The following is a 72,089-nucleotide window of genomic DNA, read 5'->3' on the forward strand; positions in this document are numbered from 1 at the left end:
CTAAGCAGGTTGCTAAGGGTGTTACATGTGTATATTACATGTGCATTTAGGGTGGGTGGGTGGCCATGCCGCACAGCACGTGAAATCTTAGTTCCCAGACTAGGGATCAAACCCACATCCCCTGCATTGGAAGGCAGATTCTCAAACACCAGACAACCAGGGAAATTACATGCACACTTTTATTTGTAAAATAGGCATTATAAGAGAGCTACTTTTATTATTATCCTCATTTTACAGAGGAAGAAATTAAGACAGAAGAGCTTACAAAGCTTGCCCAGGGTCATGCAGTTAGCAAGAAGCGATATGCCCCATGACTATTGCACTGTATTCCTAATAGTGTGGCTGAGACACCGACGCAACAAGACCTCCCAGGGCGGATGGAGTTCCTAAGTTCATGTGCCTCTGGCCAAGAGCAGCTGCATCTGTTAAACCCTCTTCTGTCCACCTCTGCCCACAGCCCTGAGCTGTATAGATTACTATCATTTTCCAAATGCTCCTGACCTGGAAAATGATGGGAAGCATTCACTTAGTCACTTAGGGAGTCACTTTCTGATTAAAAGGTCAAAGTTCGGACTTCTCTGGTGGTCCAGTGGCTAAGACTCTGAAATCCCAATGCAGTGGGCCAGGATTCGATCCCTGCTCAGGGATCTAGATTCCACAAGCTGCACCTAAAAGTCCTGCATGCTGCAACAAAGGTCAGAGATCCCTCATGCCACAGCTAAGACCCAATGCAATCAAATAAATAAATAAATATTAAAAAGATTCTGCGACAATGAACAGCTGTAAAGACATGTTTCTAAAAGGGGCCATCAGGTATCTTAATCATAAGAATGAAAGAAACCAATTATTTAATGTCTATAACATACCACGAACTTTCACATCTACTAAATGAAAAATCTATGCCCTCTTCCATTTTACAGAAAACACACTGGATCTCAAAAGGGCTAAGTGACTTGTCCAAGGTCAAACAACTGGTAAGTGGCAAACCTGGGCTGCAAATCTCAATTTTCTGATTCCAAATCCAGTGCTCCTTTTTCTACACTTGGCTCCTGATAGTGAATTTGAACTTGGTCCAGACAGAGAATCCCAAATCCAGAATCCAGAGTCCTGGTGGGGCCCTGCTTATTTATCTGATTAATGAGCATATGAAACTAGAGGATTGCAAGGTCCCTCCCGGCATCATCCTTCTGTGATTGTTTCTGAGAATATGCAAATGAAGTGGAAAGGGAAACTCAGGTAGACAACTTTATGCTCCTGGCTTGTCCAAGTTCCTTGGGGTATGAGGTCAGAGGGAGTTGCCCAGATTAATTTAAGCGAGAAGTGCATGACAAAATACAAGCAAGAAGGGCTTTCAGTGCTGACAGTACAGCAGCCTGACTTAACAAAGATTCTCTCCCACTGCAAATGCATATAAATACGTATTTTACAACTTTAAAACTCATAGCCTGAAAGAAAGCCAACACACTTCCCAGGTTCCAGAAACAAAAAGGAAATTCAAAACCAGAGATGCAAGCTTCAGCTGACACACGAGGGACCAGGAAAGAACCAGACCTGGATACAGGCCCCACAATAAATTTGGCCTAAAGGCAGTTCAGGCTGGAACTGAGATTTCTGCTTGAAACTAAGCTCTCGAAAATCCTTCCTGAATGTGAAAGGAGAACTAAAAGAAATCAGTCTACTGCCCAGAGAAGCAACAAGAAAGTAATAGCTATCTTTTCTGGGCTCTGGGTAGGGGAAAAAACGCATTCTATGAATAGTCCCAAACCAGTCTAGGTATGGGGCATGGGAATTTAAGCTAGCTATGTGTTAAAAGAATCTTAAGTAAGAAATAAATGTAATTGTTAGTCTACAACCCAGGGAAACCACAGGAACCTGGAAAGAAGTAAATCCAAGATAGTTTTACAGGGAATTATCCACAAGGGGACATGGGACCCTCACAAGAAGAAAAGTAAAAGCTGACAGTAAAATGATTACCAACCGTGTTATGAAAAAGTACCTGGGAAGAACATTAGCTGATATAACACATGGAAAAATAATCAGTGCAGGAACTAGAAATAATGGAATAATAATCTCAAAGACACAACAAAATAAATATGTTTAAATTGAGGGGATTAAGGGAGCTATAGTAAAAGTTAAGCAGGTAGGACTTCTAAAAATTTAAGTGAACAACTTTAATAGTCAAAAAGAACTTCTAGAATTGAAAAGTATAATCATTAAAAATTTTAAATCAAATAGCAGATTCAGTTCAGTTCAGTCGCTCAGTCGTGTCCGACTCTTTGCGACCCCATGAATCACAGCACGCCAGGCCTCCCTGTCCATCACCAACTCCCAGAGTTCACTCAAACTCATGTCCATTGAGTCAGTGATGCCATCCAGCCATCTCATTCTCTGTCGTCCCCTTCTCCTCCTGCCCCCAATCCCTCCCAGCACCAGAGTCTTCTCCAGTGAGTCAAATAGCAGATTAGATACACTTAAAAAGAACTAGTCAACTAGTAGATTGACTTGAGAAAATCATCTAGAATGACACACAAAAAGATAATATAGAAAATATAAACGATAGTTTAAGAGACACGGTGGGAAATGGAGTTGACTGATATATTTAGAATTTTAAATCTAAATCAAATATAAAGTCAAGAAGAGAATGGAGGGAAGAGAGTTAGAAGAAACTCAAAGAAATAATGGCTGAGGATTTTCCAGAATTTAAGAAGTTCATTGCATCCCAAGTAGCATAGGAAAAAAAAAAAAAAGCCACGCTACACATACACTGGAGTCAAACTTTTCCATTTGTTTGTTTAGAGTCAAACTTTTAAACAAAAAAGAAACTCTTAAAAGCTCCTGAAAAGAAATATAACCTAAAAAGAAATGACAATTGGCTGACTTCAGAATTTTCATTAGCAGCAATAGATGAGTTTCTCATATGCAACTATTCTTCCAGAATGTGAGTGAAATAAAGTCATTTTCAAAAAGAAGCCTAAAAATTTTTCACTGACGTCCACTGCTGAAAAAATTACTAATTTGGTGTGTTTCAGAAAGAAGCCATAATTGAACTCCAGGAGGGCATGGCAACCCACTCCAGTCTTCTTGCCTGGAGAATTCCATGGACTGAGGAGCCTGGCGGGCGGGCTACAGTCCACGGGGTTGCACAGAGTCAGACACAGCTGAAGTGACTTAGCACACATGCATGCAAAGAAGAAATGACGAAGACAGAAATAAGTAGGCATTGACTTAAAGCAACAAGAAAAGAGCTAATATGGAAGAGCTGAAACAAGTTAAATTATAATACCGAAGAGCAATAACCTGAATAACAGGGGAGGTATTTTATGCTTTTGTACTTGGGGGAGGGAAAACAAAGAAATATTAAAAAGCTAATGAAATATGCATGATAAAAAAAATTAATCAATAAAATCATCTGAAACATAAGGAATACTTTCAAGTCAATAGAGGAAAGTGGAGGAATAGTGTAATAAAAACAATATAATAAAAGGAAGACAAAAAGAAAATAGAAAGAGGGAAGCAGGAAAGGAGAATAAGGAGGAGGAGAGGCACAAGGGCAAGAAGTTATGGGTCCCCTTACAGAATCCAATTCTAAATTCTCCGCAGTCCCTGTTGCGGTTTGGCGCCACCTGCTGGTAGTTGCCTACTGGGAGATTTCTGGGTCGAGAGTCTGAGAACCCACCTCCATTACCGTCAATTCATCTCTGCGCAGTCCCCTTCTCACCGACACAAAAGTTGAGAACTTTAATCCACCTCCTTCTTTAGAAAAAGGACTGGTTAGACAATGGAACTCCACACCAGCATTAGGCCAAAATTCATGTTTTTACCAGGATTTATTGCTTTCAAAAGGAATGAAAGTTGAAAATTAATATTGAACATTCAACTCAAAGAGTTAGAAAGTGAACAAACTATCCCAAATAAAGTAGAAGGAAGGAAATGACAAAGATAAGTGAGGATTTAGTGGATTAGAAAGTCAACAATAAAGAAGATCAACAAAATCCAAATTTTTTCTCAAGATAAGTAAAATCAACATCTGACACACACACAATATATATATAAAATATTGAATTTTTTTGAATGATGTATAAGTAAAGAGATAAGTTTTTAAAATGTAGCTAAAATTGTGCCAATAAAGTTTGAAATATTAAATGGATAATTTCATTACTTTTTATATAGTTAATCATTTTATTTGTTTTTACATATATGAAAACATATAGAGATCTATGCATGTAAATGATTTGATGGAAACAGTGACCAGCTTTATTTTCTTGGGCTCCAAAATGACCTTGGACGTTGACTACAGACACAAAATTAAAAGATGCTTGCTCCTTGAAAGTAAAGCAATGATGAAACTAGACAGTGTATTAAAAAGCAGAGACCTTACTTTGCCAACAAAGGTCCAGTCAAAACCATGGTTTTTCCATTAGTCATGTACAGATGTGAGAGTTGGACCGTAATGAAGGCTGAGCACCAAAGAATTGATGCTTTTAAACTGTGCTGCTGGAGAAGACTCTTGAGAGTCCACTGGACTGCAAGGAGACCAAACCAGTCAATCCTAAAAGAAATCAATCCTGAGGATTCATTGGAAGGACTGATGCCAAAACTGAAGCTCCAATAATTTGGCCACTTGATGCAAAGAGCTGACTCATTAGAAAAGACCCTGAAGTTGGGAAAGATTGAGGGCAGGAGGAGAAGGGGATGACAAAGGATAAGATGGTTGGATGGCACCATCGACTCAATGGGCATGATTTTGGGGAAACTCCAAGAGATAGTGAAGGACAGGGAAGCCTGGTGTGCTGCAGTCCATGGGGTCACAAAGAATCAGACACAACTGAGTGACCGAACAACAATAAATATGATAAAATGATAACATTTGGGAGATCAGCACAATTTATGAACCAGTATTTCCAAGATCACTAATGCATGATGTAACAGAATTATGCACAGGTAAGAGATACATTAAAAATGCGTGATAGGGGACTTTCCTGATGGTCCAGTGGCTAAGACTCTACTCTCCCAATACAGGGGGCCTGGGTTCCATCTCTGGTAAGGGAACTAGATCCCACATGCAGCAATGAAGATCCTGAGTGCTGCAGCTCAGACCTGGGACAGCCAAATGCATAAATAAATATAGATTCTTTAAAGTGAGTGCTAGAACAATAGATTTTAGTATAAAATATAGGAAAAGCTTGTTGATACAGTTTCAGATCCCACATTGCAACTAAACTTCAATAAACATGCTTTTAAAGTTTCATGTATCATCAAAGAAAATATTCACAATTACCTGAAAAGACTATGAAAATTCTCCTTTATTTTCAAATTAAATACCTGAGTGAGACCAGATTTTCATTATATACTTTAACCAAAACAACATATTGTGGCAGATGGAATTCAGAAGCTGGGGTGAAAATGTAGCTGTTGTCTGGTAAGCCAGACACAAAAGACATTCGCAAAAATGTTAAACGATGTCACACTTCCTACTAATTATGTTTTGTTTTGGAAAACATGCTAATTTTAAAAAAACTATGTTAAATTAATATGTAATGGTTTAATGGTTGTTATATTTATGTAAATTAATGTCTTAATGCCCTTATCTTTAATTTCTAATATAGCATACATTGATAGATTTACCCACACAAAAAAATTATTCATGGTGGCAGAGTCCTACATATTTTAGCCATTCTGTGCACGATGGGGAATCCTAGATCCCTGGACAGGATCTGCAGTGGAGGTACGGAGTTTTAGCCACTAGACCACCAGGGAAGTCCCCTGGACAGGATCTGCAGTGGAGGTATGGAGTTTTAGCCACTAGACCACCAGGGAAGTCCCCTCATTAATTGTAAGAATGCAAAAGAGGCAGAAGATCAAAGAGTTTGAGAACTGCTAACTTACAACCCCACAAAGCTTGAACTTTGTAATCATCCCCATTCTACAGATGAGGAAACTAAAATTTAGAGAGGATAAATTAGAGTTATACAGAACGGGGCAAGTTTTTCCAAGGCAAGATTCAACCCAAGATCCTGGCTTCACGATCCAGATTCTTTGCCTCTGTGCCCTGTTTCTGGGATTCTGCCAGACAATATAGCTCCAAGGTTTGGTTTCAGTATCACCCTCAATTTTGCCCATTTTCAGTGGTACAAAGACTCATATTTGCTCTCCCAGGATTACTGGAAAAGGCAGCATAACCCTCCCAGTTTGTTGTTCAGTCATTTAGTCGTGTCCAACTTTTTGTGACCCCATGGACTGCAGCATGCCAGACTTCCCTGTCCTTCACTATCCACTGGAGTTCGCTCAAACTCACATCCATTGAGTCGGTGATGCCATCCAACCATCTCATCCCCTGTCGTTCCCTTCTCCTTGCGCCTTCAATCTTCCCCAGCATCAGGGTCTTTTCTAATGAGTCGACTCTTCACATCAGATGGCCGAAGTACTGAAGCTTCAGTTTCAGCATCAGTCCTTTCAATGAGTATTCAGGACTGATTTCCTTTAGGATTGACTGTTTGGATCTCCTTGCCGTCAAAGGGACTCTCAAGAGTCTTCTCCAACACCACACTTCAAAAACATCAATTCTTCGGCACTCGGCCTTCTTTATGGTCCAGCTCTCACATCCATACATGACTACTAGCTTTAACTATACGGACCTTTGTTGGTAAAGTAATGTCTCTGCTTTTTAATATGCTATCTAGGTTGGTCATAACTTTCCTTCAAAAGAGTAAGCGTCTTTTAATTTCGTGGCTGCAATCAGCATCCACAGTGATTTTAGAGCCTGGGAAAATAAAGTCTGTCACTGTTTCCATTGTTTCCTCATCTATTTGCCATGAAGTGATGGGACCAGATGCCACGATCTTAGTTTTGTGAATGTTGAATTTTAAGCCAGCTTTTTCATTCTCCACTTCACTTTCAAGAAGCTCTTTAGTTCCTCTTCACTTTCTGCCATTCAGATGGTGACATCTGCATATTTGAGGTTATTGATATTTCTCCCTGAAATCTTGATTCCAGCTTGGGCTTCATCCAGCCCAAGGTTTCTCATGATGTACTCTGCATGTAAGTTAAATAAGCAGGGTGACAATATACAGCCTTGACATACTCCTTTCCCAATTGGAAACAGTCTGTTGTTCCATGTCTGGTTCTAGCCATTGCTTTCTTGACCTGCATACAGATTTCTCAGGAGGCAGGTAAGGTGGTCTGGTATTCCCATCTCTTTAAGAATTTTCCACAGTTTGTTGTGGTCCATACAGTCAAAGGCTTTAGTGTAGTTGATGAAGCATAATTAGATGTTTTTCTGGAATTCTCTTGGTTTTTCTTTTTTTTTTTTAATATAAATTTATTTATTTTAATTGGAGGCTAATTACTTTACAATATTGTATTGGTTTTGCCATACATTGACATGAATCCGCCATGGTTGTACATGTGTTCTCCATCCTGAAACCCCCTCCCACCTCCCTCCGTATCCCATCCCTCTGGTTCATCTCAGTGCACCAGCCTTGAGCATCCTGTATCATGATTGAACCAGGACTGGCGATTCGTTTCACATATGATAATATACATGTTTCAGTGCCATTCTCCCATATCATCCCACCCTCGCCCTCTCCCCCAGAGTCCAAAAGACTGTTCAATACATCTGTGTCTCTTTTGCTGTCTCGCATATTCTGGTGTCTTGTAGAGGCTGGGGCCTCTATAAGTGGAAAGAAAATTGCCATCATCTGTGTCTCTTTTGCTGTCTTACATGTGATCCAACGGATGTTGGCAATTTGCTTTCCACTTATAGAGTCCCCAGCCTCTACAAGACACTAGAATTCCCAAGGCCAGGATGGGGCCTCTGTAAGTGGAAGCATGTTGTGACTGTAGAGTCTGGTACCATGTGGGTACAGGCATGGGTGGGAGAGGTGCTCAATTCTTGAATTGTCCAGGTAAATTGTCCAAGTTGTTCTAGGCGTATGTCCAGATTCTCCCAGGTCTTGGACTTGGCAGTTTTCCAATAGGGTTGATGAAAAGTGATCTGATTTGAGATCAGGAGCTGATCAGGTTTTTTCCTGGCCTTGTTCTGCCTTACTCAGCACATAGACACTGGACTCATGTAGCTATTTAAATTGAAATTCAGGGACTTCCTTGGTAGTGCAGTGGCTAAGACTCTGTGTTCATAATGCAGGGGGCCCAGGTTCAGTCCCTAGTCAGGAAACTAGATCCCACATGCCACAACTAAAGAGCTCACATGTCACAACCAAGATCAAAGATCGTGAGTGTTGCAACCATGAACTGGCATAGCCAAATAAATAGATATATATATTTTTAAAAAAGAAATTCAAATTAGTTGCAATGCAACAAAAAGAAATTTTCAGTTATTTAGTCTCATTACCCTATTTCAGGTGTTCAAGAGTCACATACTATACATATATTTTGCCATCACTGGGGTCTTTGACTGATGTGATCTAGTGAGAAACATGCTGGCATCACAGTGAGTTGAACCTGGACCACTAGACATGAAATATTCCTCAGATGGCGGTGATGATGAAAGTCACCGAAGAGCAACAGTCAAAATGATTATACTACCCAAAATAATCTACAGATTCAATGCAATTCCTATCAAATTGCCAAGGGCATTTTTCACAGAATTAGGACAACAACAACAAAATAACTCAAAATGTGTATGGTGACACAGAAGACCCCAAATAGCCAAAGGAATCTTGAAAAAGAAAAATGGAGCTGTAGGAATCAGTTTCCCTGACTTCAGACTATACTCCAAAGCCACAGTCTTCAAAGCAGTATGGTACTGGCACAAAATTAGAAATATAGATCAATGGAACATGATTAAAAACCCAGAAATAATCCCATGCACCTATGGTCAATTAATCTATGACAAAGGAGGTAAGACTACACAATGTCGGAAAGACAGTCTTTTCAGCAAATGGTGCTGGGAAAACTGGACACCTACATGTAAAAAAATGAAATTATATCATGCTTTAATTCCATATACAAAAAGAAGCTTAAAATGGATTAAAGATGTAAATGTGAGACTGGACACTATAAAACTCCTAGAGGAAAACATAGGCAGAACAGTCTCTGACATAAATCACAACAATATCTTTTTTGCACCATCTCCCAGAATAATGGAAATAAAAACAAAAATAAACAAATGGGACCTACTTAAACTTAAGCTTTTGTACAGCAAAGTAAACAATAAACAAAACAAAAAGACAACCTACAGATTGGGAGAAAATATTTGCAAATGATAAGACTGATAAGGGATTAGTCTCCAAAACTTACAAACAGCTCATGATGTTTAACAGTATCAAAACAAAAACTTATTCAAAAAATGGGCAAAAGACTTAAATAGACATTTCTCCAAAGAAGACATACAGATGGCCAATAGGTGCAAGAAAAGATGCTTAACATCACTAATTATTAGAGAAATGCAAATCAAAACTACAATGAGATATCACCTTACACCAGTCAGAATGGCTATCACAAAAAAATGCACAAACAATAAATGCTGGAGAGGGTATGGAGAGAAGGGAACCCTCCTACACTCTTCGTGGGAATATAAATTGGTGCAGCCACTGTGGAGAAGCATATGGAGTTCCTTTAAAAATTAAAGCTAGAGCTACCATATGACCCTGCAATGCCACTCCTGGATATTTATCCAGAGAAAAACACGGTCTGAAGGAGACCTGGTTTTGATCCCTGGGTCGGGAAGATCCCCTGGAGAAGGAAATGGCAACCCACTTCAGAATTCTTGCCTGGGAAATCCCATGGACGGAGGAGCCTGGTGGCCTACAGTCCACACGGTCACAAAGAGTTGGACACGACTGAGCCACTTCACTTTCATGTTCATTTCACACTGTTTACAATAACCAAGACATGGAATCATCCTAATCGTGTACTGACAGAAGAATGGATAAAGAGGGTGTGGGACGTACATACAATGGAACATTACTCAGCCATTAAAGAGAATGAAATAATGCCATTTACAGCAACATGGATGAACCAGGAGAGTGTCATACTGAGCAAAATAAGACAGAGAAGGAGAAATGGATGACATCCCTTATGTGTGGAATCCAAAAAGAAATAACACAAATGAACCTACTTGCAAGACAGAATGAGACTCACAGACTTAAGAGAACTAACTTATGGTTGCTGGGGGAAGGGATAGTAAGGGAGTTTGGGATGGACATGTACACACTGCTATATTTAGAATGAATGGCCAACAAGGACCTACCGTGTAGCACCTAGAGCTCTGCTCAATGTTATATGGCAGCCTGGATAGGAAGGGTGTTTGGGGGAGAGCGGACATATGTATATGTATAGCTGAGTCCTTTCGCTATTCACCTGAAACTATCCCAACATTGTTAATCATCTATGAAACTGAGTTAGTTGCTCAGTCATATGTGACTCTACCCCAATTTTATTTTACTTTATTTCCACAAAATAAAAAGTTCAAAAAAAATTAGTTAAATGCAACAAAAAGCTATTTTCAGTTCCCTAGTCTCACTACCATATTTCAAGTGTTCAAGAGTCACACACTGTACATATATTTTGCCGTCGCTGGGTCCTTGGCTGATGTTATCTAGTGAGGAACATGCTGGCATCACAGTGAGTTGAACCTGGACCACTAGACACCGGGTATTCAGCAGATGGGGAAAGGGGGTGGTGAGGGTGGTGAGGCTGATGAAAGTCTCTGAGAAGCAGCGTCTGGCCTTAGAATCGATCAACTTTGGATTTTCCACAGTAGAGTTCGTAGACTGTCTGTGCCTGACCAGGTGGGCCTCAGCTGGAACCTCATGGATTCTGCCTTTTTGATGAGTTTCTCAGGTCATTCTTAAGTACTTCAAAGTTTAGAAGAACTGTGATAGATTAAGGCTGTGGTAATATACTAAGTTCAGTTCAGTTCAGTTGAGTCGCTCAGTCATGTCCGACTCTCCGCGACCCCATGAATCACAGCATGCCAGGCCTCCCTATCCATCACCAACTCCCAGAGTTCACTCAAACTCATGTCCACAGAGTCGGTGATACCATCCAGCCATCTCATTCTCAGCCGTCCCCTTCTCCTCCCACCCCCAACCTTTCCCAGCATCAGAGTCTTTTCCAGTGAGTCAACTCGTCGCATGAGGTGGCCAAAGTATTGCAGATTCAGCTTTAGCATCAGTCCTTCCAATGAACACCCAGGATCGATCTCCCTTAGAATGGACTGGTTGGATCTCCTTGCGGTACAAGGGACTCTCAAGAGTCTTCTCCAACACCACAGTTCAAAAGCATCAATTCTTCGGCGATCAGCTTTCTTCACAGTCCAACTCTCACATCCATACATGACCACGGGAAAAACCATTGCCTTGACTAGACGGACCTTTGTTGGCAAAGTAATGTCTCTGCTTTTTAATACACTATCAAGGTTGGTCATAACTTTCCTTCCAAGGAGTAAGCGTCTTTTAATTTCATGGTTGCAATTAGCATCTGCAGTGATTTTGGAGCCCAAAAAAATAAAGTCTGACACTGTTTCCACTGTTTTTCCATCTATTTCCCATGAAGTGATGGGACCAGTTAGCAAAAACAAGACCAGGAGCTGACTGTGGCTCAGATCATGAACTCCTTATTGCCAAATTCAGACTGAAATTGAAGAAAGTAGGGAAAACCACTAGACCATTCAGGTATGACCTAAATCAAATCCCTTATGATTATACAGTGGAAGTGAGGAATAGATATAAGGGACTAGATCTGATAGATAGAGTGCCTGATGAACTCTGGACGGAGGTTCGTGACATTGTACAGGAGACAGGGACCAAGACCATCCCCATGGAAAAGAAATGCAAAAAAGCAAAATGGCTGTCTGAGGAGGCCTTACAAATAGCTGTGAAAAGAAGAGAAGTGAAAAGCAAAGGAGAAAAGGAAAGATATAAGCATTTGAATGCAGAGTTCCAAAGAATAGCAAGGAGAGATAAGAAAGCCTTCCTCAGTGATCAATGCAAAGAAAGAGAGGAAAACAACAGAATAGGAAAAACAAGAGATCTCTTCAAGAAAATTAGAGATTCCAAGGGAACATTTCATGCAAAGATGGGCTCGATAAAGGACAGAAATGGTAGGGACATAACAGAAGCAGAAGATATTAAGAACCGGTGGCAAGAATACACAGAAGAACTGTACAAAAAAGATCTTCACGAGCAAGATAGTCACGATAACGTGATCACTGACCTAGAGCCAGACATCTTGGAATGTGAGGTCAAGTTGGCCTTAGAAAGCATCACTATGAACAAAGCTAGTGGTGGTGATGGAATTCCAGTTGAGCTATTTCAAATCTTGAAAGATGATGCTGTGAAAGTGCTGCACTCAATATGCCAGCAGATTTGGAAAACTCAGCAGTGGCCACAGGACTGGAAAAGGTCAGTTTTCATTCCAATCCCAAAGAAAGGCAATGCCCAAGAATGCTCAAACTACCGCACAATTGCACTCATCTCACACGCTAGTAGTCATGCTCAAAATTCTCCAAGCCAGGCTTCAGCAATATGTGAACCGTGAACTCCCAGATGTTCAAGCAGGTTTTAGAAAAGGCAGAGGCACCAGAGATCAAATTGCCAACATCCGCTGGATCATGGAGAAAGCAAGAGAGTTCCAGGAAAACATCTATTTCTGCTTCATTGACTATGTCAAAGCCTTTGACTATGTGGATCACAATAAACTGTGGAAAATTCTGAAAGAGATGGGAATACCAGACCACCTGACCTGCCTCTTGAGAAACCTGTATGCAGGTCAGGAAGCAACAGTCAGAACTGGACATGGAACAACAGACTGGTTCCAAATAGGAAAAGGAATGCGTCAAGGCTGTATATTGTCACCTTGCTTATTTAACTTCTATGCAGAGTACATCATGAGGAACGCTGGGCTGGAAGAAGCACAAGCTGGAATCAAGATTGCTGAGAGAAATATCAATAATCTCAGATATGCAGATGACACTACCCTTATGGCAGAAAGTGAAGAGAAACTCAAAAGCCTCTTGATGAAAGTGAAAGAGGAGAGTGAAAAGGTTGGCTTGAAGCTCAACATTCAGAAAACAAAGATCATGGCATCTGGTCGCATCACTTCATGGGAAATAGATGGTAATATACTAAACAACCACACAAAAGAAGTAAGATCCTCCAGTTCTCCAGGAGTTTTATAACCTTGAATGTCCCAGCAAATGTCCCCACTCTCATCTTCTACATTATCCTAAGTCCAGTCCTTGGGAGTTTGACTCCAGGGAGCACAACTTCCAGGTGGGAAGACCCCCCCCCCCTCCCCAGCCTCTACAAGACACCAGAATTCCCAAGGTCAGGCAGCAGCATCTTGTGAGAAGGCCCTTACAGGCCAACTGGGGGAAAAGACCAGGCTCCATTGGACTCCTATCACCTCTACACGAACATATCCCAAGTTCAGGACCAAGATCTACCTGGGAAGACTCAGCCTTCTCCCATTGCCATTGGGATTTACTATTTCCCAAAACCCCTTACAGGTTTGCATGTTCTCTAGAGGTACTGACACAGGCCCTCAGCCCTCTCCTGGGTTAGTGTTTGAGGGGCTAAGGCCAAGGTTGTAAAGCATTTCAGTGGTGAGTCTGTAAGAACCCGAGAGCCTGAGCCTCTCCTTTCATTTACCAGATTGTTAGGTTTCTTAGGAATTCTTTGGGGGGTGTAAACTCCAAGTAGGTGTGACCACAGCCAGGTATGTGTTCCCTCTCCCCTAGGAGATGGGGAGGTGACTGGAATGTGGTTCCAAGTGAGCCAGGGCATCTCATTAATCAGTGAGGGTGGGGCTGCTGGGGGGAAAGAAGTTTCCACAGATGGCAAGCTTGGAAACTCAGAGAACTTTCCGAAATTCTCTTCAAAGCATGCAGTTGAGTATTCTGCTTTCACAGGATCCTTGCTCTATCATGACTTTCCTTGGCTCAGAGCACAGGGCTTACAGAAGCTTTTGCTGGGCCCCAGCCAAGGAAGTCAGATTAGCAAAAATAGCAGAAGTAACACACGAGAACACAGTGTCACCTAGAACTTGGGCCTGGAAAAGAAACCCCAAGGACAATCCTATTGCAGAGTTCAGAGCTACAACTGGGCCACATGGGGAAGTTCAGGATGAGAGAAGACGCAGAGCTTCCTGCGACCAGATGACTGCTCTGCAGACTGAACATTTAGGAACCCAAGGCAAGGCTCACACAGTTAGAACTGCTGCTGGGCCCCTGGCCAAACCCAGCTGCTCGGTGACACAGCCCAGGAGAGATCCAGACTCTTCCTTCCTGCAAGGACATCGCCAATCAGGCGTTTACAAAGCACCTGGTATGTGCAAAGGAGCCTGTGTGCTTCTTCAGGGGTGGGGAGGAGGAAATAAATACAACAGAACTTTCTCAGCCGTGAAGACGTGTATGCTCACTTATTAGTCAAAAGGGTGGGGAAGAGAGGGAAAGTAAGTAAACATGAAATCATCTATTAAATGTAATACAAACATATTAACGTGGTTTAAGGAAAGGGACTCAAAGACGGAAAAAATCCTTTTCTTGGTGACTATAAGGAGAAGGGGGCGGCAGAGGATGAGATGGTTAGATAGCATTCACCAATATGAATCTGAGTAAACTCCAGGTGATGCTGAAGGTCAGGGGAGCCTGGCGTGCTACAGTCCAGGGGGTTGCAAAGAGTCAGACATGATTCAGAAACTGAACAACAATGAGAGGATGGTTAAGATGAATGACCTGAAAATTCTTGGCTAACTTGCAGACTAGAAGCTGGCAAAGAGGTGTGTGTGTGTGTGTGTGTGTGTACACATGGACGCACATCCCAGAAGCATGAAAGCTGAGCTGCATCCCTCTCTCTCTGTCCCCAGGGTCCCTTTCCTTACTATAGTTTGTTTCTATCCTCCCATCTTCTCTCACTCCCCTCCATGTTCATTCACTCCTCCTCCCAGGGCCCGCTCCCTCAGGAGGGGCAGGGGCGACTTCATGATGAAAGAGATTAGAAAGCATATGTTGTCTCCTCCTGACTGGGAATTCTTTCACTGCCTTGCTCCTTTCTGCTCCCTCCACCCGCATACCTAGCCAAACCTCAGCGCCATGGCTTGCTCTGACTGTTTGGGATTATTTCCCAGTGTGTGGTAAAGAGACTTCCAGTGCCAGCAGTTCCATGCCATTTCTGGATCCAAATAAGCTGGCAGCCAAAGAAATGCAGGCCAATACAATCAAGCCTTCCAGGGAGCCGGCCACACTTGGATCACCCCCCGGTTCCACTCACACGTTGCCCCTCACTCGTTTTATCCTTCATTACAACAGCAAGCAAATGGTATGTGGATGCCAAGCCCGGGCCTGGGAAAAGGTGCTGAGGATCCCATTACTCCTCTCTGCACCTTCTGCTTCTCCCAAGGACCTCCCTGGCTGGGATGGCTAGGGCTATTCTTCTGTGAATTGTGAGTCCAAGGTAGGGACCACGCCACCCAGCCCCCATCATGCAGATAAGAGGGTTTCCTGGTCCCTCGGTCCATGTCAGTTAGGCCTCAGGGTCCCTGTTGCCGTACAATAAGTCCTAGCCTAGCAGTCGTTAGGTGTGGGCTCCGGTGAAGGGCCACAGGGAAAAGAATTCCCCTCTCTGAGAGCCTCCCCACTTCCGGGAGCCTGAGAGAAGTTGTGAAATGTCAGTGGTTATTATGTCACTGTTGTTATGGTCTGGGTGGTTGGGTCTGCTTGGCCACGCTCGCTGGTACTAATGAAGTCAAAGATCAGTCTCCCAAAGGCCAGCAGGCTTCGTACAGAGGAGAATGTGTTGTGTGGCCCCAACTCACACTGTCTTCAGTCAAGGGCTGAAAAGTGTGGCCTCTGTCTGGCTGCAGTCGAGTGTAGTCTGGTTTAGGTCATGTTCATCCTGGAGACTTCAAAGGGAGCATCCAACTCTGGGCTCTCAGCAGCAGCAGGAACAAATAAATGAGCATCAGAACTGTTTCCTCCTCTTTCCTCTCCAAGCCCTAGCTTGAGACCCACAACAATGCTCCCCAATCCCTCCAGCAAAACCTCCTTTTTTAATTCATTTTCTTACATACATATGCTTGTTTAAATGGACCAGAGACAAAAAGCTACTCCCATACATACCCACGGACAGGCTGTGGGACCTCGGGCAGGTTTCTGAGCCTCTTGAGCCTCAAGCTCTTCACCCTTAAAGTGACAGTATGAACGTATCCACATCACAACCCCACATTGTGACAATCAAATCCAATCAAAAGTGCTATGGCAATTGTAAATTAACTCGAAGCTGTCATCATTGTTTCTCAAGCAGATTCCTGCTTCAAAAGAGAAAAGACGATATTTCCAAATACTTTCTGCACAGCAGTCAAAACTACCCTCTCCAATCCTTGGGAATCAGACCCATTTGATGTAAGGCATGGGTGGGACTTTTCGTTCAGATGTCTGCATAGTAATTATAATTATCTGGAAAAGAACCAACTAAACTGAAGTCATCACAAGTGGACTAGGGGTACGTACTTCTTTAAACTCCTCAGGTAATTCTGAGGGAAACCAAATGGAGAAGCCCTGGGCCAGCCCTTCAGTAATCGCATGTTCCGTAGCCTAGGGTTAAGGATCGTCTACTGTTGCTGCTGCTTTAGTTGCTCAGTCATGTCTGACTCTTTGTGACCCCATGGACTATAGCCCACCAGGCTCCTCTGTCCATGAGATTCTCCAGGCAAGAAAACCAGAGTGGGTAGCCTTTCCCTTCTCCCAGGATCTTTCCAACCCAGGGATGGAACCTGGGTCTCCTGCATTGGCAGGTGGATTCTTTACCACTGAGCCACCAGGGAAGCCCTCACATGGAGTACCTGCTGAAAATATTAATACAAATTCCCACACTCCATCTCAGATGTTCTGAATCAAATCTTAGGGGGAAAAGCCTAGAAAGTAAGTGAATCTTATCATCTGCAAGTTGGGAAACTAACCCCAAAAGTTTTCAAATACTTAATATGTATAAGAATTAACTGTGAGTCCTCATCGCAAGGACTGATGCTGAAGCTGAAACTGCAATACTTTGGCCACCTCATGCGACCAGTTGACTCACTGGAAAAGACTCTGATGCTGGGAGGGATTGGGGGCGGGAGGAGAAGGGGACGACAGAGAATGAGATGGCTGGATGGCATCACCGACTCTGTGGACATGAGTTTGAGTGAACTCCGGGAGTTGGTGACGGACAGGGAGGCCTGGCGTGCTGTGATTCATGGGGTCGCAGAGAGTCAGACACGACTGAGCGACTGAACTGAACTGAACTGAACTGTTGATTTACAACATGGTGTTAGCTTCAGGTGTACAGCTAGTGATTATATACAATGTGATGACATTATATAATATACAATGTGATGACAAACCTAGTTAGTGTGTTGAAAAGCAGAGACACTACTCTGTCAATGAAGGTCCGTATGGTCAAGGCTATGGTCTTCCCAGTGGTCATGTATGGTTGTGAGAGCTGGACGGTAAAGAAGGCAGAATGCCAAAGAATTGATGCCTTCAAACTGTGGTGCTGGAGAAGACCCCTGAGGGTCCCTTGGACAGCAAGGAAATCAAACCAGTCAATCTTAAGGGAGATCAACCCTGACTACTCACTGGAAGGACTGATGCTGAAGCTGAAGCACCAGTATTTTGGTCACCTGATGTGAACAGACTTTCCTTCCAAGAAGTAAGCGTATTTTAATTTCATGGCTGCAATCAGCATCCACAGTGATTTTGGAGCCCAAAAAAATAAAGTCTGACACTGTCTCCACTGTTTCCCCGTCTATTTCCCATGAAGTGATGGGACCAGATGCCATGATCTTCGTTTTCTGAATGTTGAGCTTCAAGCCAACTTTTTCACTCTCCTCTTTCACTTTCATCAAGAGGCTTTTGAGTTCCTCTTCACTTTCTGCCATAAGGGTGGTGTCATCTGCATATCTGAGGTTAATGATATTTCTCCCGGCAATCTTGATTCCAGCTTGTGCTTCTTCCAACCCAGCGTTCCTCATGATGTACTCTGCATATAAGTTAAATAAGCAGGGTGACAATATACAGCCTTGACATACTCCTTTTCCTATTTGGAACCAGTCTGTTGTTCCATGTCCAGTTCTAACTGTTGCTTCCTGACCTGCATACAGGTTTCTCAAGAGGCAGGTCGGGTGGTCTGGTATTCCCATCTCTTTCAGAATGTTCCACAGTCTATTGTGATCCACACAGTCAAAGGCTTTGGCATAGTCAATGAAGCAGAAATAGATGTTTTTCTGGAAATTTCTTGCTTTCTCCATGATCCAGCGGATGTTGGCAATTTGATCTCTGGTGCCTCTGCCTTTTCTAAATCCAGCTTGAACATCTGGAAGTTCACGGTTCACATATTGCTGAAGCCTGGCTTGGAGAATTTTGAGCATGACTTTACTAGCGTGTGAGATGAGTGCAATTGTGTGGTAGTTTGAGCATTCTTTGGCATTGCCTTTCTTTGGGATTGGAATGAAGACTGACCTTTTCCAATCCTGTGGCCCCTGCTGAGTTTTCCAAATTTGCTGGCATATTGAGTGCAGCACTTTCACAGCATCATCTTTCAGAATTTGAAAGAGCTCAGCTGGAATTCTATCACCTCCACTAGCTTTGTTCATAGTGATGCTCTCTAAGGCCCACTTGACTTCACATTCCAAGATGTCTGGCTCCAGGTGAGTGATCACACCATCGTGATTATCTTGGTCATGAAGATCTTTTTTGTACAATTCTTCTGTGTATTCTTGCCACCTCTTCTTAATATCTTCTGTTTCTGTTAGGTCCATACCATTTCTGTCCTTTATCAAGCCCATCTTTGCATGAAATGTTCCCTTGGTATCTCTGATTTTCTTGAAGAGATCTCTTGTTTTTCCTATTCTGTTGTTTTCCTCTCTTTCTTTGCATTGATCACTGAGGAAGGCTTTCTAATCTCTCCTTGATATTCCTTAGAACTCTGCATTCAGATGATTATATCTTTCCTTTTCTCCTTTGCTTTTCACTTCTCTTCTTTTCACAGCTATTTGTAAGGCCTCCTCAGACAGCCATTTTGCTTTTTTGCATTTCTTTTCCATGGGGATGGTCTTGGTCCCTGTCTCCTTCAATGTCACGAACCTCCGTCCAGAGTTCATCAGGCACTCTATCAGATCTAGTCCCTTAAATCTATTTCTCACTTCCACTGTATAATCATAAGGGATTTGATTTAGGTCATACCTGAATGGTCTAGTGGTTTTCCCTACTTTCTTCAATCTAAGTCTGAATTTGGCAATAAGGAGTTCATGATCTGAGCCACAGTCAGCTCCTGGTCTTGTTTTTGCTAACTGTATAGAGCTTCTCCACCTTTTGACCAACCTAGATAGTATATTAAAAAGCAGAGACATTACTTTGCCAACAAAGGTCCGTCTAGTCAAGGCTATGATTTTTCCAGTGGTCATGTGTGGATGTGAGAGTTGAACTGTGAAGAAAGCTGATCACCAAAGAATTGATGCTTTTGAACTGTGGTGCTATAGAAGACTCTTGAGAGTCCCTTGGACTGCAAGGAGATCCAACCAGTCCATTCTAAAGGAGATCAATCCTGGGTGTTCATTGGAAGGACTGATGCTAAAGCTGAAACTCCACTACTTTGGCCACCTCATGCGATGAGTTGACTCACGAGTTGACTCTAATGCTGGGAAGGATTGGGGGCGGGAGGAGAAGGGGACAACAGAGAATGAGATGGCTGGATGGCATCACCAACTCAATGGACATGAGTTTGAGTGAACTCCGGGAGTTGGTGATGGACAGGGAGGCCTGGCGTGCTGTGATTCATGGCGTCGCGGAGAGTCGGACACGACTGAGCGACTGAATTGAACAGAACTGATGTGAACAGACAACTCACTGGAAAAGTCCCTGATGCTGGGAAAGATTGCAGGCAGAAGGGAGAAGAAGATGTCAGAGGATGAGGTGGCTGGACAGCATCATCAGTACAATGAGGGGCAAACTCCAGGAGATGGTGAGGGACAGGGAGGCCTGGCATGCTGCAGTCCATGGAGTCGCAAAGAGTAGGACATGGCTGGATGACTGAACAACAATATAATATATAATATATATATTACACGTACAATATATATAATATACATATACATACATTATTTTTCAGATTCTTCCATTACAGTTTACTGTAAGATATTGAATATAGTTCTCTGTGCTATACAGTAAATCCTTGATGTTTACCTATTTCATAAATGTGCGTGTATGTGTGCGTGTGCATGTGCGTGTGTGTGTGTGTGTGTGTGTGTGTGCACTCAGTCATCTCTGGTCCTTTGAGATCCCATGGACCCTGCCAGACTCCTCTGTCCATCGAATTTTTTAGGCAAGAATACTGAAGCAGGTTGTCATTTCCTTCTTCAGGGGATCTTCCTGATTCAGGGATAGAACTCGTGTCTCCTACATTGGCAGATGGATTCTTTACCACTGCACCACCTGGTATGTATCCATTAATCTCAAATTCCTAATTTATCCCTCCCCCCAACTTCCATGTGGTAATCATAAGTTTGTTTTCTATGTCTGTGAGTCTGTTTCTGTTTTGTAAATAAGTTCATTTTGTATTAATGATTCTACATGTAAGTGATATCATATGATATTTGTCTTTCTGTGTTTGACTTACTTCACTTCATATGATAATCTCTGGGTCCATCCATTTTGCTTCAGATTAAAATGTTTCATTGTTTATTATGGGTGAGTAATGCTCCTTTGTATATATGTACCACATTCATCTGTCAATGGACATTTAGAAAACTTCCATGTCTTGGCTATTGTAAACAGAGCTGCTATAAAATTGAGGTGCATGTGTCTTGTCAAATTAGAGTTTTGATCTTTTCCAGATATATGCCCAGCAGTGTGATTGCTGGATCATATGGTAACTCTAGTTTTTTAAGGAACCTCCATACTGTTTTCCATAGTGACTGCATCAAATTACATTCCCACCAACAGTACAGGAGGGGAGAAACTTGCTTTTTGAAAGTGAAGTTGGTCAGGCATGCCTACTCTAAAACTCAAGAAATTATTAATTTGGGAAATCTGGGTGAGCTCTAGTTTTAACTAGTATCCTCATTTGATTGATAAGCCTGCTACTCCATAGGAAATGCTGCCCCAAACTTCTGGAATGACTCTGGGAAATGGAATAAGTCCTAGGTAATGCTATTTCCAGCTCCCAAAACTGGACTGAACACGCTTGCTTGAACTTCCTGGTTGCTGTTGAGGAGAACTGACTAATTTTGAGAAGGGACAATCTTGAGTCATTCCAAGTCTTGGCAGAGAAATTGTAAAGCAGAGCATGTGGCATGAGGTGCTGAGACAAACATCCAGAGAAGCTGCATCCTTAGAGATGCTTCGTCAGACTCCACTCCCTTTAACCTGTGAGTCAGCGCACATGTGCCATTGACCCTGGAAACAGCACTCTTGCCCTGGAACTGTGAAAGTGTTCAAGGGCCCACCACCTGTTGACACTGGGAAGCTAGATGGGTTTTCCTGTGGCAGCCATACGTTCAACAACCTTCCTGCTGCCATCTTGGATCCCATGTTCACAGAGTCTGCAGACTCATCACTCAGGTTCCACTATGAATGAGGATGTAGTCCTTGCTTGAATGTATTTGTATCCCCAAACAAAGAGTCACTGGGAGTAGAAAATGTGAAGGGGAAGAGTATTTTTCTTCTTTTCCTGAGTTCCTGTTAGCACACAAACTAGAATTTCTGTCTTTTCCTATGTATTGAAGAGAAAGCTGATAATTCTTGTCACCTTTCATTGGCTTTTCCCTAAGTGAGAGTCAGTTTATCAGTGTGGGGAAGCTGTTATTGGGCCTCTACCCTGAGATGGATGCATCTATCCAATGGAGAGCTTTATCCCTGTTACTCTGCATCCTGGAGATCCTGTGGCTTGAGCCTTTGATTATAAGAATTTTAAGCTATGGATTCAGAAAGCAGTAGGTAAAAGCTTCCTTAAAAATATAGGAGGGGCTGGGAAGTAATTATTTGCTCTTGAAAGATGATGAAATAATCTTATTTCTGCATTCCCACTTCTCTTCTGCTTTAATATCTCCTTAGAAACCAAGAACAACTAAAACTAACATATATTCTCTTGGTCTTTCATTTTTGTCAGTTGGATTAATATGTGTTTCTGCTTGGGTTTACCTTGTATGGGATTCTCTACACTTCCTGGACTTGGATGACTGTTTTCTTTCCCAGATTAGGGATGTTTTCAGTTATCATCTCTTCAGATATTTTCTCAGGCTCTTTCTTTTTTTTTCTTCTTCTTCTATGACCCCTATAATGTGAATGTTGGCATGTTTAATGTTGGTTGTGACTAACATAGACAAGAATTCCTAAGCATGGGGATCTGGCCCTTCCTAAGATACAGATGGACAGACTGACTGACCGACTAGAGAGACTCTCAACTGAACATACATATCCCACTTGTATTGGCTCCTACTATCGTCATTGTCACCAACTAAAAAGAAATTCTTTTAATGGAGAAAGATGACTTCTGGTAAAAATCCACAGACCAGACTTAACACAGCCATCTACTTTCTTTCCCTCCCAAAACACTACTAAAAATGCCAGTAAAGAGATTATTTTCTTAAGCCATAAATCTAAAAAGCAGGTAGTCCATGAGAGGAGGCACTCAGAGCAAAATTTCAGAAAATAGAAAATACATGAATATATTTCCCTAAGCCAGAAATCTGAGAACCAGTTTGATTTGCACCAAGAAAACCTTAAAAGATTTAGAAATGAAGAGCAAAAGGCACCTCCAGAAATCAGGGCCAAATCAACAGGATTGGGTGAAAGTCTACATTTTAGAGTCAGACCTCCCCAAATCCCCTACTGATTCAGTCGTGTTATACAATTTTCTGCTTTTATAACAAATTATATATGCCTCTTGACTCTTTAAATTATATATATTTGTTACTTTTTTAAAAGATGAAAGGAGAGAAGTAAGGTATTTAGAAAGGAGTCCCCCTTGATGAGCATGTTGAGGGCTAGTTTTGCTCTCCTTCTCTCCCCTCTGGATCTGGCCTTTTTAAGACCAGCACATACTATCTGCTCAAGATCCCAAATAAATGGCTGCAGTGTGGGGAATTTCACGGGGAGAACCGTTCAGTGCCATGCACATTACTCAGTGTCTTGGCTTCAGTTTAAAGAATGTTTTAAAACAGCTCAATCTGGGCACTCCCCATCTTCCTTCTTTCTGCCAGGCCACAGGCCCCTGCTGAAGATCCTGACCCTCACATCTACTGCCCCACTGGCTAGCACTGCTGACTTCCATGCCTACAACAAAGGCTGAGGTCATTCCTTTTGTCCCATCTTGGTCTTGAAAGAGTAGAACATTTTTCATCCTAGCCCAGGACTCCTTGCTGAACTTGAAGCCCGCAAATCACATTCATTACCTACCTGTTAGGCCATTTTTTCCCCTCATTATTTCTACTTCCTCTAAGGAAGACCTGTCTTGCCTGGAATCACCCAATATCTCCAGTATCAAAATGGTCATTCTGGTTTCAGTGCAGTTCAGTTCAGTCACTCAGTCATGTCCAACTCTTTGCGACCCCATGAACTGCAGCATGCCAGGCCTCCCTGTCCATCACCAAATCCCAGAGTTTACTCAAACTCATGTCCATTGAGTCCGTGATGCCATCCAACCATCTCATCCTCTGCCGTCCCCTTCTCCTCCTGCCCTCAATCTTTCCCAGAATCAGGGTCTTTTCAAATGAATCAGCTCTTCGCATCAGGTGGCCAAAGTATCGGAGTTTCAACTTCAACATCAGTCCTTCCAAGGAATATTCAGGACTGATTTCCTTTAGGATGGACTGGTCGGATCTCCTTGCAGCCCAAGGGACTCTCAAGAGTCTTCTCCAACACCACGGTTCAAAAGCATCAATTCTTCGGCCGCTCAGCTTTCTTTATAGTCCAACCCTCATATCCATACACGACTACTGGAAAAACCATAGCCTTGACTATATGGACCTTTGTTAGCAAAGCAATATCTCTGCTTTTTAATATGCTGTCTAGGTTGGTCATAGTTTTTCTTCTAAGGAGCAGATATCTTTTAATTTCATGGCTGCAGCCACCATCTGCAGTGATTTTGGAGCCCCCCAAAATAAAGTTCGTCACTGTTTCCCCATCTATTTGCCAAGAAGTGATGGGACCGGATGCCATGATCTTAGTTTTCTGAATGTTGAGTTTTAAGCCAACTTTTTCACTCTCCTATTTCATTTTCATCAAGAGGCTCTTCAGTTCTTCACTTTCTGCCTTAAGGGTGGTGTCATCTACATATCTGAGGTTATTGATATTTCTCTGGGCAATCTTGATCCCAGCTTGTGCTTCCTCCAGCCCAGCATTTCTCATGATGTACTCTGCATATAAGTTAAATAAGCAGGGTGACAATATACAACCTGACATACTCTTTTTCCTATTTGGAACCAGTCTGTTGTTCCATGTCCATTTCTGACTGTTGCTTCCTGACCTGCATACAGATTTCTCAAGAGGCAGGTCAGGTGGTCTGGGATTCCCATCTCTTTCAGAATTTTCCACAGTTTATTGTGATCCACACAGTCAAAGGCTTTGGCATAGTCAATAAAGCAGAAGTAGATGTAGATGTTTTTCTGGAACTCTCTTGTTTTTTTGATGATCCTTCGGTTGTTGGCAATTTGATCTCTGGTGCCTCTGCCTTTTCTAAAACCAGCTTGAACATCTGGTAGTTCATGCTTCAAGTATTGTTGAAGCCTGGCTTGGAGAATTTTGAGCATTCTGGTTTAAATACATGCTTATCCTTTCTCGGTATTTTTTCCTTCTCAAAAATGGCTTCTTCTCAGCTCTGTATCAGGCCAGCCCTCACACACCAGGTCTTGTTTAAGGCTCTTCTTCTCCCAAAATTTCTCCATTTTCAGGATGAAAATAATGACTGGCTCTCAGAAGCACAGTGGACTAAAACCATGGCTCTTTAAACTCAGGATCCTGTCTCATTTGTATTTTAGAGAATAAACCTCTGGTACCTGCCTGAACCCTAGTCATCATCTTTGGGAGAAGAGGGATTTTTAAACAAGTTCTAGAAGCAGTTACCTGAAATAGGAACTCTGTGGTTATTTTGTTTATCAGAATTCTAATATCTCTGGGTGTTTCTTCCTGAGAAAACCTAGATTCTTATCTCTCCTTGGAAACTCTGTCTACACTCTGCTGGAGTGCCTGTTACACATGTTAAAGATCTATCTGCTGTGCTGTGCTTAGTCTCTCAGTCGTGTCCAACTCTTTGCAACCCCATGGACTGTAGCCCACCAGGCTCCTCTGTCCATGGGAATTCTCCAGGCAAGAACACTGGAATGGGTTGCCATGGCCTCCTCCAGGGGATCTTCCCAACCCAGGGACTGAACCCAGGTCTCCCACATTGCAGGCAGATTCTTTACCATCTGAGTCACCAGGGAAGCCCAAGAATACTGGAGAGGGTAGCCTATCCCTTTTCCAGGGGAACTTCCCGACCCAGGAATTGAACCCAGGTCTCCCACATTGCAGGCAAATTCTTTACCAGCCGAGCTGCCAGGGAAGCCCATTAAAGATCACTAATTCACACCCATTTCTCATCGTCTCGGTCTGGGAGCAGCCTACCAGAGATGGTTCCCTGCAGGACTGTGTGGACATTAAGATGATGCTCTGAGGTATTGAATCCTGACTCTGTGGCCATAAGCAAGTTAATTTCACTGGAGTTAATCCATCTGGGGATAGTCATAGTACTTGTCTTATGCGTTTGTTTATTAGTTAATACAGACATGAGTTTGAGTGAACTCCGGGAGTTGGTGATGGACAGGGAGGCCTGGCGTGCTGTGATTCATGGGGTCACAAAGAGTCGGACACGACTGAGCGACTGAACTGAACTGAATACATGTATGCACTTAGATGGTGCCTGGCATGCTGAAAATGCTCAAGAAATACTAGGAAGGTCAGCCCATCCTGTCCTTCAAGTAGGACTCAGCAGCTCCCAGATCCCCTGTCTCTCCTCTGTTGACCTCCTCCGCTGGGCCCAGTGCTGGTGTCATTGCCCCTACCATCACTTCTGGACAGTGATCTTCTGAGGACAAGAACTGTATCTTCGTCATCTTTATAGCCCTCAGCATCTGGCCCTGAGCTTGGCATTTTGTAGGTATGCAACACCTGTTTGTGGACTTAGCGTCTTTTAGAGGAGAGAGAAGAGCAGACAGTTTTGAACCGCTCAGCAGAAGGCTCGATGACCTTGATTTTCAGAGAACCCAGGGGTTGGTGTCCCTCTGGCCACATCCCTGTAGCACCTGAGACATTTTCTCATATGATTTTGACTGCCTGTCTACATGGAGGAGCCGTGAAACATCTGGAGGGAAGGGGATGCTGGGAGCAGCAAGGGAGGGAGTGGGGTCAAGTGAATGGCTGATCTCAATCAGCAAGGCAGCCAGCTCCATTGCTTCGTGTTTCGTGACCTTTTCAAGATGTCATTTTCCAAGGCTTTCCCAGCAAAAGCACCCTGGCTCCCCGAAAATTCCCTTTGCATTGTTGTACCACCCCGGAGTGTGTTGACCGCAGAGCTTTGTTTACAAATACTATGGTAACCCCAGGAGCTCTGGCAAGTCTGAAATAGCTTGCCAGCAAATAAAGCACAAGGCTGGAACCATCAAAGCCCTCTGGGCTCCCGGCCTCACTGATAGGGTTTTAAAGACATCTGTTTTATGTTCCTGAACAAGCGTTACACCACGATTTCCAGGGCATTTCTCTCCTCCAGAGGACTCATATCTCGGTCCTAAGGAACGTTTTTAAAATTCATTCTTCTTGCCAATAACTGCATTACTGTATAATTCCAGAGCCTCACGGAGGGGATTCTCAACTTCCTTTTTGATGCTCCAATTTTAATGAGACAGTACATGCAATGTGATTTTTCATTCCATTTCTATCTCTTTTCCTTTACCTCATTAGTTTGTTTGCAGATTCTGATGGAAGGATTCAAGTACAAGGCATTTTAGGAGAAAGTGGCCCCAGGAAACACTGGAAGGAGAGAAGTGAAGTGAGACAGGAAAAGAAGGCAGTGAATGAACAGTGCATAATGGAACAGTGGATAATTTAAGTATAGACTCATTCAGGAACAAAGAGAACATGTGCCTACGTGTGTGTGTGTGCTCAGTCACGTCCAACTCTTTGCAACCCCATGTAGCTTACCAGGCCCCTCTGTCCATGAAATTCTCCAGGCAAGAATACTGGAGTGGGTTGCCATTTCCTACTCCAAGGGATCTTCGTGACCCAAGGACAGAACCCACGTCTCTTGTGTCTCATGCATTGGCAGGCAGATTCTTTACCCCTAGCGCCCCCTGGGAATTCCCTGAACGTGCCAAGGAGTGAGGGAGCTGAAGGATTTATACTTCAACTGAGTGGTGGAGATGGGACCTATCCCCAGGCACTGCTCACCTGCTGAAAGAAAGTCCTAGGGACTAACAAGTCTGATACTACAATGTTAAGGCCAGAGGGGCACTGAGACAATCCCAAGATACCCCCCGTTGGCCCTATGCCCAAGTTGAGGGATTATGCCCTTTGTACTTGTATATTTGGGGTTTTCTTCTCTAAGGCAGAATGGCCATTGATGATATGCACATGAGATTTGTCCTTGGCAGCAGTTCCTTACCCACTCCCTGTGGGTCACAGCACCCACATGGGACTAGAACGATGACTAGATCTTGCAAGTCCCTCACACCATATATTTCTATCTTTTGTTTCAAAGTTCTTTAAATAGTTGGGTATGGCTATCTTGCCTTGTAATATCTTTGCTTTTCTAGATTGACTATCCCCTAAATATAGGGGAGATATATATATATATATATTTATGCACATATATATATGCTTAAATATTTAAATATATATATTTAAATATCTTTTAAATATAGTACTGTAACACCACCTGGTGTTTGCTCATTACTTCACTTCCGCAGGAGTCACAGAACATGGGCCTACCAGAGCCACTCACTTTGAGTTCTCCCATGTCTCCCCCATCCTTCCATCTCTGCCATTTTCTAGAAGTTGGGATCTTGTTGGAATAAAGACACATAGGCCAAATTGCTGCAGCCTAGGTGGGCTGCCGTCTGTGGGGTCGCACAGAGTCAGACACGACTGGAGCGACTTAGCAGCAGCAGATAAACGTATACTAGTTTACTGTCAAAAACTATGAAGGAGCTGATATTTTACCCTTCTTGTAAACAAGAAAATAGCCTGTCACAGTTCATGGATTTTGGCAGAAGACACAAGTTTCCTGGGTCAGAGAGAAAGGATGGTACAACAAGCAGCAAAAGCATCAGACTATTTGTATCAGTTCCCCAAGCCCAAATTCCCAAATGGCAATGAGGAGAGGGCCAAGGGACACCTGCACATGGGATGGGTTGTTTCACAGGAAAATTTAGGGAACCTGAATCTTTTATAACAGCCAACAAGCAAACCTGCCAAAACTTGACTCCAGTGGAAGACATCTTATACACATCAACCCATAGGCAAAGCAGTCTTCTGTTCTAGAAGGAGCTTTTACATCTTTCTTCCAAGCTGTTTGGTATACAGACATTTAAGAAGATATCTAAAACCAAAGATCAGTTAGTATCTTTGCTCATAAGACATGCAGAAACATTTACATAATAGATCCATAAGTTTAGGTGGGAATATTAATTTTTGTAAACTGAACTCTATTTCCAGATAACTCCCATTCTCATTTTGGCGATACTTCATTTGCATTTTGGGAAACGACATCTTTTGTTTTTGCTCACAGCTTCTAGCCACCACCTTCTATCAAGTCCCTTAACAAGGAAATACACACATTTAAAATATAATAGAGGAGTTTCTACTTAAACAAATACTGATTTTAAAACAAAAATTAAGTGAAAGATTGTAAAACTTCCACTGTGAGCTAAGATGAAGCGACATGGACCAAAATTACCTTCCCACTTGAAACAGCTGAAAACCCCACACAAAATATATGAAACAGAATCCCCTAGTGGTCCAATGGTTAGGACTTGGTGCTTTCACTGCTGCGGTCTGGGTTCAGTTCCTGGTGAGGAAACTAAGATCCCATAAGACTAGCAGAACAGCTCAGGGCAGCAGAAGGAGAGGGGGAACCAAACATGAAACAATATTTTTTAGGACATTGAACAAAGACAATGAACACGAAACAATGATAAACAAATGAAGTGAGTGCTACAATTTTTGTGGCTTATTGCCTTGAGAAAGTTTCCAGAGTGCAGAGCAGAAATGAACATTTTAGGTGGAACTGGCATTGTCCTCAAGTTGAAGATATGGAGCTGAAAGTCTAAGGAGACCAAAGTGATCAGAGTTTACAGGGGAGAGTACTGGGAAGAACCAGTCTTCATAGAAAGCTCTACAGGTCTGCAGATGGTCCACCAAGTCTGTAGTGAGTTCTGAGCAATATCCCTGTGTGGGGAAATAACTCAAGACAGCTGGGAAATACGCAATGAGATCAGAGGAAAGAGTGACCAAAGAAGAGACAAACCCTGCCCTCCCCCACAAAAAAAAAAAAAAAACCAGTTCCTGATTCCATAAACCAGAGAAGAAAACCTCATAATTCATGGTTTTTAGTTAGCATATTGGAGAAGGAAATGGCAACCCACTCCAGTGTTCTTGCCTGGAGAATCCCAGGGACGGGGGAGCCTGGTGGACTGCCGTCTATGGGGTCGCACAGAGTTGGACACGACTGAAGTGACTTAGCAGCAGTTAGCATATACTCAAGAGTTTTACCTTGGCAATGGGGGGAAATCAGCCCTAGGCTAAAAGCTGTTCTAGCCCTGACTAACAAAACTTAAAGCAAGACCCAAAAGGATTCATACTGTTATGTTAGTACAGTTAATGACATCATATTAGAAACTCTTTGAAATGACAGTATAATAGAAAAAAGCCTGAAAAAAAGACAAACGGAGTATCAGTGAGATGTAGGAAAATCTCAAGTGGTCTGATATATGTGTAATTAGAGTTCCTGAGGTAGGAAGAAGAAATAATAGTGATTAATAATAATAAAAATAATGGTCAGAAATGTAATAAAAACTGTAAACTCACAGACCCAAGTAATTCAACAAAATCCAAGAATAAGAAACATGAAGAAAACTATCTAAAGCACATTGTAATGAGATTGCATAAAAACAATGATTAAGAGAAAATCTTAAAAGCATGTAAGAAGGTCATTTTCTGGCCTTCATGGTCTATTTTTAAGGCCGTGTATATGTGTGTGTGTGTGTGTGCTCAGTCACGTACAACTCTTTGCGATCCCGTAGACTGTACCTGCCAGGCTCCTCTGTCCATGGGATTCTCCAGGCAAGAATACTGGAGTGGGTTGCCATTTCCTTTTCCAAGGGATCTTCCCAACCCAGTAATTGAACCTACGTCTCCCGCATCTATTGCATTGGCAGACGGATTCTTTACAACTGAGCTCCACCTGGGAATTCTGTTTATAAGGTTACTCTGGGCAAAAGAACAAAGATAAGAAATATAGCAGACTTCTAGAGAAAAGAATGCAAGTCAAAAGAGTCTAAAACAACATATGCAAGGCACTGAAATAGAATTCAATACCCAGAAAAAAAGATCTTTTTAAAACAATGTAAAATAATATATTTTTCAGAAATGTAAAAGCTGAAAGAGTACATTACCAACAGACATTCACTAAAAAAAATAGCAAATGAAATGATTCGGGCAGACAAAAATTTATACCTGACAGAAATCTCAATGTACATGTGAAAATAAAGAATACCAGAAAGTGTAACTAACATAAATATTTTCTCTTATTATTTAAATCTCTTTGAATAACAACCGAGTTCAAAGAAAAAATATGTTGTAAAGTTTCTAATGTACACAAAAGTAAAAAAAATTAAAGAACAATGATAGCAAAGGTCAGAAGGAAGGAATGAAAGTATTCTAACACTGCATATGAAGTGGCATAATATCACATGAAGGTATATTGTGATAAATTAAAGATGCTTGCTATAAGCCATAAAGCAACGACTACAGAATACAACAGTTATAACTAATTGCCTAACACTAGGGATAAAATGTGGAGAAGGCAATGGCACTCTACTCCAGTACTCTTGCCTGGAAAATCCCATGGATGGAGGAGCCCAATGGGCTGCAGTCCATGGGGTCGCTACAAGTTGGACACGACTGAGCGACTTCACTTTCACTTTTTATTTTCATGCATTGGAGGAGGAAATGGCAACCCACTCCAGTATTCTTGCCTGGAGAATCCCAGGGACAGAGGAGCCTGGTGGGCTGCTGTCCATGGAGTCATACAGAGTCAGACACAACTGAAGCGACTTAGCAGCAGCAGCAGCAGGGATAAAATGAAATCATAAAAAAATACTTAATCCAAAAGGAGAGCATTTTATGGCTTGCTTTGGTCTGAATGTATTTCCTCAAAATTCCTACACTGAAATCCCAATGCCCAAGTGATGATATTGGGAGGTGGGCCTTTAGGAGGTGATTAGGTCATGAAGGCAGAGCCTTCATGAAGGGAATTAGTGTTATACAAAGGAAACTCCAGAGATGTCCCCATCCTCTTCTACTATGTGAGGACACAACAAGAAGTCTGCAACTAGGAAGAGGGCCATGACTTAACATTTAATTTCAGATTTCCAGCCTCTAGAACTGAGAGAAGCAAATTTCTGTTGTTTATAAGCTACTCAATTTACAGTATTTTTTGTATCAGCCCAGTGGACTAAGGGCAAAAGAAGAAAAGGACAACAAAGAACAGATGAGACAAATAACAAACACAAAGCAATGAGGAGATAGAAACTCAACTGTATCCATTTTCACATCGAGTGTTAGTCACTCAGTCATACCTGACACTTTATGACCCCATAGTCTGCAGCCCACCAGACTCCTCTGTCCATGGGATTTTCTAGGCAAGGAGACTGGAGTGGTTTGCCATTTCCTTCTCCAGATAGTCTCATTGAAGGTACAATAAATCTACTTAAAATATAAGAAAAAGTAGGCTAAAAGTAAAAGAATGGTATGGTATGGTATGGTAGTCTGAATAATGCCCCACCCCACAGATATCTATGGCCTTCCCAGGTGGCACTAGTGATAAAGAATCCACCTGCAGGAGACATAAGTGATGCCAGTTTGATCCCTGAGTCAGGAAGATCCCCTGGAGGAGGGCATGGCCACCCATTCCAGTATTCTTACCTGGAGAATCCCATGGACAGAGGAGCCTGCTAGGCTACAGTCCGTGGGCTCGCAAAGAGTCAGACATGACTGAATTGACTTAGCACCCACAGATATCTATATTCTAATCCCTGAAAACTGGGAATATGTTACTTTACATGGGAGAAGAGATGAGATTACATCTTACAGATGTGACTAAGCTAAGGATCTGGAGAAGGGGATTATCCAGGTTGGTCCAATATAATCACAATAAATTTAACAACTTACATAAAATGACCAATTTGTTTGAAAGACACAAACTAATAAAGTTTACTCAACAGATTAGAGAAAGGCAATAGGGTCAGAGTCAGAGAAAGCCATGTGTCAATGGAAGCAGTAATAAGTAAGGGGATATAATGACTCACGTATGCAGATGACACCACCCTTATGGCAGAAAGTGAAGAGGAACTAAAAAGCCTCTTGATGAAAGTGAAAGAGGAGAGTGAAAAAGTTGGCTTAAAGCTCAACATTCAGAAAACTAAGATCATGGTATCTGGTCCCATCACTTCACGGGAAATAGATGGGGAAACAGTGTCAGACTTTATTTTCGGGGGCTTCAAAATCACTGCAGATGGTGACTGCAGCCATGAAATTAAAAGATTCTTACTCCTTGGAAGGAAAGTTATGACCAACCTAGATAGCATATTAAAAAGCAGAGACATTACTTTGCCAACAAAGGTCCGTCTAGTCAAGGCAATGGTTTTTCCCGTGGTCATGTATGGATGTGAGAGTTGGACTGTGAAGAAAGCTGAGCACTGAAGAATTGATGCTTTTGAGCTATGGTGTTGGATAAGACTCTTGAGAGTCCCTTGGACTGCAAGGAGATCCAACCAGTCCATCCTAAAGGAGATCAATCCTGGGTGTTCATTGGAAGGATTGATGTTGAAGCTGAAACTCCAGTACTTTGGCCACCTCATGCAAAGATCTGACTCATTGGAAAAGACCCTGATGCTGGGAGGGATTGGGGGTGGGAGGAGAAGGGGATGACAGAGGATGACGGCATCACCGACTCGATGGACATGAGTTTGAGTAAACTCCAGGAGTTAGTGATGGACAGGGAGGTCTGGTGTGCTGTAATTCATGGGGTCGCAAAGAGTCGGACACGGGTGAGCGACTGAACTGAATGACATTATGCTCTTGGCTTTAAAGATGGAAGAAGGAGCCATGAACTAGAAGTTAGAAAAGGCAACAAAAAGGATTTTCCCCTAGAGCCTGGTTCCCAGAGGGAACCAACCCTGATAACACCTTGCCTTGAGCCTACTGAGACTGCTGACCTCCAGAACTTTAAGGTAAATTTGTATAGTTTTAAGCCACTAAGTTTGTGGTAACTTGTCCCAGCAGCAATAGGAAACTAATCAAAATAAAGCTAGTGTGGCAATTTTAATATCAGACAGTAGTTTCAGAGTAAAGACTATGGACAGGGATAGGGAAACTCATTGGTGGTGATTTAGTCACTAAGTCACGTCTCACTCTTTGCAACCCCACAGACTGTAGCCTGCCAGTCACCTCTGTCCATGGGAATTGTCCTGCCAAGAATATTGGATTGGTAGCCTTTTCCCTCTCCAGGGAATCTTCCTCACCCAGGGACTGAACCCAGGTCTCCTGCATTGCAGGCAGATTCTTTACCATTGCACCACCTGGGAAACCCAGGGAAGCTCATTACATAATGATAAATCAGTTGTTCCAGATGATATGATTCAAAAAATGTGTGTACCTAACCTAACAACAGAGCTTCAAAATGCATGAAATGAAAACTGATAGAACTTCAGCAAAAATTCACCAAATCTGTAATTGTATCTGCAGATTTCAATGTTTTCCTCTTAATAATTAGTAGAAAAAGTAGACAGAATGTCAGTTAAAAGATAGACATCCTGAACAACACTTATCTATCAACTTGATCTAATTGATATTTCTAGAACACTCTACACAAGGTGGGATGATTGGGGAGAACGGCATTGTAGCATGTATATTATCATAAGTGACCAGTCCAGGTTTGATGCATGATACAGGATGCTTGGGGCTGGTGCACAGGGATGACATGGAGGGAGGATATGGGGAAGAGGGAGGTGGGAGGGGGGTTCAAGAAAGAGAACACATGTACACCCAGGGCGGATTCATGTCAATGTATGGCAAAACCAACCAATATATTAATGTAAGGTAATTTGCCTCCAATAAAATAAATTTAAAAAAAAAAACATTATTTTCAGATACATGCAGAACATAGACCATATTTTGAGCAATAAAACAAATTTTAAGAGGGTTCATATATACATTACAGGCTTCCCTGATAGCTCAGTTGGTAAAGAATCTGCCTGCAATGCAGAAGACCCAGGTTCGATTCCTGGGTCAGGAAGATCTGCTGGGTTGGATCAACCTGGGTTCGATCCCTGGATTGGGAAGATCCCCTGGAGAAGGGAAAGTCTACCCACTCTAGTATTCTGGCCTGGAGAATTCCATGGGCTGTATAGTCCATGGGGTCACAAAGATTTGGACACGGCTGAGTGACTTTCACTTTCACTATCATACATAACATTTCTCTGACCTCAATAAAACAAATTAGAAATCAGTAACAGCAAAATAACTGTAAAATCCCCAAATATTTGGAAGCTATTAATAAGTAATACACACTTTTGACAGCTTTCAGTCAGGTCAGTTCAGTTCAGTCGCTCAGTCGTGTCCGACTCTCCGCGACCCCATGAATCACAGCACACCAGGCCTCCCTGTTCATCACCAACTCCCAGAGTTCACTCAAACTCATGTCCACAGAGTCGGTGATGCCATCCAGCCATCTCATTCTCCGTCATCCCCTTCTCCTCCCACCCCCAACCTTTCCCAGCATCAGAGTCTTTTCCAGTGAGTCAACTCGTCGCTTGAGGTGGCCAAAGTATTGCAGTTTCAGCTTTAGCATCAGTCCTTTCAATTGGTGTTTTAGTTAGGTGTAATTGACAATAATTGTATATATTTAAGATGTATATGTAATACACGTCTAAATAACTAGTGATTTAAAAAAGAAATCATAGAGGATTTCCCTGGTGGTCCAGTGGCTAAGACTCTGCACTCCCAATACAGGGGGCCCAGGTTCACTCCCTGGTAGGGTAACTAGATCCCATAACTAGATGCTGCAACTAAAGATCCCACATTCCACAAATAAGACCTGGAGCTGCCAAATAAATAAATATATTTTTTTTAAAAATCAAGGAAAAATTAGAAGATGTTTTTCAAATGAAAAAAGAAGGAAAACATAACCTCAAAACATGTGGGATACAGGTAAGGTACTTAGAGATAAATGTATAGCAGTAACTACCCATATTAGAAAGAAGAAAGTTCTCAAATCTGTGACTTCAGCTTCCACCTCAAGAAACTTAAAAAAGAAAAGCAAATTAAACCAGGAATTAAAGTAAGGCAGAAGGAAGGAAATTAAAAATATTAGAGCAAAAATTAATGAACAAAAAGAAAAACAATAGGGAAATCTATGAAACCAAAAGTTGCTTGCCTGGGATCAACAAAATTGAAGAATGTATACACAGAATAATCAAAAAGAAAAGAGACAGAGAAAACAAAAATTAGTAATATTAGGTGACTGTTAAGTTCTACAAACATTAAAAGAGTAGAAAGGAAATATTAGGGCTTCCTGATGACTCAGACAGTAAAGAATCTGGCACAACTTTATCCCAATAAATTTAATAATTTAGATAAAATGAACCAATTATTTAAAATATGCAAACTAATAAAGTTCACTTCATATAGACAAGTCTCCAAATAATTGTACTGAGTGAAAGAAGCCAGATTCCCCCAAAAAAGTATATTTGTATGATTCATATAAATTTCTAAAAGATGAAAGCCAATCTAATATGAAAGAAAGCAGGTCTGTGATTGTCAGGAGCGTAGGCTGAGGACTGAGCAGGAAGAGGGGGAAGGATAAATTACAAAGGAGCAAGAAGAAACTCTTAGAGGTGATGAGTATATTCTATCTTGATTGTGGGGATGATCCCATGGGCATACACGTAAGCCTAAGCTTTTAAGTTTGTGCAGTTTATGTCAATCGATAGGTAATCCAATTATCAATTAAACTATCTTTCCATTTGAAGGGCTGTTCTATAAAATCTCAACTCAATCTACCCGTTTTTAAAGTTTGAATCTGAAGAGCAGTCTAGCTATATTAAAACTCACTTATTCTGAAGAGAAAACGGGGAGGGAAACTGGGATGGAGAGAGAGGAAGGCCTGGGCAGAGACTTGCTGCAACTCCAGAGTGCTACCAACACACGAAACAACGGCTTCATTTGCCCACCCTCTCCCCGGGCAGGACACAGGGCACAAAGTAAGTGAAATTCATTTCCTTTACTCCTGGCCTGACAGCTATTCCCTGGCCTGAAGCAGGAGAGCGTGTTCCAGCTAGCTTGCTCGTTACTCCATCCCAGCCAGGCCACACGCTCGCTGAGCTCCATTCCAAGTCCCTGTGTCCTGGCTAAGCCTCCAAGGCCATTGCTTGGGACCTGGCTATAGGCAGGCCACAGATTTGCGTTTTTGTAGCTGGGGGACTTTATGGAGGGGATCAGTACGGGTTGTCTGGAACACACAGTGAAGTTTTTGTTTGATCTATTAAGGCGATTGAGATGTTGTAACTCATTTGCAACTGATTTGATTTTACTCCAAAAGTATTTCCCTCCAGCCTAGACTTGGCTTGGGTGTCCTAGAAATCAGGAGAACTGTATGTGGGTAAAAAGTAATGAGGTCCAATGGGTGACAAGAAAGGAACTCAAAGTCTCCCTGCATAGGAATATTTTAATTACTGTAGAAGTCACGCCGCCCTCCATCCGCTGGTCTGCCAGTGGCATTTCCTTCCACTGGGGTGGGGAACAGAGCTGCTGGGAATGCTGCTGGGCTCTCAGAAATGCCACCACGGTTGCCATTGGCAATCCTTTCTTGTGCAATGCCCTTTCTCAGGAAGATGAATACAAGCTGTACATACCAAGTGTCAGTCAAACTCTCAGCAACCACTGGTCTCATTAAGAAGAAACTGAAAGGACCCATGGAAAAAATAAATGTCACTGAATCTGGAGTTCAGGGGAGAAGGAAGCAAGGGAAAGAAACTTCCTGTAATGTGGGGGCCACTTCCAAGCAGAAAACCTGAAGCCCAGTGCAGAACAATTCTCCTCCCTCCCTAGGGCAAATGCCATTTTAAATTCCATCTCCCGGTCAACTTATTTTATCAGTAAGACTCCTCATTTGGGAGCTGCAAGCAAAAGTCTAGCCCAGGGTAAAGATCTCCAGTGCTGAACAGGGCAGCACTTGTTACACTTAGAAGATGCATCTGTGAAAAGGATGGTGTGCCCGGGTTTTTCTAATCTGGATCTGCCTTGTAGGAGAGAGAAAATTGTTTTCCTTTACCCTCTCAGTTCTTAGCTGAGACCACTGTAATAAAAGATTAAGAAGAGAAAACAAACAGCTTTATTGACATGTACACTGAAGTATTCACGGGCGATACCCAGAGAAAATGAGTAACTCAAAGAGGTGGCTTTTGAATTCAGGATTAAATGCCATCTTAATAGGAAAAGAGGAGAGGGAGATAGGCTTCTCAGAGATAAAAGATGAACGGCCCTTAGAAGAACAGATGGGAGGTACGATTGTGTGTCTTGATGTGGTGTCAACTTCCAATTTCGTCTCATGTGATAGAAGTCAATCTTCCACAGTCGATGAGACTCCTGGGGGAGGGGACTGATGATAACTGAATTCCTTCCAGAGGATCTATCTTGTGGCAGATAAGGGGAGATTAGGGAAATCCTCTTCCTGCATTAACTGTTTTTCAAAAGTCTACAGCTCAAAATAATCAGTATACCAAAGTGGCATATTTGGGGGTGGTGACCAACCTTGATAGTATATTAAAAAGCAGAGACATTACTTTGCCAACCAAGGTCCGTCTAGTCAAGGCAATGGTTTTTCCCGTGGTCATGTATGGATGTGAGAGTTGGACTGTGAAGAAAGCTGATCGCCGAAGAATCGATGCTTTTGAACTGTGGTGTTGGAGAAGACTCTTGAGAGTCCCTTATACTGCAAGGAGATCCAACCAGTCCATTCTAAAGGAGATCAATCCTGGATGTTCATTGGAGGGACTGATGCTAAAGCTGAAACTGCAATACTTTGGCCACTTCATGCGACGAGTTGACTCACTGGAAAAGACTCTGATGCTGGGAAAGGTTGGGGGTGGGAGGAGAAGGGGACGACGGAGAATGAGATGGCTGGATGGCATCACCGACTCTGTGGACATGAATTTGAGTGTACTCCGGGAGTTGGTGATAGACAGGGAGGCCTGGTGTGCTGTGATTCATGGGGTCGCGGAGAGTCGGACACGACTGAGCGACTGAACTGAACTGAACTGACTGATGTCCTGAATTCCCACATTCACATCTTGGGCTGTCATGTTCTGCTGCTCTTGGACCTTGAATGCATTGTGAAACCTCAGGCAAGTCTCTTTACCTCACTGAGACTCTGTTTCTCCATCTGCAAAACAAGAAGATTGCACTCTAATTTTCAAGATTTAACGTTCCATCATCAAAGATTTAATAAAATCCACTCTGGTTGCTCTCTGGAACTCTGAGCTCTTAGGAAAATAGCCAGAAATTAGCAGAAAATAAGTTTTTTGCTAAGGAGAGCCATTCAACTTCAATTTGTTTTTGCTGCATTTTACCTTTTGTGTAATAGACTTGGCACATACTGACAAATAAAAGAATTGATCTGAATGACAAGGAGCCAAAATTGTAAGGGGAGAAATGATTTAATAAGAAAAACTTCTCTTGGCCTTGTGCTCAGATAACTCGTTTCTGTCGAGTGATCAGGCCACCTCTGAGTTTTCAAATTCTTACTAAGAAGAAAGAAATTCCTGCTTTGAATGCTCCTTGCACCACTTGGGACTTGGTCCTACATAAGTTATCCTAACATTTATTGTTATTACTTTGATTTATCTGGTCTTAATTCCTTCTACTAACAAGCCAGATATATAGCAAACCATCACTTACCCAGCATCATGGAGGTTCTATCAGTCAGTTTCTTAGTTGCACACCATAGAAGCCACTCTAGCTTGTTTGAGCTGAAAAAGGGAAGTCTTTCTTTAAGGATATCACTGTGGGAGGGACTTTTCACCTGTGACCTTGTGATCAGGGACAGTTTCTAAATCATACCACTAGACTTCTGCTGCTGCTACCTGGGTAAACCAGGTCAGAGGAATATCAGCCTACCTTTTTAATTTATTGTCTCCATTTTTATTAAGATATCATTGACATTTAACATGAACTTCAAGTGCATATGTGCTCAGCTGTGTCTGACGGAGCCCACCAGGGCTCAGGGTCTGTGACCTCATGGACTGTAGGCCACCAGGCTTCTCTGTCCATGGAATTTTCTAGGCAAGAGTACCAAAGGATCTTTTCAACCTGGGGATCGAACCCACATTTCTTAGTCTCCTGAATTAGTAAGTAGGTTCTCTACCACTAGCATCACCTGGGCAGCCCAAGATCTACTCTTCAGTTCAGTTCAGTTCAGTTCAGTGGCTCAGTCATGTCCAGCTCTTTGCGACCCCATGAATCACAGCATGCCAGGCCTCCCTGTCCATCACCAACTCCCGGAGTTCACTCAAACTCATGTCCATCGAGTGGGTGATGCCATCCAGCCATCTCATTCTCCGTCGTCCCCTTCTCCTCCCGCCCCAACCTTTCCCAGCATCAGAGTCTTTTCCAGTGAGTCAACTCGTCGCATGAGGTGGCCAAAGTATTGCAGTTTCAGCTTCAGCATCAGTCCTTCCAATGAACACCCAGGATTGATCTCCTTTAGAATGGACTGGCTGGATCTCCTTGCAGTCCAAGGGACTCTCAACAGTCTTCTCCAGCACCACAGTTCAAAAGCATCAATTCTTTGGCAATCAGCTTTCTTCACAGTCCAACTCTCACATCCATACATAACCACGGGAAAAACCATTGCCTTGACTAGACGGACCTTTGTTGGCAAAGTAATGTCTCTGCTTTTTAATATACTATCTAGGTTGATCATAACTTTCCTACCAAGAAGTAAGCGTCTTTTAATTTCATGGCTGCATTCAGAATCTGCAGTGATTTTGGAGCCCAAAAACACAAAGTCTGACACTGTTTCCACTGTTGTTCCATCTATTTCCCATGAAGTGATGGGACCAGATGCCATGATCTTTGTTTTCTCAATGTTGAGCTTCAAGCCAACTTTTTCACTCTCCTCTTTCACTTTCATCAAGAGGCTTTTGAGTTACTCTTCATTTTCTGCCATAAGGGTAGTGTCATCTGCATATCTGAGGTTATTGATATTTCTCCCGGCAATCTTGAGTCCAGCTCGTGCTTCTTCCAGCCCAGCGTTCCTCATGATGTACTCTGCATATAAGTTAAATAAGCAGGGTGACAATATACAGCCTTGATGTACTCCTTTTCCTATTTGGAACCAGTCTGTTGTTCCATGTACAGTTCTGACTGTTGCTTCCTGACCTGCATACAGGTTTCTCGAGAGGCAGGTCAGGTGGTCTGGTATTCCCATCTCTTTCAGAATTTTCCACAGTTTCTTGTGATCCACACAGTCAAAGGCTTTGGCATAGTCAATGAAGCAGAAATAGATGTTTTTCTGGAACTCTCTTGCTTTCTCCATGATCCAGCGGATGTTGGCAATTTGATCTCTGGTGCCTCTGCCTTTTCTAAAACCTGCTTGAACATCTGGGAGTTCACGGTTCACATATTGTTGAAGCCTGGCTTGGAGAATTTTGAGCATGACTTTACTAGCGTGTGAGATGAGTGCAATTGTGCGGTAGTTTGAGCGTTCTTTGGCATTGCCTTTCTTTGGGATTGGAATGAAGACTGACCTTTTCCAATCCTGTGGCCCCTGCTGAGTTTTTCCAAATTTGCTGGAATATTGAGTGCAGCATTTTCACAGCATCATCTTTCAGGATTTTAAATAGCTCCACTGGAATTCCATCACCTCCACTAGCTTTGTTCGTAGTGATGCTTTCTAAGGCCCACTTGACTTCACATTCCAAGATGTCTGGCTCTAGGTCAGGGATCATGTTATCGTGACTATCTTGGTCGTGAAGATCTTTTTTGTACAGTTCTTCTGTGTATTCTTGCCACCAGTTCTTAATATCTTCTGCTTCTGTTAGGTCCATACCATTTCTGTCCTTTATCGAGCCCATCTTTGCATGAAGTGTTCCCTTGGAATCTCTAATCTTCTTGAAGAGATCTCTTGTTTTTCCTATTCTGTTGTTTTCCTCTCTTTCTTTGCATTGATCACTGAGGAAGGCTTTCTTATCTCTCCTTGCTATTCCTTAGAACTCTGCATTCAGATGCTTATATCTTTCCCTTTCTCCTTTGCTTTTCACTTCTCTTCTTTTCACAGCTATTTGTAAGGCCTCCTCAGACAGCCATTTTGCTTTTTTGCATTTCTTTTCCATGGGGATGGTCTTGGTCCCTGTCTCCTGTACAATGTCACGAACCTCCGTCCAGAGTTCATCAGGCACTCTATCTATCAGATCTAGTCCCTTAAATCTATTTCTCACTTCCACTGTATAATCATAAGGGATTTGATTTAGGTCATATCTGAATGGTCTAGTGGTTTTCCCTACTTTCTTCAATTTCAGTCTGAATTTGGCAATAAGGAGTTCATGATCTGAGCCACAGTCAGCTCCTGTTCTTGTTTTTGCTAACTGTATAGAGCTTCTCCATCTTTAGCTGCAAAGAATATAATCAATCTGATTTCGGTGTTGACCATCTGGTGATGTCCATGTGTAGAGTCTTCTCTTGTGTTGTTGGAAGAGGGTGTTTGCTATGACCAGTGTGTTCTCTTGGCAAAACTCTATTAGCCTTTGCCCTGCTTCATTCTGTGCTCCAAGACCAAATTTGCCTGTTACTCCAGGTATTTCTTGACTTCCTACTTTTGCATTCCAGTCCCCTGTAATGAAAAGGACATCTTTTTTGGGTGTTAGTTCTAAAAGGTCTTGTAGGTCTTCATAGAACCGTTCAACTTCAGCTTCTTCAGCGTTACTGGTTGGGGCATAGGCCTGGATTACTGTAATATTGAATGGTTTGCCTTGGAAACGAACAGAAATCATTCTGTCGTTTTTAAGATTGCATCCAAGTACTGCATTTCGGACTCTTTTGTTGACCATGATGGCTACTCCATTTCTTCTAAGGGATTCCTGCCCACAGTAGTAGATATAATGGTCATCTGAGTTAAATTCACCCATTCATATATTAACTGAAGTCATCATGCTATATTTTACTTCCTCAGAACTAATTAATTTTATAACTGAAAATTTGTATCTTTTGACCACCTTCATCCAAGTACTTATCGAAAACAGAGGATAGTGTCCTGCAGGCTAACATGACCTCAACTGTCAAGAACCTGTCTAGGGAGGCAGGAAGCTAGTCTAGGGTAAGCAGGGCAGATCATGAGGTAGAAGTATAAAACAATGTCCCAGGCTTGGAACACTTTGTGGTAGTTTAGTCGCTAAGTTTTGTCTGACTCTTGCGACCCCATGGACTGCAGCCCACCAGGCTCCTCTGTCAATGGGATTTTCCAGGCAACGATATTGGAGTGGTTTGCCATTTCCTTCTCCAGGCTTCTCTGGTAGCTCAGTTGGTAAAGAATCTGCCTGCTGTGCAGAAGACCCATGTTTGACCCCTGGGTCAGGAAGGAACACTTTGTGGAAAATATCAAATCATAGGGAGCCAACAGTGAGATAAAAGATCAGCAACTGAGCTACAACAATTCCAAGGAATCTATAGAAGACATATTTGAGACAAATACAAAGAGTCAAGAAAATATGCACCATGCTATGTAAATGGAGAAACAAGATGCCAACACAGATTATTTTTGCTACTTACTAGTGGCCAAGCATCCATTATTGTTTTCTTCTTTTCTGAAGGTTTTTATTTCTTAGAAAAATCTCAGACACAATCATCAAAAAGAAGAGGGAGAATGGAGCTATTTGGAAGCAAAGCTTTTGTTGGTATTGAGGCTAATTTGGTATCAGTTCAAAGTAGACTGTTATACATTTAGGATATTAAATATAATCATGCTAATCATAAAAAATCCAACCAGTCCATTCTAAAGGAGATCAGTCCTGAGTGTTCATTGGAAGGACTGATGCTGAAGCTGAAACTCCAATACTTTGGTCACCTCATGCAAAGGGTTGACTCACTGGAAAAGACTCTGATGCTTGGAGGGATTGGGGGCAGGAGGAGATGGGGAAGACAGAGAATGAGATAGCTGGATGGCATCACGGACTCGATGGACATGAGTTTGTGTGAACTCCGGGAGTTGGTGATGGACAGGGAGGCCTGGCATGCTGTGATTCATGGTGTCACAAAGAGTTGGACACAACTGAGCAACTGAACTGAACTGAATCATAAAAAAGATATACAAAAGGAAATTAGAAAGGAATCAAAGCAATTTGCTACAAAAAAGTCAACTAGACACAAAAGCAGGCAGCATTGGAGGAAATGAAGGACAAAAAATGTGTAAAACACGGAGAAAATAAATAGTAAAATAAATGAGGTAAATCCTTCCTTGTCAATAATTACATTAAATGTAAATGGATTAAACTTTCTAATCAAAAGGCAGAGATTGGAGGATTGGACAGAATAACATGAAAACTATGTTATCTACAAGAGAGTCATTTTCAATTCAAAGCACAAGTTTGAAAATGAAAGGATGTAAACAGATACTTCTAGCAAACAGTACCCAAAAGAGAGCTGGGGTGGCTACTCTAACATCAGACAAAACAACCGTTAAGTCAAAACTGTTACAAAAACAAAGACAGACATCATATACTAATAAAAGAGTCAATCCATCAAGAAGTTATAATAAAGGAATTTCCTGATCTATTGTGCAAACACAGTCCCATCACTTGATGTCAATAGATGGGGAAACAGTGGAAACAGTGACAGACTATTTTCTTGGGCTCCAAAATCATTGCAGATGGTGACTGCAAGCAAGAAATTAAAAGACACTTGCTCCTTGGAAGAAAACCTATGACCAACCTAAACAGCATATTAAAAAGCAAGCAGAGACATTACTTTACCAACAAAGGTCTGTCTAGTCAAAGCTATGGTTTTTCCAGTAGTCATGTATGGATGTAAGAGTTGGACCTTAAAGAAAGCTGAGCACCTAAGAATTGACACTTTTGAACTGCGGTGTTGAAGACTCTTGTGAGTCCCCTGTACTGCAGGAGATCAAACCCATCAATCCTAAAGGAAATCAGTCCTGAATATTCATTGGAATGTCTGATGCTAAAGCTGAAACTCCAATACTTTGGCCACCTTGTGTGAAGAACTGACTCATTGGAAAAGATTCTGATCCTGGGAAAGACTGAAGGCAGGAGGTAAAGGGGACAGCTGAGGATGAGATGGCTGGATGTTATCACTGACTCAATGGACATGAGTTTGAACAAGCTCCAGCAGCTGGTGATGGACACAGACGCCTGGCGTGCTGCAGTCCATGGGATCACAAAGAGTTGGACATGACTGAGCAACTGAATTGACTGACTGATTGTGCAAACTGAGGCTGAGGGCAGAGACAAGCTGATTTCTAATGGCTGAGTTATCATGTCCACTTATCCAGTATATTCTCTGTGGTTGATACTCTCTGATGAGTATTTAGTCACTGACTCTCAATCCCTATCAGTTAGCAATTTGCCCAGGAGTATAATTCCACTCATACTCCTGGGGTGTGTTTACACACAATCAAGCAAACTCCCATAATACCAAAGAAGGGTTTCAGGCTGTAAAGAGGAAAAATGCAGGGGCTTGAGGAGTTGTCAGCATGCCAGGAACTGTCTGCGGCTGCAGGTATACTCAAGTGAGTGAAGGTAATAGCGGATGGGGTATTAAAAGCATCTGATATAAATGAGAAATATGTCAAGGTCCATACTGTATTTTTTTAAATAAAATCTGGATAAAATCTTCCCAAGCATAAACAAGATTAAAAGAAATTAAATAGAAAATATATATAGTTTCTGAGGGAAAAATATAAAGAAATATAGCATGCAAAAAATAAGTGAAGAACTCAGGGTGGAATAGGACTCAAGAAACAGCATATTCTCTTAAAATGCATACTATAGAAGAACTTTAATATGAATATTACTTCAATACGATAAGTGTGGAAAGGGAAGGTGATATAACAACATTGCAATGGAAAAAGAGATAGAGAATGAATACAGAATAAAGAACATGTCAGAAAACTCTCACCATTTATACCAATAAGTAATCTAAGTCTAGACGGGATAAAATAGACATGGTGAACTTTAAATCAATTATATGGAGGGACATCTTGAAATAAAAAGTGAATACATGGAAAAACAGTGGAAACAGTGTCAGACTTTATTTTGGGGGGCTCCAAAGTCACTGCAGATGCTGATTGCAGCCATGAAATTAAAAGACGCTTACTCCTTGGAAGGAAAAGTTATGACCAACCTAGATAGTATATTAAAAAGCAGAGACATTACTTTGCCAACAAAGGTCCGTCTAGTCAAGGCTATGGTTTTTCCCGTGGTCATGTATGGTTGTGAGAGTTGGACTGTGAAGAAAGCTGATCGCTGAAGAATTGATGCTTTTGAACTGTGGTGCTGGAGAAGACTGTTGAGAGTCCCTTGTACTGCAAGGAGATCCAACCAGTCCATCGTAAAGGAGATCAATCCTGGGTATTCATTGGAAGGAGTGATGCTAAAGCTGAAACTGCAATACTTTGGCCACCTCATGCGACGAGTTGACTCACTGGAAAAGACTCTGATGCTGGGAAGGATTAGGGGCGGGAGGAGAAGGGGACGACTGAGAATGAGATGGCTGGATGGCATCACCGACTCTGTGGACATGAGTTTGAGTGAACTCCTGGAGTTGGTGATGGACAGGGAGGCCTGGCGTGCTGTGATTCATGGGGTGGCGGAGAGTCGGACACGACTGAGAGACTGAACTGAACTGAACTGAACATAAGAAAAAGAAATGAATGAAGCCAATATATTATAACAGACACGGGGGACAAAGACAGTTCAACCTAAATATATGTATTTTCTTGAAGGGAAAAAAAAACAATATTCAATGATTTTTTAATCATATAAAATTCCCCTGCAATTATGAAAGATCAGGGTCTGTAAATTTGGAAGAGCACAGTACATACAAGGTAAGATTGATACAATATAACATTGTGACTTAGTTTGGTTAAACTATGAAGCTTCAAGAATTAAGGTATTTATATGTGTACTATGTGTGTGTGTATTCAGTTGCTCAGTTATGTTTGACTCTTTAGGAACCCGTGGACTGTAGCCCACCATGCTCCTGTATTTATGGGATTTTTCAGGTAAGAATAACGGAGTGGGTTGTCATTTCCTCCTCCAAGGGATCTTCCTAACCCAGAGATCCAACCCCCATTTCCTGCATCTCCTGCATTGGCAGGCAGGTTCTTTACCACTGTGCCATTTCAGAAGCCCTAGTGTGTACTATATTTCATAACAAAATATGTAAGTTTAAAAAAAATGGGGAAAAAAAGTGATAAATAAGGGCAAAAATTCAAGATGATCTCAGACCTGACCACAGAAAATTTAATTTCAAAATACATTGGAATAATATGTACCAAGTTGTGAAGAAATGAAAAGGTCCAAAGGTAATACTCAAACAACTTGTTAACTACAAAAACCAAAGAAGGTAGAAAAAACTACAGGTAGAAAATTACTAATATGAAAAATCTCAAACTCCCTTAAGGCACATTTTCAAAGAAACTATTTGATGGTGAAATCTAAGCATACAAGCAAGGAATCAAAACAAAGATTTAGAGAATTTGAAATGGTATGATCAATATAAAAGAATTAATGATGAGCTCCAAATCTATTTTAAGTAGCTCTAAGCAACCAGATAAATACATTTTGTTTCAGAGTAAAATAGAAATACTGACTGAACAATTAAACAAAAATCAGCAAGTATATAATGAACTGAAAACAATACAAACCCACTTGACCTAATACCTATAGAACACTATACCCAACAATTGCTGAATATATATGCTCTTTTCAGTAGATGTGGAATGTTTATAAGGAAACACTATACACTAGACTGTAACATGAATCTCAGAAAAATGAACTGTACTAAAATCATACAGAATAATATCTGTGGCCATAATAGAAATAACTAGAAGCCAATAAAGGAAGATATCTGAAAAATATCCAAATGTTTGAAATTAACCATATATTTCTAAGCCCTTGGGCAAAACAATAAATCACAATAGAAATTAGAAAGTATTTTTAACTGAATGAAAATGAAAAAAGCAACACAAATTTGTCCGGTGAAGCTAGAACATCTTGGAAGAAAATGTAGACAATATTAGTTGTTTAACAATTAGAGGAAAAAAAGCTTTGAAGTCAATCAGCAAAGCTTTGACTTCAAGCCAAGAAAAAGAACAAAGACCCTGATGCTGGGAAATCTTGAAGGCAAAAGGAGAAGGTGGTGGGAGAGGATGAGATGGTTAGATAGCATCACCGACTCAGTGGACATGAATTTGAGCAAACTCCAGGAGATAGTGGCGGACAGGGAAGCCTGGCATGCTGTATTCCAAGGGGTGGCAAAGAATTGGACCATGCTTAGTGACTGAACAACAGCAACAAAGAAAATAAAATTAAAGCTAAAAGCATAAATTAGTGATACTGCAAAGAGAAAAATCAATAAAAACAAAGGATGCTTCTTTGAAAGAATAAAATTGATAACCCTCTAGCTAGAGACATTACAGTCATTAAAAAGCTAATAAAGAAATATTACAATTTGAGCACCATAATTTGACAAAACAAATGAAATTTAAAAATCCCTTGAGATATACAAATTATTGAAGAAAAGTGGTGTTTGAGTGGCAATTGGGGAAAAAAATCTTGATATGTAAAAATCTATCATGTATTTTATGTTTTCATTTCTTTGATTTATAATATTCACAATTTAAATATCATTTATAATTATCCTGAAATTGCTTGTTCCTGTTTTGTTTTCTTTTTCTGTCTCTTTTTTTTTTTTTCTTTTGGTGATGACTCACAAGTGGGAATCAAGATTGCTGGGAGAAATACCAACAACCTCAGATATGCAGATGATATACTGCTTTAATGGTAGAAAGTGAAGAGAAACTAAAGAGCCTCTTGATGAAGGTGAAGAGGAGAGTGAAAAAGTTGGCTTAAAATTCAATATTCAAAAAGCTAAGATCATGGCATCCAGTCCCATCACTTCATGGCAAATAGATGGGGGAAAAGTGGGAACAGTGACAGATTTTATTTTCTTGGGCTCCAAAATCACTGTTGATGGTGACTGCAGCCACGAAATTAAACGACAAACCTTGAAAGGAAAGCTATGACAAACCTAGACAGTGTATTAAAAAGCAGAGACATCATTTTGCCAAAAATAGTCCGTAGAGTCAAAGCTACGGTTTTTCCAATAGGCGTGTATGGATGTGAGAGTTGGATCATAAAGAAGGTTGAGCACCGAAGAACTGATGCTTTTGAACTGTGGTGATGGAGAAGACTCTTGAGAATCCCTTGGACAGGAAGGAGCTCAAACTAGTCAATCCTAAAGGAAGTCAACCCTGAATATTCATTAGAAGGACTGATGCTGAAGCTGAAGCTCCAATACTTTGGCCACCTGATGAGAAGAGCCAACTCATTAGAAAAGACCCTGATGCTGGGCAAGAGTGAAGGCAGGAGAAGGGACAACAGAGAACAAGATGTTTGGATGGTATCACTGACTCAATGGACATGAGTTTAAGCAAGCTGCAGGAAATGGTAAAGAATAGGGAAGCCAGGCATGCTGCAGTCCATGGGGCTGCAAAGAGTCAGACATGATTCAGCGACTAAACAACAACAGTCTCATTTGTTAGTTGAGCTTTAAAATCTCTTTATACATTAAGAAAGATAAGCCTATATTCTGTCGATTTATCACATATTTTGTTATTTATTTTTTAAATATATATATTTAAATACATGCATATTTGAAATTAAAATATATTTCCTCACAAAATAGATTGCTTTATTTACTCTTTTAACATGGGTTATGACTTTTTTATTGGTAGATAATTGCTTTACAATATTGTGTTGGTTTCTGCTATACATCAACATGAATCAGGCACAGGTATATATATATATTTATATATATCCTCTCCCTCTTGAACTTTCTTCCCATTCCCCATTCCACCCCTCCAGGTTGTTGCAGAGCACTGGGTTGAGTCCCCCGTGTCACATGGCAAATTCCCACTTTAATGGCAGAAAGCAAAGAGGAACTAAAGCCCTTCTTGAAGAAGGTAGTGTATTTTACATATGGTAATGTATATGTTTCCATGCTATTCTCTCACCTTTCCTCTATGATTTGTGCTTTGGCGCCTTACTTACCTCAAGATTATATATTTTTACTTCTATATCTTTCTATATTTAATTAGTGCTCTCTCTTAAAGTTAATACTTTAATCCTACAGGACTATATTTTATTGTAAGATATGTATTAGTAGTCTTTCTTTTTTTCAAATGCTTAGCTAGTCTTTTTTATCATATATTAAATTCAAATATATATACTTGGGTCCATATCTATTATGTTTCTGTTTATCTGTTTCTCTATTTCTGGAGCAGTCCCATACAATTTTACTTATTATAGTAGTATATCTTAATCTCTGATACAACAGAGACTTTTTATTCCCTTCCTTTTCATCATTTTCTTCAGTTTCCACCTATGTTAATTGTTTCATGCAAACTTTAGAAGCATTTTGTCAAATTCAAAGAGAAATCCATTTTGATTGAATAGCTATTGTTATGGCTATTTGGGGGAAATTGACAAATTTACTATATTAAGCCTATCAACTAACATGACCTGTTTTTGTATTTAAGTCTTCCTTTAGTTCCCTCAAAACAGTTTCTAGGTTTATTCATATGGGACTCAGACATTTTAAGTTTATTTCTAAGTTTTAGTACTTGGATTTTTTTTAATGGTATGATTTATTTTCTAAAAAAATATAATTGATTTGCAGGTGGGTTTGATATCTGGGTAGGGAAGATCCCCTGTAAAAGGGAACGGCAACCCATTCCAGTATTCTTTGCTGGAGAATTCTATGGACAGAGGAGCATCCAGGCTATAGTCCATGGGGCTGCAAAGAGTTGGACACAACTTAACAACTAAGCACACACACACATCAGATGCAGATCTGTTAATGGCAAATAGATGGGAAACAATGGAAACAGTGACAGACTTTATTTTCTTGGGCTCCAAAATCACTGCAGATGGTGACTGAACCCATGAAATTAAAAGACACTTTTGCTCCTTGGAAGAAAACCTATGACTAACCTAGATAGCATATTAAAAAGCAGAGACATTACTTTGTCAACAAAGGTCCATCTAGTCAGTTATGGATTTTCCAGTAGTCATGTATGAATGTGAGAACTGGAGTATAAAGAAGGCTGAGTGCCAAAGAATCAATGCTTTTGATTGTTAGAGAACACTCTTAAGAGTCCCTTGGACTGCAAGGAGATCAAACCAGTCCATCCTAAAGGAAATCAGTCCTGAATATTCATTGGAAGGACTGATGCTGAAGCTGAAGCTCCAATACTTTGGTCACCTGATGCGAAGAGCCGACTCATTAGAAAGGACCCTGATGCTGGGCGAGAGTGAAGGCAGGAGGAGAAGGGGATGACAGAGGACGAGATGGTTGGATGGTATCACTGACTCAATGGACATGAGTTTAAGCAAGCTGCGGGAGATGGTAAAGAACAGGGAAGCCTGGTGTGCTTCGGTCCATAGGGTCACAAAAAGTAAGACATGACTGAGTGACTGAACGACAAATCCCTAATTTATCCCTCTCCTCTTTCTCTCTCCCCTTTGGTAACCACAAGTTTGTTTTCTATAACTGTTATTCTGTTCCTCTTTTGCATATGTATTAATTTATATCATTTTTAGGTTCCACATACAAGTGATCAGTTCAGTTCAGGTGCTCAGTTGTGTCCGACCCTTTGCGACCCCATGGACTACAGCACACCAGGTCTCCCTGTCCATCACCAGCTCCCGGAGTTTACTCAAACTCATCTCCATTGAGTCAGTGATGCCATCCAACCATCTCATCCTCTGTCGTCCCCTTCTCCTCCTGTCTTCAATCTTTCCCAGCCTCAGGGTCTTTTCAAATGAGTCAGCTCTTTGCATCAGGTAGCCAAATTATTGGAGTTTTAGCTTCAACATCAGTCCTTCCAATGAACACTCAGGACTGATCTCCTTTAGGACTGACTGGTTGGATCTCCTTGCAGTCCAAGGGACTCTCAAGAGTCTTCTCCAACACCACAGTTCAAAAGCATCAATTCTTCGGTGCTCAGCTTTCTTATGGTCCAATTCTCACATCCATACATGACTACTGGAAAAACCATAGCCTTGACTAGACAGACCTTTGTTGGCAAAGTAATGTCTCTGCTTTTTAATATGTTGTCTAGTTTGGTTATAACTTTCCTTCCAAGGAGTAAGCGTCTTTTAATTTCATGCATACAAGTGATGTAATACAGTATTTGTCTTCCTCTGTCTGACTTATATCACGAAGCATAATATTCTATAGATCCAGCCATGTTGCTACAAGTGGCAGAATTTCACTCTTTTATATGGCTGAGTAATCCTCTACTATACACATACCACATCTTCTTTATCCATTTGTCTGTTGATGGGCATTAGTTTGCTTCCATGTCTTCGCTGTTGTAAATAATGCTGCATTGAACACTAGGGTACATGTACCTTTCAAGTTAGTGTTTTGTATCATTTACTTTTTATTCCATTTTATTTTCTAACAGAAGTTTCACTTTTACATTTTACCATCTAGTCAGTCTGCAAATTAAATTGTCTTATGAAGTGAGATAAAGAACTAATTCTTTTTTTCCCAAAACAATAAGCAGTTTTTCCAGCAGTAGCTTCCATGGACTATTTAGCCATGAAAAGTCAATACAAAATACATGTGTACTGTGATTGTAATTATGTAAGATATGCATTCCAGGTGACAATGATTAGAAAAGAATATGGAAAACTTGTATTTTTTTATAATTTTCTCACCAACAATTTAAACTGTGTGTAAAGAGTTCATCTTTCTTTTTTCATTCATTTCACCTTTTCTTTGGAGGAGATGTCATTTCCAATAACTATTTCTTGATATTTTACAGTACAAATTTAGTGCTTAGCATATGTTCCCTTCAAGTATTAATTAAGTAGCATCTCACACAGTAGACAACCTGGTGTCTGCCTAGAATTAACACAGACGAGGAGACACTCACATGTGCTCTCCAATATTAAATTCTGAAATAGGGACATTTTTTAATAAGTCATACAATATTTTTCTCCTTACTTAGAAATATTAACCAGATATTATTTAATGTGGTATGAACATGAAAGAGTGTTCAGAAGAGTCACATCTGGTTGGTCGATATCTGTCCCTCCATTGCCTGAATAAAATCCCTCAGCTTCTCCCTGATTGCATGCTTCACTCTTCTGTCCTATGAAATGTATTCTATTCCTTCACTGTGTGCATGCATGCTCAGTTGTATCTGACTCTTTGTAACCCTATGGAATGTAACCCACCAGGCTCTACCCATGGGATTTTCAGTCCATGAGATTTTGCACGCAAGAATACTGGGTTGGGTTGCCATTTCATCCTCCAGGGGATCTTCCCGACCCAGGGATCAAACCCATGTCTCCTGTGTCTCCTTCATTGCAAGCAGATTCTTTACCACTTGAGCCACCAGGGAAACCCCTATTCCTTCATTAGGTATGTCAAAATTAGACTTGTGCTTCTAAGCATCACTGCCCTAAGCATCACTTCTTGTCATAGTTTTCATTTCTCTCTCCTTTTCTTTTCTTTTTTAATTGGTGGACATTTATGCAGATGTGCATAAAACTCTTTATGGGTTAGAATTAAGAGAAGATACTCCTCTTGCTCAGAAGGATGGTCCGGGTATGGACATAAAGGAACATCTTGTCTTACATTTAATGGGATATGAATATTATTATGCATGTCAAAGAAAAGCAATGGATTTTCTAAAAGATTAAAACAAACAGAATTAGCATTCCAAGACATGGGAATACCTCAGTGGCCCAGCATCATTTGGAAATAAAATAGTGCTACCATATGTAAACTTTCCAGACCACTGAAAATTCTCACCGACAACCCAGTGGTTACATTTTGGTAAATACAGGGTCTAACACTGCTGGTGAGTTTGTAGGTGATTTGCCCCTGCTTTCAGTAGCCTCATGCTCCTACACTTTGCTAGAGGTAGATCTGCCTTTTGTTACACTTTATGTTGTTCCTTTTTTTCCCACCAGAGACACCCCTCTCTAGCAGCAGCCCACCTCTAAGTCTTCGATTTACTTGTACTGTACTGTAACATAGAAACCAGATGACCATGCTTATTGAATTGTGCCCCAAGTAAAAACCTAGGGAAACTCTGAGTCATATTACTTAGTTGTCCACCTGTTATGGCTTTGGGAGGTCAGTTGTGTGTGTGTTAGCCACTCAGTCGTGTCCAACTCCTTGTGATCCTATGGACTGTTCCGTTCCGTTCTGTCGCTCAGTCGTGTCCGACTCTATGCGACCCTGTGGACTGTAGCCTACCAGGTTCTCCGTCCATGGGATTCTCCAGGCAAGAATACTGGAGTGGGTTACCTACCGTTTCCTTCTCCAGGGGATCTTCCCGACCCAGGGATCGAACCCGGGTCTCCCGCATTGGAGGCAGACGCTTTAACCTCCGAGCCACCTGGACTGTAGCCTACCAATACTGGAGTGAGTTGCCATTCCCTTCTCAGGGCATCTTCCCAACCCAGGTATCAAACCTGGGTCTCCGTCATTGCAGACAGATTCTTTACCATATGAGCCACCAAGGAAGGTCTAAAGTCTCTTAAAAACCATTCCTTCTTGGTAGGGCTACAACAGAAAAACACATCATTCATTCATTCAGCAAACAATTATCATTTGCCTCCACATTCCATTTAGGATTCCAGACATTGGCTGTATCGTACATAGTGATTAGAGCAGACACCCAGTGCTTGGCATGTGTAGTTTAAAATCTAGATGGGCAAAGGGATATCGTGAAGAAAGCTTTGAAAGTACCATGAGAGCATGAAACCAAAGAATTAATCTATATAAATGACTCAGAATTCAAATACCAAAAAAAAAAAAAAACACCCGCATTTCAAAAGGACAATTTGGCAGCCAAGAAACCATAATAGTCCTGTTAAAGGCATGAGTCAGAGGCTCTTCAGGGAGTGAATTGTTTCTGGCAGCAGGGGCCATTTCTGGAAGCATGTCTGGTCCCGTGCGCAGCCTCACTTCCTGGGCTTGCAACAGAAAACGTGCTCCCGGTCCCTTCACATCATTCCCATCCATCCACGTATTCCCTCAGTTCCTCTTCAAACTGGATCTGCCCCAGCCTTGGTGCTCCAGGAGAAGATTGTGAATTCAGTAGTTGAGGGGATTGAAGCTACATCCACAGCCAGACTGGAGAAAGGTGCTGTGACATATGGCTTCTCCAAGGGGTTTTGGAAGTCAGCCAGGAGGCCTGACTTTCAAGAATGAATAAAATGAGGGAATATGGAGCCTGTACCAACAGTTTCAAATTTAAAAGACAGCTAAGAAAGAGTAGTATGAACATTTCCGTGAGACAAGTATTATGGTCGCTGGTAGAAACATCAAATTCTCAATTTAGTTTGGGAAACTTTGAAGCAGTATTTCTATTCTTCTTTCCTTACACTTCCAACTTTTGTGCCAGCGAAGCAGAAAGCCCTCCCCACCCCTACATCTCCCCAAACCTCCCATTTCAAGTTTGTTTGTGAAAAGCATATGAGCAGTTGGCTGTCTCTAACAACTCTTGACAATAAGCAGGACAATGGACTAAATTATTCTAAAATGAAAAAAAAATTTTTTTTGGAAAAACATTTAACAAGCTAATGGTGGTTTCTCTTGTGTTCCAAAATGAGAGGGATGAAAAAGAACAGCCTCTTTGCTTCCTATTCAAGCAAAAACTCAAGATCTCAAGCCCCAAACCAGGGCCCCCAGTGCAGTAAGATGAGGTCACAGCTGACCACATCAGTGGACCTTATCCAAGAAAACTCTTTGAAGGTATCCCTTCTGGTGACTGAATAGATTGTCCCCTGAGGTTGAAGCAAACACAGATAAACACTCGGGAAAAGCCACTGCACATGGCACAGGGATGATAAATGCCTGTTGATTTCAACTACTGACTGCAGCCTTCAGGCTGTTTTTCTTAACTCATTCCTATGCTTACCTTAAACTCTAGAATCTTCAGGTATGAAGAAGAGGCTGATATGTGTCTATGAGTTTGCTTAATATGAAAACAATACAGGGACTTCCCTGGTGGTCCAGGAGTTAAGAATCTGCCTTGCAATGCAGGGGACTCTGGTACGATCCCTGGTCAGGTAACTAAGATCCCACACGCTATGAGGCAACTAAGCCCTCATACTGCAACTACTGAGCCTGTGCGTGACAGCTAGAGAGCCCACGCACTGCAATGAAGATCCGTGTGCCAACTCAGTCAAATAAATAAATATTTTTTAAAAAAGAAAGAAAGCAATATAAAAGCTTCCTTCCACTCCGTAAGAACCCAGGAGTCGAAAATGTATATATAATCAGAGAGTCCAAGCTTCCCCTCCATCAGTATCAGTTCAGTTCAGTTCAGTTCAGTCGCTCAGTCGTGTCCAACTCTCTGCGACCCCATGAATCACAGCACGCCAGGCATTCCTGTCTATCACCAACTCCCGGAGTTCACTCAAACTCATGTCCACAGAGTCGGTGATGCCATCCAGCCATCTCATTCTCCGTCGTCCCCTTCTCCTCCCACCCTCAACCTTTCCCAGCATCAGAGTCTTTTCCAGTGAGTCAGCTTGTCGCATGAGGTGCAGTTTCAGCTTTAGCATCAGTCCTTCCAATGAACACCCAGGATTGATCTCCTTTAGAATGGACTGGTTGGATCTCCTTGTGGTACAAGGGACTCTCAAGAGTCTTCTCCAACACTACAGTTCAAAAGCATCAATTCTTTGGCGATCAGCTTTCTTCACAGTCCAACTCTCACATCCATACATAACCACAGGAAAAACCTTAGCCTTGACTAGACGGACCTTGGTTGGCAAAGTAATGTCTCTGCTTTTTAACATACTATCAAGGTTGGTCATAACTTTCCTTCCAAGGAGTAAGCGTCTTTTAATTTCATGGCTGCATTCAGAATCTGCAGTGATTTTGGAGCCCAAAAAAATAAAGTCTGACACTGTTTCCACTGTTTTTCCATCTATTTCCCATGAAGTGATGGGACCAGATGCCATGATCTTTGTTTTCTCAATGTTGAGCTTCAAGCCAACCTTTTCACTCTCCTCTTTCATTTTCATCAAGAGGCTTTTAAGTTCCTCTTCACTTTCTGCCATAAGGGTAGTGTCATCTGCATATCTGAGGTTATTGATATTTCTCCCGGCAATCTTGAGTCCAGCTCGTGCTTCTTCCAGCCCAGCGTTCCTCATGATGTACTCTGCATAGAAGTTAAATAAGCAAGGTGACCATATACAGCCTTGACATACTCCTTTTCCTATTTGGAACCAGTCTGTTATTCCATGTACAGTTCTGACTGTTGCTTCCTGACCTGCATACAGGTTTCTCAAGAGGCAGATCAGGTGGTCTGGTATTCCCATCTATTTCAGAATTTTCCATAGTTTATTGTGATCCACACAGTCAAAGGCCTTGGCATAGTCAATGAAGCAGAAATAGATGTTTTTTCTGGAACTCTCTTGCTTTCTCCATGATCCAGCGGATGTTGGCAATTTGATCTCTGGTGCCTCTGCCTTTTCTAAAACCTGCTTGAACATCTGGGAGTTCACGGTTCACATATTGTTGAAGCCTGGCTTGGAGAATTTTGAGCATGACTTTACTAGCGTGTGAGATGAGTGCAATTGTGTGGTAGTTTGAGCATTCTTTGGCATTGCCTTTCTTTGGGATTGGAATGAAGACTGACCTTTTCCAGTCCTGTGGCCATTGCTGAGTTTTCCAAATTTGCTGGAATATTGAGTGCAGCACTTTCACAGCATCATCTTTCAAGATTTGAAATAGCTCCACTGGAATTCCATCACCTCCACTAGCTTTGTTCGTAGTGATGCTTTCTAAGGCCCACTTGACTTCACATTCCAAGATGTCTGGCTCTAGGTCAGTGATCACATTATCATGACTATCTTGGTCGTGAAGATCTTTTTTGTACAGTTCTTCTGTGTATTCTTGCCACCTCTTCTTAATATCTTTTGCTTCTGTTAGGTCCATACCATTTCTGTCCTTTATCGAGCCCATCTTTGCATGAAGTGTTCCCTTGGAATCTCTAATTTTCTTGAAGAGATCTCTTGTTTTTCCTATTCTGTTGTTTTCCTCTATTTCTTTGCATTGATCACTGAGGAAGGCTTTCTTATCTCTCCTTGCTATTCTTTGGAACTCTGCATTCAGATGCTTATATCTTTCCTTTTCTCCTTTGCTTTTCACTTCTCTTCTTTTCACAGCTATTCGTAAGGCCTCCTCAGTATAATCTTCCCCAAAATTGACTTTCCCTATTCAATGCTCTGAAGCCTGCAGTGTCCCTCCCCATGGGATGTGTTGTTGTATTGTTGTTCAGTCACCAAGTCGTGTCTGACTCTTTGCAACCCCATGGACTACAGCACGCCAGGCCTCCCTGCCCCTTACCATCTCTCAAAGTTTGCCCAAGTTCATGTCCACTGAATCAGTGATGCCATCCAACCATGGGATATCAATCATCACACTTGGGATATAAATGCTTTATAAATAGCCTTGCTGACATGAGTCTGGTCCTGGACATAAGTGATCTGTTCACTGGAAACCAGTTGTCACACTTTCACACCAACATGCATTTCATTAATTTCCACACCTGTGCCTGAGCACAGACTATCTGTTCTGCTGGGTGGACCTCATCCTGACTTACACCTCAAGATGAAATTGAGTCCCGTCTTTTTCATGGAGCTCTCTTTTCCACAATTGACAAACACTTGATTTCTACTCATTTTTTCATAGACATCTTTATTGCAGAGAACTGGGAACCTCTAAGCCCCAAGGTCATTATGCCTGTGACCTAACAAGCTGTAGAAAATGAGTTGCCAGAAAACTTGTCCAAACTCCTGGGTAAATCGCTTCTCACCTTTTTGGCTAAGATCAAGGGCAGATTCCTGGGTAAGGAGGAGGAAAAGAGGTTCACTCGTATCCAGTCTTCTCACTCCTCCTAGGATCTGTGGACATAGAGATCACTGAAGAGTCTAGGGTTGCACAGAGGTCAACAATCCAGCTCATTCTACCACTTCAAGGGGTCATCTGTGAGCTGCTCCCCTTGCCCATCTGCCCTGGCTTGTCTTTAAAAAGTTTTCAGAGAGGATGATAAGATGTTTCCTTCCATGAAGCATTCTAGTCTTAGTATCTTTTACACCAACTATATCCACCCCATACACGTCTATATTTCCAAACTTCTACCATTGCTCTTATTAGCACTTGGGACATCCTTGCCCTCATTTCCTACCTGGTCAATATCTCCTCAGCTTTTTCAAGGTTCAGCTCAAATTAACGCCTTTCTTCTCCTTCTCTTTACTGAACACTTAGACAATATTAACTACTCTCTCTTCCTTATTCCCAAAGTATGTTAGTCCTCACTCTATTTTAGAACTTAATGATTGTTTGTATATATGTCACTCCCAGCCCTGGAGGAAGAAGGACTATCTTATTTAATCTTTATATCCCTAGTCCTCACCTTGTGCCAAAGACATCTAAAAGTTGTGCTAATATGGACTGACTGTGAACAGCCTAGAGGTTCTTGAAATGGACACAGGTACACGTCATCCCGTATGGTAGAAGTCCAGCCCAGGGCAATATTCTACTCCTCCTGATGCTTGCTTGGTAACCAACATTCCCCACCCCCAACTCTCCCACATCAACATCCTGTTTCTTCTTCTTATCCCAACTCAACAGTTTCTTCAGGTTATACTTACTTTGCAGGTCCCATTGCAGGCCCACTTTCTCCAGCTTTATTTTTTGGTACTCACTCTGTTCAAGCCTAAGTGCTTGCCTGCTACTTCTTAGCCTCAGTTTCCTCATCTAATATAGTCTCTTTGTAGCACTGTTGTATAGAGAAATATTAGATGTGTATGCAAAAAAAGTTTTGTACTAAAATGTCAAAAAATGATACAAATAAAATAAACTTTAATTGCATATTTCAAGGTAAACTATATTTTCTGATGAAAAATAGTTATGATACAAAAATAACTCACAGAATATGAATGTAAAGGAGTCCGGAAATATATCTATGAGTGGCAAAATAGATCAAAAAAGAATAAAATTATAACAGTGGGAGTATGATAGAAAAAATACACTACACTGAAAAATTATTGAATGTTATCAGTTGTCAGTATTATAAATTTCCAGTGGTCATGTATGGATGTGAGAGTTGGACCATAAAGAAAGCTGAGTGCTGAAGACTTGATGCTTTTGAACTGTGGTGTTGGAGAAGACTCTTGAGAGTCCCTTTGACGGCAAGGAGATCCAACCAGTCAGTCCTAAAGGAAATCAATCCTGAATATTCATTGGAAGGACTGGTGCTGAAGCTGAAGCTCCAGTACTTTGACCACCTAATGTGAAGAACTGACTCACTGGAAAAGACCCTGATGCTGGGAAAGATTGAAGGCAGGAAAAGAAGGGGATGACAGAGGATGAAATGGTTGGATGACATCACCAACTTGTTGGGTATAAATTTGAGCAAGCTCCAGGAGTTCGTGATGGACAGGGAAGCCTGATGTGCTGCAGTCCATGGGGTGGCAAAGAGTCAGACATGACTGAGCAACTGATGAACCGATCAACTGTTTTTAAAAAAAAAATCTTATTCCATTCCTGCACATCGAATATTATCTCCCCATAGACATCTCAAATCCAATATGTTCAAAACTAATCTCAAAATAGATCTCTTACCTACTCCCCTTACCTAATTTGCTTCTATTCTTATATTCCTTCTTTTGACCACTATCCATCACTCCTAAAGCCCCCAATCCTATTTCATTTTCCCATTGTTTTCAAAGCCAACCCAAGTCCTGTGGAGTCTAAGTCCTGAAATATCTCTTGTCTCTATCTCCTCTTATGCAAATTCATTGCCCCACTTTCAGGCCTTAGGATTTCTCACCTGTTCTGCTTCGACTGTGTCCCATTAGATCTTCTGTCTACAATTCATCCCCTGTAACGTATGCGACGAGTTGACTCACTGGAAAAGACTCTGATGCTGGGAAAGGTTGGGGGCGGGAGGAGAAGGGGACGACCGAGAATGAGATGGCTGGATGGCATCACCGACTCTGTGGACATGGGTTTGAGTGAACTCCGGGAGTTGGTGATGGACAGGGAGGCCTGGCGTGCTGTGGTTCATGGGGTCGCGGAGAGTCGGACACGACTGAGTGACTGAACTGAACTGAACTGAACGTTACTAGAGAGAGCTTTCAAAGACATAAACCTTAACATGCCACTTACAAATATTCTATGGCTTCCATAATTCAGACTGAATTCCTTAACATGTCATTGCCTCTTTGGTGGCTCAGACGGTAAAACGTCTGCCTGTAATGCGGGAGACCCGGGTTCGATCCCTGGGTCGGGAAGATTCCCCTGGACAAGGAAATGGCAACCCACTCCAGTACTCTTGCCGGGAAAATCCCATGGACAAAGGAGCCTGGTAGGCGACAGTCCATGGGGTCGCAAAGAGCTGGACATGACTGAGCAACTTCACTTTTAGTTCATTCTCCTGTGCTTCTTTCAGTTCAGTTCAGTTCAGTTCAGTCCAGTCGCTCAGTCGTGTCCGACTCTCCCCAACCCCATGAATCACAGCAAGCCAGGCCTCCCTGTCCATCTCCAACTCCCGGAGTTCACTCAAACTCACCTCCATCAAGTCGGTGATGCCATCCAGCCATCTCATTCTCTGTCGTCCCCTTCTCCTCCCGCCCCCAACTTTTCCCAGCATCAGAGTCTTTTCCAGTGAGTCAACTTGTCGCATGAGGTGACCAAAGTATTGGAGTTTCAGCTTTAGCATCAGTCCTTCCAATGAACACCCAGGACTGATTTCCTTTAGGATGGACTGGTTGGATCTCCTTGCAGTCCAAGGGACTCTCAAGAGTCTTCTCCAGCACCACAGTTCAAAAGCATCAGTTCTTCTGTGATCAGCTTTCTTAGGGATCTTCTAATATAGAAAACTTTCTCAGACCTTCTCAAGGTGACCTTTCACCCATACGCCCCATAACACTGTGTGTTCACCTTAATTAGAACATCTGTCTCAAACATGATCATTTCTAATTAGATATCTTCCCTGCCAGACTGTACACTCTGCTTGTCACCTAAAATTTTCACATAAAGAGATTAAATGGAATGCTTCCATTGCCTCCTCACCCAGGCAGGCATCCCCTGAGTAAAATGGTAGAAATAGGAAGAAAGATAGGAAGGAAGGAAGGAAGACAGTGTTAGTCCTGACATTGGAGAGAGAAGAGTCCAGGAGGCTGTAACCTCTGTTGGTGAGTGAAGAAAGAAAAATACTGAATCCAGCATAAGCTTGACCATATGACCCCAGCAAGGATCAAAGAATTTAACCCTTGATATGAATCATTTTGAAGGAATACAGAAAACATTTCTCTCTATCAGGACTTCTAGAAAAGACACCTGACTACTGGACAAGCTTTTGTCTGATAGATATGGATTAATCCCAAAGATCAAATGTTTCATTGTGAATTATGTCTTGACCACTTGCCAACAGGTGATTGCATTTAAAGAGCTATTGAGTTGTTTTGTTTTGTTTTTTTTTAAGAGTTCTTAAAATGTACTCATCATTAAAATCTCCAAGGGCAGATAAAGACTTCAAAATCAACACACTGGCCCAAAAAGAGTAAACACAGATCAGAGAAACAATAACTTCTGGTAGATTTGACCAGTTAAATTTAGTTCTCTGTGTTCTTTTCTCCACACAAACGTCCTCATCATTGGTCTCAATATTTAAACAAACCCAAGTTTATTCTATAAAAAAAAAATAGAGCATTCTAAGATTCTACCTTCATTAGAAAGAAGATTCATATAAATGAAATGAAGAATTTAATCACTTAGTAAATGTGCTCTCAACCAAATTTTCTGCCTAAAAGCACCAATATTTATAGAGGACATAACAGTGCTAGTGCTATTGTTGACTCTGCTGCCTACAGTTTTAGATCTATCTCTTAGCTATTTTTGTGATTGATATGCCCCTCTTTACCAGCATGGGATATAAAATAAGAATACATTTTTTTAAATATTCAAATTAAGTAACTATTCATCTTACTCCTCTGTTGTGAGAAAGTATTTCCTCTCTCTTCGGGGTTGTCTCACGTCCAATGCTACAGGAAAGAAAAAATCTGAAAAGTTTTACTCAGCCCAAGGGGTCAGTCCTGCTTTACCATCCTCATGATGGAAGAAAACTGGAAACTATGAGGAGTCCCTTCACTGACAGATGCTGGGACTTGCAGCAGTTGCTGCTGAGGGAGTATCTGTGAAAAGTGGGTGGTTTGATAGTGAGATACAATGCTTCCTCATTTCTGTGAGAACCACTGTTTCTCATAGTATCTGTGTGTGTGTGTGTGTGTGCATGCTTAATTGTGTCTGACTCTTTGCGACCCCATGGACTATAGCCTGCTAGGCTTCTCTGTCCATGGGATTCTCCAAACAAAAATACTCAAGTGGATTGCCATTATTCCCTTTTCCAGGAGATTTCCCGGCCCAGGGATTGAACCCATGTTTCCTGGGTTTCCTGCATTGGCAGGCAGATTCTTTATCCCTGAGCCACCTGGGAAGCCCCTCTGCTGGCCATCAATCCATTGAAGGAAGGAACTTGGGTACCAGTCCATGTCTATTACACAGGTCTGGCAGGAGGTTCTCAAGGTAGAATATGGAAAAACAGAAAGACATGTTAAGATCAACAATACTCACTACACAATAGGACTAGTTACTTAACTTGTTCTAAATGATCAGATACACAGGCATGTTGTTCAGAGGTACACCCACAGTGCCAAGGAGACTGTGTCAGGAGGAATCAGCAGCCTTGGCCGTATGCTATGCTCCAAGCCAGCCTTTTTCTTGTCCTTGGTTCCCTTCCCTCATAGTGAAAGTTCCTAGCCTCTAGCTGACTCTCAGTCTAACCTCCACGATTCATCAGAAATGGTCTGCTAATATCACCTGTAAAACAGAGGATAGTTGAGTCTCTATTCTAATCCTCCTAGAAGGTTCCTTGTAGAAGTGAAGTCACTCAGTCGTGTCCAACTCTTTGCGACCCCATGGACTACTGTAGCCTGCCAGGCTCCTCCATCCATTGCCAGGCTCCTCCATTCATTGGATTTTCCAGGCAAGAATACTGGAGTGGGTTGTCATTTCCTTCTCCAGGGGATCTTCCCGACCCAGGGATTGAACCGGGGTCTCCCACATTACAGGCAGACTCCTTAACGACTGAGCCACCAGGGAAGTTCTTGGATCTTTGCAAATTGCTCACTACTGCAACCCACACACACATTCTAACTGAAGGGAGTCTTAGTCAGAGTCCCGACAGCAAAGAGGTAGCACAATGTTGGTTTTGAAGATAGTCAACAAAGGGACTATTCAAAGTTGTGTGGACATGAAAATGCAATATCATGCTAATAACAAAGGCCTGAAGAACAAGGGCACAGAGTAGATACCTAAAGAAGGTAGCCATGATGAAAGGGTTCCCTGACAGAATCTGTTGCCTTCAGGAGAGAAACAGAGACACAACCAATCTTCAGTGACCCATTAAGAAAAAACTACAGGAATTAACACCCCAACCTCACTCATCTCCTACCCTTCCACCTCCTTCTGGTTGTCGCCATTGACAAGTGCAACAGGAAACTACAAGGCAAGGAATACATGTCAACCCCTTGAGGACAGATGGAAGTGAGGAAGGAGAGATATCTTACCCAGAGAGCTGGGAGAGAAGGTCTTGTTTATCTGTGGTCTGCATAGTATGCTTCATGGACTGGTGCCAGTCTATGAGATGTTTGTGGCTGAACCACCATGAGATAAGCACACAATTGGAGAATAAGCATTTAGAAACCTTGATAGCACAATTTGATGCTGCCACACACTCAAGTATACAGCCACATTCTGCTCATTAAATAGCAAGTAGGGCAACTCAGGAGCTGTTGACTCAGGAGGTGGATTGTATATGGAATAAGCTACATTCAAGCAATACACCAAAAGACTCCGGTTAACACATGAGATATTTTAAGGTAAGTTTGTCAACAGTAACCTAAATATTTATTTAAAAATTTTAGGGACTCCCCTAGTGGTCCAGTGGTTAAGAGTCTGCCTTGCAATGCAGGTGATGTGAGTTCAATCCCTGGTCAGAGAAAGAAGATTCCATATGCCTCAGGACAACTAAGCCCACGTGCCACAACTGGAGAGTGTCTGTGCATTACAACGAAAAATCTAGTGAGCCACAACCAAGATCTGACGCAGCCTAAATAAATTTTTTAAAAATAAAATAAAAAATTTAATGTATTTATTTTATAGCTTTTTATTCTAGCAATTATTTGTATACATATATTCATGACGTTTTTCCTTATTAGATAAATTTTAAAATAACATTTGTATTATTATTTCCATATCTGATATTGACAAAGTAGCTTGAATTTTCTATAGAAAACATTGCAAAAAAATATTTTAAAACAACCATTTGAAGGCTCTGGAGATCAATCTAAAACAGTAGAAACTGGAAAATTTTTAAAAGAGAATTAAATTGTATAAAATTTGTGTTTATAGCTTTTTTGTCTGAAGGTATTTCCTAGTCCACACAGACAGAAGTCAACTAGAACATAAGCAGAACGCTCCAGTCTCACTGGTCTGAGGAATCAGTATGGAGTTTGAAAAAAAGGACACTGAATTTAAAAATGGGTCAATAGAAACAATCTAATATATTTTTTTTAAAGGCTGGTGGGCTGGAGGGAGGGGGAATTCCCTGGCAGTCCAATGGCCAGGTCTCAGTGCCTTCATTGCCAACGGTCCAGTTTCAATCTTTAGTTGGAGAACTATGATCTCACAAGCTGTGCAGTGTGGCAAAAAAAAACTTAAAAGATAAACAAGACAGTGTCAACAAGACTAACATGCTATCAATCAGATCCCAGAAGAAAAAAAGATAAAGAAGAGGAAGAAAAACTACTTAAAATAATGGCCAAATGTTACCTAAATTTTATGAAAAACAGTTTATAAAAGCTCAGCAAACCCCCAACTGAACAAACACAAAGAAAAATACACTTAAGCACATTATAATCAGAAAGCTGAAAATCAAAGATAAAAATAAAATCTTAAAACTATTAAGAAAAAAAGAGACCAAAAAAGAAAAAAGAGACGTATTACTAAAAAGAGAACAATGACACGGATGATGGTAGACTACTTATTGGAAACAATGGAGATAATAACATCAATTTTACATAAAAGGTAAAAGTCACTGAGTCGTGTCCAACTCTTTGTAACCCCATGGACTGTATGTATAGTCCATGGAATTCTCCAGGCAAGAATACTGGAGTAGGTAACCTATCACTTTTCCAGTCAATCTTCCTGACCCAAGAATAGAACCAAGGTCTCCTCCATTGCAGGTGGATTCTTTAGCAACTGAGCTATCAGGGGAAGCCCTGAGAAGTTCAATTTTATGTAAGTTCTATCAAAAAAGTGTATGCTCATCCAACCACTGCAATAATCCAAGGAAGCGAAATAAAAGGCAAAAGAAACTTGAAAAGAAGAAAAAGAAACTAAAACTGTGTCCAGTCACAGACATTATAAGTGTTAAGTTGGAAATTCTTAGAAATATAACAAAACTACAGTAGAACTAATAAGTGATTTCATCAAAATCATAGGCTAAAAAATCAATTTTTATAAAATCTATAATGTTGCATTTCTACACACAAGCAGCAAAAAAATTGAAAATGACACTTAAAGCCAATTCAATTTACAACTGTATCCAAAAACATAAAATATTTAGGAATACATTTAGCAAAAGCATGTAATACCTCTATACTCAAAACTGCAAAATATCCTGAGATAAAAATTAAAGACCTAAATAAATGGAGGAATATGCCATGCTCATTGAAATGGAAAAATTAATATTTTTTAAAAGATTAATTCTCCACAAATTGATCTATAACTTCAAAACAATCTGAGTTATAACTCCTACAAGTGTTTTTATAGACACTGATAAGCTAATTCTAAATGTATATGGAAGATGAAAAGTAACAACCAAAACAATCTTTTCCCCCACTAGTTTTTGTTTGCTTACTTTTTGGTCTCACCTTGCAGGATTGAACCTGGCCCCTTGACAGTGAAGGGGCAGAATTCTAACCACTGGACTGCCAGGGAATTCCTCCAAAACAATCTTTAGAAAGAGGACAAAGTTGGAAGTCTTAACACCACCTCATTTCAAAACGTACTATAAAGCTACAATAATCAAGATAGTGTGACAATAGCATAAAGATAGACAAATATCAATGGAAGACAGTTCATAAATATACTTACGTAATTAATTAATATTCAACATGAACAACAGATCAATGAAATGAGAACAAATGGAAAATCTTTTCTACACCATACTGGAACAACTGTATGTGTGAAGGAAAAGTGACCCTCGACTCCTGTCTCATCATTCACAAAAATTAATTTGTTATAGATCACAGATCTAGCAATAAACACCAAAACTGCAAACCTTCTAGAAAGATCCACAAGAATAGTTTCACGACCTGGGAATTCCCTGGTGGTCCAACGGTTAGGACCCCACACTTTCACTGCAGAGGTGGGGGGGATTCAATCCCAAAATCCAGGTGGCATGGCCAAATCAATCAATCAATCATGTAAAACTAAATTAAGGTGGTTTACAAAAATCAGAAAGAAAAATATCAACCTTTGAGTATGTGTCCTGCAGCGGGGACTTAAAGAGGCAAGACGGAACTCACTGGAATGATGGAAATGCTCTTTATCTTGATAAGAGTGTGATATGCAGGTACTGTCATTGTTGTTCAGTCGCTCAGCTGTGTCCGAATCTTTGTGACCCCAAGGACTGCAGCACACCAGGCCTCCCTGTCCTTCACCATCTCCAGAAGTTCACCCAATTTCATGTTCATTAAATCGGTGATATACCCAAGTATATCCATTTGAAAAATCCCATCATATGTACACTTAAGATTCTATATTCACTGTATGTAATTTTTACCTTAAAAAACTGTTAACATATATTAAACTCTGGTTAGTAAGTTTGCTTTTCACGGTGGTATGGCTGAGCAATTCTGAAGCTATTCTAAGTGTATTCTGCTGCTGCTGCTGCTGCTGCTAAGTCGCTTCAGTCGTGTCTGACTCTGTGCGACCCCATAGAGGGCAGCCCACCAGGCTCCCCCATCCCTGGGATTCTCCAGGCAAGACCAAGTGTATTCTAAGCATGCACAATTGAATAATTATATATTATAGATATAGAGAGGAAAAGACTGGAATGTATCTTGTGGGACTTAACTTGAATTGGAAGTATCAGCATAAGTTCATGGTTCTATATCCATATATACAGAGAGAGAGGTTTGTTTATATACATGTTTGTGTGTGTATGTGAGTGTGTGTTAGCACTACCAATAAGAGGGCCTCTAAGCAAAGACACACATGTAACAACAAGCACATCTCAGATACTGGTTTCTAAATACCATTCTTTACTAAAAAGCCAGAGCTTCTTGGAGAAAAGGCTGACTCCTGGCTTGGATCAGTAAAAGCACAAAATGATCCTATACCTTGTGCTGAAAACTAAGGAAGTACATGAATCACATTAAAGGGACAAGGAGTCAACTGGAAGAGTCCCCACTAAAAATATCTAGGACAATTGATAAAATCAATTGATGTTAAATATAGTGGATCAAAATTACATGATGGCCAAGTAATTCTCACAAAATATGTCTCCACCTTTCAGGGTAGAGAGCTGGTGGATACCACCTTGTTCAGCTGATCTATGTCAATATCACTGCTGCTGCTGCTGCTAAGTCACTTCAGTCGTGTCCGACTCTGTGTGACCCCATAGACAGAAGCCCACTACATTGTGGCAAATTGACACCATGTGCTTCCAGATGTGAGGCACAGAGAAGGACATGTCACCTTATCCTTGCCAAAAATGCACAGCCTGAAATTAATCACACCCAGACTGAGAAGAATTCCACAAAACAGCTGACTTGCTCTCTTAAGAAATGTCAAGGGTAAGCAAGACAAGGTAAAACTGAAAAACGCTTTCAGCTTAAAGGATGCCAACAAGATTTGACAACTACGGCTACACGTGATGACTGGGTTAACATATTAGCAAGACAAACACAAAGAAAAAAACAGTAGACATAAGGGATCTTATTGAGCCAAGAGATGAAATTTGAATATGAACTATGGGTTAGATAATTGTGCTATGCTCACACTCAGTCATGTCTGCCTCTTTGTGACTCCATGGACTGTAGCCTGCCAGGCTCCACTGTCTATAGGATTTTTCAGGCAAGAATACTGAAGTGGGTTGTCATTTCCTCCTCCAGGGGACCATCCCAACCCAGGGATCAAACCCAGAGTCATTGGGGAAACCCCAATAGTGCTATAGTAGTATTAAGTTTGGGTTTCTCTCATGGCTCAGTTGGTAAAGAATCCACCTGCAGTGCAGGAGACACGGGTTCAGTCCCTGGGTTGGGAAGATCCCCTGGAGAAGGGCATGGCAACCCACTCCAGTGTTCTTGCCTGGAAAATCCCATGGACTGACGAGCCTGGCAGGCTATAGCCTTTAGGGTCACAGAAAGTCCAACACGTCTGAAGAGACTGAGCATACATGTTCACAATGTTAAGTTCCCTGAATTCAATATTTTTAATTTCAGAAAATTCACATGAAATGATTTAGTAGAAAAGGGACATGATGTCTTGAACTTTTACTGAAATAATTCAGAAAAAAAATATTTTGGACACATAAACACATTTATATGAGAAGAGAAGATGCTAAAGTAATTGGAGCAAAATGGAAACTGGTGAAGGAACCCTTTGTAATAGGCTTGCAACTTCCCTATAAGTCTGAAATTGCATCAAAATAAAAATTTAAGACAAAAAACTAAAATTATATAATATTTGGAAATATTGATTAAATGACCAACAAAATTGTGTTATATTCTTGGAGAACTTATACATGGCTCTATTAAAAGTTATTTTCAAAAATAAAATTCTTTCTTAAACAGTTAAAATAATGTGTCTGAGTATCTTACAAAATTTTTCAAGCCCTTATAATAGTGATCTAAATATTAAAAATATAAAGGTGAAATGACTATCCTTGGTACATATTTGTTTAACCAATTTCTTAGCTTTATCTATCACACCATGTCACCAATGTTTTTGTGAAGAATTTTTAAAATATGGAATTGTTATTTTCACTTTTCTTATAAAACTGCCTACAGTATTTTCCATAGTTGAATTTTATAATTAATAAATTTGAAATTCATGACAGCTTCATTGACCTCTTTCTTTCAATAATAGTATTTTTCCTTTTCGTTTTTTTGGCCTCATGGTGTGGCATGCAGAACCTCAGTTCCCCAACCGGGGATCAAACCTGTGCCCTTTGAACTGGGAGCATGAAGTCTTAACCACTGAACCTCAAAGAAAGTCCCTTGACCATAGTATTTTTATTCAAGAAACTACACTCTCTACTGAGCACTCCACAGGCAGTTCTGGGCAAAGTCTGCCAAACCAAGTCTATTTTCAAATTTTAACTTTTAAACTGGGATCTGTAAATATTTTAACCCAAACATTTCACAGGTACTTTTTTTTAAATCTCAGAATACTTTCCTCAACAAATATTTTTGCAAGATAAAATTCTTATTAAAAGATGTTATTTTTATAATTCTTCTAAATATTTCAATTTATATTATGGAAATCATAGGTCTTCTCAATTTCAATGCATTCCAAATAGAATAAAAATTTATCAAATTGAAAATAAAATCTTCTCAAAAGATTTTTTCCACATGTTGATCTATTTCACAGTTTGAGCATTTCTTAATTAATTTATTCACTTCTCCCCTTGCTTTTGTAAGGATAAATATTAATATCTCCCTGTTTGCAAGATTGGTTTTTAATAATTTCAGTTTACTATAAACTTTAAAAGTTAAAGGCACATTTGCTTCCTTTATTGAATAACTTGATTAATTATTTCCAAATAATTTTGAAAAAAATACAATCAAAATTTAGAGGATTTTTTTTCTCCATGGTTGATATTTAAGTTGATTTTCCAAGCAATTCTTCAAAAAGTTCAAACATTTACAAGATTCAATAATGCAAGTCAAAGAGAAAGTACATACTGTCTGTTATACTGCAGTTTTTGTTTGCTTTTGTAAGGTCACTTCATCACACATACACACAAATATTGTGATTCAGTTACTCTATGTACAAATTTAACCACTATCAGCTTCTACTTCAATTACTAAAACACTGAAATTTTGATGCAATTAAGTGTTGTGTGTGCACCAAAATTAATTCCAAGCACATTTCTGCCCCATAGAATGATTACAGTGTAGTTTTTACAATGGTGTTCAGTTCAGTTCAGTTCAGTTCAGTTGCTTAGTCATGTCCAACTCTTTGCGACCCCAAGAACCGCAGCACGCCAGGCCTCCCTGTCCATCACCAACTCCCGGAGTCCACCCAAACCCATGTCCACTGAGTCGGTGATGCCATCAAACCATCTCATCCTCTGTCATCCCCTTCTCCTACTGCCTTCAATCTTTCCCAGCATCAGGGTCTTTTCAAATGAGTCAGCTCTTCGCATCAGGTGGCCAAAGTATTGGAGTTTCAGCTTCAACATCAGTCCTTCCAGTGAACACTCAGGATGGTCTCCCCTAGGATGGACTGGTTGGATCTCCTTGCAGTCCAAGGGACTCTCAAGAGTCTTCTCCAACACCACAGTTCAAAAGCATCAATTCTTTGGCGATCAGCTTTCTTCCCAGGCCAACTCTCACATCCATACATGACCACTGGAAAAACCATAGCCTTGACTTAGACGGACCTTTGTTGGCAAAGTAATGTCTCTACTTTTTAATATGCTATCTGGTTTGGTCATAACTTTCCTTCCAAGGAGTAAGCATCCTTTAATTTCATGGCTGTAGTCACCATCTGCAGTGATTTCGGAGCCCAGAAAAATAAAGTCAGCCACTGTTTCCACTGTTTCCCCATCTATTTCCCATGAAGTGATGGGACTGGATGCCATGATCTTAGTTTTCTGAATGTTGAGCTTTAAGCCAATGTTTTCACTGTCCTCTTTCACTTTCATCAAGAGTCTCTTTAGTTCTTCTTCGCTTTCTGCCATAAGGGTGGTGTCATCTGCACATCTGAGGTTATTGATATTTCTCCCAGCAATCTTGATTCCAGCTTGTGCTTCTTCCAGCCCAGCGTTTGTCATGATGCATCATGACATATAAGTTAAATATAAGTTAAATAAGCAGGGTGACAATATACAGTCTTGACGTACTCCTTTTCCTATTTGGAACCAGTCTGTTGTTCCATGTCCAGTTCTAACTGTTGTTTCCTGACCTGCATACAGATTTCTCAAGAGGCAGGTCAGGTGGTCTGGTATTCTCATCTCTTTTAGAATTTTCCACAGTTTATCGTGATCCACACAGTCAAAGGCTTTGACATAGTCCATAAAGCAGAAATAGATGTTTTACTGGAACTCTTTTGCTTTTTCGATGATACAGCAAATGTTGACAATTTGATATGCTCTGCTAAAATTTATACTCATAGTATCACAATAGCAACAAATAAATTTATC

The 72,089-nt window shown here is 41.2% G+C and overlaps 1 long non-coding RNA gene across 1 annotated transcript; it reads left to right on the top strand.

Moving 5' to 3' along the window:
* The first annotated feature begins 14,081 nt into the window (after positions 1–14,081).
* LOC129553063 (uncharacterized) lies at positions 14,082–49,479 on the top strand. Its single transcript, XR_008685387.2, has 3 exons — positions 14,082–14,288; positions 20,360–20,434; positions 49,408–49,479. It is a non-coding gene; the product is annotated as an uncharacterized LOC129553063 (long non-coding RNA).
* Positions 49,480–72,089: the final 22,610 nt, after the last annotated feature.

The sequence above is a fragment of the Moschus berezovskii genome, chromosome 18 (assembly GCF_049115385.1).
Source record: "Moschus berezovskii isolate FMDL1 chromosome 18, NW_MosBer_1.0, whole genome shotgun sequence".
Lineage (NCBI taxonomy): Eukaryota > Metazoa > Chordata > Mammalia > Artiodactyla > Moschidae > Moschus > Moschus berezovskii.